Below are 72,089 nucleotides of genomic sequence, written 5' to 3'. Positions count from 1 at the left end.
TAAGCTATCATAAACTAAGCCTCTCTGAATATGTTATCACATAAATGACTTAAAACTTTGTTATATATTAGGTAGGCTTTCACAAATTTAGTTAGACAGGAAGGGAGACAAGTTGTATGACAAGGCTGAAACAGAACTCCGACTACACGCCCGTATATCCCCATCTGAAGAACTTCTACAAATAACATTCATCTACTGTAAAGATCCAGTCTCCAGACTTATCCTTCCACCCTTTGCATCTGACTAAAGCGTCATTCTGGCGTAAAAGGCAACAATTATCTGTTTAATTGGTTTCTAGCTTCATCCACCCTAGTTTAAGCCTTTTGCTAGTCCAAAAAAGGATTTCCAACTGTCTGTGGAATTTCACTACTAGATCAAATCAGGTGTTTGGCATGCGTTTGGTTTGACGATAGAGAAATAATGACCAGAATTAATAAACGTGATTGGCCAGTAGCAATGACACCTCATAGCTCCAGTGTCCTCAGTTCAAGCTTGAGTCCACGTCTGCATGGTTTCAGTGATTAAAAAGAGGCGCCTCAAACGGTTAACCAGGTTTTCAAATAGCTGTGCACTTCCCTACATACAACACAACCATAAAGAGCAAAGTGCAGGTGGAGTGCAAACTAGCGCACCTCTTCTTTTTTCTCCTTCTTCTTCTTCCGGCGGCTGGACTCGTCATCCTGAGAGGGAGCGTTGAGCTCGCTGGAATATTCCCGGATCAGTCCATCAATTGCTCCCTTCACTATCTGGTCCCGTTTCTGTGTTTCTTCATCCAAAACCTCCTCTTCTTCCTCACCCCCCTCCTCAGCTTTGTCATTCTACCAGAAGGAAAAGACAAGCCATGATGCAGTGTGTATAGAAAGGCAAAAATATATCAATGTACCACAAGACAGAAATAAATATAGAAAGGGAAATCACATGTTTATATTCATATGGCATTTTAACGTGTTATTGTTTCTATAGCGACAGCTAATTCACATGGACTTGCACGGTGGACGCGTCACATAAACACAGCAAGGTCTTCAGTACAGAAGAATTTACACTTGAGTTTCTCTATTCTATTAGATTACAACTGTTCATAGCTGCTATAACGCAAGTGTTAACCGGAGCTAACTTGTTTCATACGTTAAACGTAACTGCAAATGGATAAATAGTATGATGTTCCTTAATAAATAAAAATTCTTATTGTTGGCAAATTGCTGTGGTATAAAAGAAATAAAACAAGTCGGGAAGTGCTATTACTGAAAAATAATCAACTTGAAGTTGGTAACAGTAACTCCACTTCACATCAGGCCGCATCAGACCACGCCATCACTGATTATTTTCCTATACCATCATAACACGCCCTGTTATGTTTTATTCCTTACTTATCATACCTTCATCTTTTAATATTTTAGAAACACTGTAATCACTGTAAAACACTGATTTGGGACTCAAAATGAATAATGCTACATAAATAAAGACTATTTTTATTATATCTTAAGAACAAAGACATTATAAATTAGATTTGTGTTAATTTATCCGACTAATAAGAACATTAACAATATTTATAGGAAATTAAAAAGTAAAAAGTGCGTGTGAGAAAGGAGGGAGATCCATTACTCGTGCACGCACCCCGTTGGAGCTCCTCTTTTTGGCCTTCCACTCATCCAGCTGAGCTTTAGTTTTGGCATCCACCTTCACCAGCAGCTTCTTCTCTCCAACCTGCAGCTCATGCAGCAGCCGCAGAGCGCGCAGAGTCGACTCTGGCTCCTTATACTCACAGAAACCAAACGCTGAGGAAACACCAACACACACACACCCAGATGCAGGACAAGCAAAAAACACCAATTTGTCAGTGTAAAGTTATAGCAAGTAAATAGCATACAGAACACCATGTACATAAATGATTTATGCATAATATTTTATTTAGTTTAGAACAGTATTTAGTTCTTACCTTGCAGTTTTCCCGACGCTCCCTGTACTCGTTTCCAGCTCAGGACCAAACCACATTTCTGGGGAGAGGAAATTTTATTGAAAACATCTGCATGATTAAAGATGCAATCCTCAAGAACCTCTTTTGACTTTAAGAGAGTGGAAGGACCTTGATCACCCATGAAATGATCTTCCTCCATGTAGATGATATGAACAGCCTCTTATAACAAAGGCATGACACGTTTTTATCAGCATTGACCTCTCACTTCTAAAACACCTTTGTTGAACACATGACTAAGGAATATAAAGTGCTTCAATATCCTAAACCTCTTGTGCAAACGCCTTGTTTTCTTATTAACACAATAATCTTTGTTTCAGTGCTCTTTAGACGAGTAGATGTTTTGCCACACTGACCATGCAAGGATTTTGCTTTGATTTTGCTTACTTTGCTGCAACAGTAATTAAGCCAAAAATTTTTGTGACTCTAGAACTCACAGTACCTGGTAAATCAAACTGGGAACTAAAGAGTCAGGGGACTCTAGAATGAGAAACTATATTGTTCCTAGGAGTTTTCCTGTTCTGGGTTCACACCGTTACTGTTATTGCAATTAGCAAAAATGATTCAAACTGTTCAAGAGTTAAGAAATTTCAGTGAAATGCAAAAGCAAAGCAAGACTGCAAACCTGGCAGAGGCTGAGAATAAAGGGTTGCTCTTTACATTTTTTACAGTTTCTAACTCTCCACTTGTTTAACTTTCCAGTGCATTTTACATAAAACAAGCTGCTACTCATTAGCTAGAAGCAGACTTTTAAAAATAATGAGTAAGAGAGAGATCGTCATGTGATGATATGGCATTAGGTCTTGGGCCAGTTTGACGTTTGTAAACAAAAAAAAAGGCAATAAAGGGCTCTACATTTAGGCCTTTTTGATAAGCTGAGCTGGCAGAAGTTATTTTCAGCCACTTAAACATCTCCGAATAACATGATCTATGCTCATTTACTGCTCACTGAATCCATTTAACAGCTACAAGGAAATTGCGATAAATATTTTTTAAAAACTGTAAAGATTAACACTTTTATCCCTTATCTCTAAACACAGTAAAGCCAGTGTAGAGCTACAGATCCTGCTGACTCTCCTGCTGACTCTCCTACTGACGCAGGTAGTCTTACACCGTAACACTCCACTACTTACTGAAAGCAGCTGTCTGATCAACATGTCTGACGCTTTCTCTGAGATGTTCCCTACAAATACTGTTGTCGTGGGCCCGCTGTTCTCGTCAGCTTCTTTCGAATGTGGAGCTGGAGCTTCTTTCCTCGGGGCAGCTACTTTACTGACCACTGGCATCGAGGTGGGCACAAGAACCTGCACAATCCAACACCATATGAATTTGCAGTAATTATTTTGATGAGGAATATAGCTGCTGAATGAAACACTATATTAAACTATACTCTGGACAACTGATATGACTAACATGCTCACCTTAATCAGTACATTTAATATTATTAGCAATAATGTTAAAGTTGGTGTTTTCGTATTACACTGTATTATAGGCAGTATTAAGATGTTATCATGAGTATTTAAAAGAAAATAAAAATGTATTCATTTTCAGAAGGTAAAGAGGTTTACCGCAGGAGTTGGGGTCATGATGCCCATGTGAACTGGAATCATTGGGGCTCCTGTAAAAGAAAAAGAACAATAGCAGTGAATCTGTATACAGACATATATGGTCCATCAACTTCCTACAGCCTCAGAAGAACTTTGCTCAGCTGATGAAGGACATTTGTCCAAAACCATTTGTCTTGGTTATTTAGTAACTCTGTGTACTACACTTTACTTTTAAAATATACGCACAATAGACTAAAATGCAGGTGTGAACAACACCTACTTTGACCCATGTGGCTTAATCTAGATTTTTTGTAAAGAAATAGGTACAATTTTACATAAGACTAATAAACATCTGTAGTGACTAACACAATCTGAACGCAACACATCATGTATGGTAAGATACGATTTTCTTGAAATGTCTAACCCTGACTAATGTGTGTGTCCATCAGGTGTCTGCCAATATATTTGCACAGAACAAGAACCAAATGTTTCACAATAAAGTTTCACAGTGTGCCATAAAGGAAGGTTTTGTTTGTTACACTACACTTCAGAATCATTTCTATCAAATATAAGACTAAAACATGTCTTTTAAAATTGCCTTCTATTTTTTAGGCACACCTCTGAACCTTAGCCCACAGTTTTCTCCATCTCTCTCCGATAATTAATTGTCACTTCACTGCCGTGATAATGTTTTGAAGATTATATTCTATATGATATACTTCAGAATATACTAATGTCAGACCTCGTCTGCCAAGTGATCCTCAAACTGCTCGAATTTTTCTTTTGCACTAGTTTGATTTGGGTTTCATCTCAACCCTGATGCTACTGGATACACTTCCCTGTTCAACCAGTCAGCATGTGCTTCAACGTGTTTAGGTTCTACCACTGCGATTTTAGAATTTTCTCTGTTCACATGCAAGATCTCTGTTGTGTCAGTCACCACTGTACATTTTCACGCTCTAAAATAAGTCAGTATCATAGTGCAAATCCAATCCAGCACGCAATGGGTGCATCTCTACACTCCTAGAAAAACTATTTACTTAACTGTACCTTTCCTTGCCACTGGCATGGTACCTTCAAAGGTACATCTTTTGTATTTTTTATCTGGAAAGGTGTGTGTAGTGTAAAGCATTACTTTAAAAGCTAATTAAAAGGTACCAGGGTGATCCTCAAGATCCAATTTGGTACCTTAAACCATATTTACACTACCATGCACAAGATACATAATTTATTTTTTGAGAGTGTACCATGAAGCCCTCATCTGTAGGTTAACACAGATACAGTTACAGGCATCTTGCAGAAGCAGAAATCAGCCTTAAGTCTCCGGCTTGAGATTTCTATCTCCTTACACTCTACCTGGTGGCATTGAAGGAGGAAAGCCAGCGAACTGCGGTGGAGGGATCCCAGGGGGCATGGTAGGGATGCCCATTTGTGGCCGGTTGAGATGTGGAGGGAAGGACATCTTGGGCAGATCACCCACCTAGAGCACAGAGGTAAGATATCTGGATAATACTGAATTGCCTAAGAAGAATCAGCAAGAGCATCAGAGCAACCATTAAACAACATAACATAATGATCTGTTCATATGGCAGCCATGTTACTCTTCCCTGCACTAAAGGATACCTTCCAATGAGAGAGATCATTCAAATTTAATCCAGGCCTTTCTTATTATTACTAATAAGTAATAATAGTAATAAGAAGAACAAGAAGAACTGGAAGCTGGTCAAAATAATACACCAAGAGTAAAGAATCAACAGTTTGCTGCTAGCAGGCTTTATCATTTCCACGCTAACAAAATGTCAGCTCTTGCACTATCGGTGATGTGCCTGCTAGCACAGTCGGCTAGTAAAAACAGGCAGGTGCTGATTTAGCTCTTCGCCGGAAATATATTAAAATGTTGTCCTAATTGTTGTTCCGTTTCTAATGTGACTACTTGTTTCCGAATTGGACTTCTGAATACAAGAGGCTTTTCGGTTCTTTTCCTTTTGACTCATCTGTCTGAGCAAGGCAAGCTAGCTAGCTCGCTAATCACTACTCGCTAGCATTGTTAGCAAGTTAAGCTAAGCTAAGCTACATCGGGGCTGCTGAAAATGAAAGCGCCAACTCGTGCTCCTCGAAGACTTCAGTTAATTCCCCTTCAGTGTTTTACAGTAAACGCAAGCACATATCTCCCAAAAAAGAGAAAATGACTCCATGATGAATTTGGCTTACCCAGCTCGATTACAAGTCACCTTTTTTTTCTGACGGAAAATTAAGTTTAAGCCAACCCGGACCCAAATCGGCGAAATCAACGATCAAACCTAACAACCACACTTCCGGTAGAATTGCATTGTTGGAAAATTCTCTACAAATTAAAAGATCTAATGGAAACACATGGCTCGGAGGATAAATTCCTCCCATATAGTTGATCACCAGGACATATTTTCGTGTTCGTGGCTTGTTTAATTCTGAGAAATTTAATTTTAAAAATTTCCCTTGATCAACCAGGATATGTTTAGTGACTGAACATTGCTTTCTTTTTTGTGCGAAATCATGGGAACAGAATGGCAAATTCAGTTTCAAGTTAACCTATGAATATAGGTTAAGATCATTTTTACGTTGGGATTTAAACCGATCAGCCATAACATTAAAACTACCTGCCTAATATTGTGTAGGTCCCCCTTGTGCTGCCAAAACAGCTGTGACCCTGGAGGCATGGATTCCACAAGACCTCTGAAGGTGTGCTGTGGTATCTGACACAAAGACTTTAGGGAATACCATTGCCATGAAGGGGTGTACCTGGTCTGCAACAATGTTTAGGTAGGTGGTACGTGTCAAAGTAACATCCACATGAATGCCAGGACCCAAGGTTTCCCAGCAGAACATTGCCCAGAGCATCACACTGCCTCTGCCAGCTTGTTTTCTTCCCATAGTGCATCCTGGTGCCATCTCTTCCCCAGGTAAGCAACGCACACACACATGGCTGTCCACATGATGTAAAAGAATGATTTATCAGACCAGGCCACCTTCTTCCATTGCTCCATGGTCCAGTTCTGATGCTCACGTGTCCATTTTTGGCATTTTTGGCAGTGGACAGGGGTCAACATGGGCACTCTGACCGGTCTGCAGCTACACAGCCCCATGCAATGTGTGTTCTGACACCTTTCTATCATAGCCAGCATGAACTTTTTTTTTAGCAATTGGTGCTACAGTAGCTTTTCTGTGGGATCAGACGGGCTAGCTTTCGCTCCCCGCATGCATCAGCGAGCCTTGGGTGCCCAGGAACCTGTTGCTGGTTCACCCGAGTCTCGGGTCCGGCAGGGATTGTAGGTGGGGGGAGTGAATGACCAGCGCTCTCTCCCACCCTCAATACCACGACTGAGGTGAGACCCTTGAGCAAGGCACCGAACCCCCAACTGCTCCCCGGGTGCCGCAGCAAAAAAGGCTGCCCACTGCTCCGGGTGTGTGTACCTACCAAATACCTACACTGCATACCGGGAACACCCCCACAAGGCATGGAGATTTGGTGATTCTCTGACTCAGTCGTCTAGCCATCACAATTTGGCCCTTGTCAAAGTCGCTCAGATCCTTACACTTGCCCATTTTTCATCAGTTTTTGAGAACTGACTGTTCACTTGCTGCCTAATATATCCCAGCCCTTGACAGGTACCACTGTAATGAGATAATCAACATTATTCACATCACCTGTCAGTGGTTTTAATGTTATGGCTGACCAGTGTACAGAATGTAGTAGTAATAAATGATGTCCTGTGATAGACAAATCATAAATTCATTAGCTATCCCACCAAATTCCTGGGAAGAGGAAGCTTCTGTGTAGCCATAGTTCTCATCCATTCCTGATAATTCTTTGATAGTTTGTGTCTTTCTTTTCACGTTGTTAGCACTGTATGACAGTTGTATGACAGTTTTGCACTGTACTGTTGTATATTTTGCTTGGGTTCATTGGCATTTCCACATCCCTGTGTGATGCTGAACAAAAAAAAAAAAAAACTTTGTCGTCTCTGTACAATTAATGTATTCAACTAGTAAAAATAGTTGCTACTGATGACCAGAATGAATCCTTGATGGATGTGTGTAGTGCAGCAGGCGGGGAGTAGCGTGCACTAGTAGTGTGACTCTCCATCATGAATCACATGGAATGACTGGTAATATGATATGATCATATGCAACAGCAGGAAACCTGACACTGATTGACCATTACTATTATTTATTTATTTGTTTATTTATTTATGTAGACATCTGTGGACTAGGACCATTCAGACTTCACAGTTTGGAGAGTGTAGTCATGATCACTTCGGAATGAAACACAGTGGTATTACCCATCAACCACCTGCATCTGCATTCATCCAAAACCTGACTTAAACACTGGGGCATTTTTACCCTGAGGGCCTTTTTACCTGTGCTCATATCTAACATATAAACATTTCAATTATACAAATATAGGTATAATATAAAATTCTTATTATATCTTTTATGTCATTTTTGAATTGTTATAATTTTATATTTACACAGCCACATCCCCAATTTTATATATACACATACATATCTCAGAATCAGCAAAAATCCCTAAGATTACATATGTGTATATTGCATTTTAACAGTAAAATTTGACAGTTAGCATATAATCCAAAATCACTTCAAGTGTCTAACATAATAAAATAGAAAAGTAGGACTGGGCATTTAAAATCGGTCCTTTAAAACCCAAGGAGCAATTTAGCATGTTTTTGGAAAGTGGGAGGAAGCTGGAGAACCCGGAGGAAACCCACACAAACATAGGGAGAACATGTGAACCCTCACTGAGCTAAGGATCGAACAAGCGACCCAGGAGCGGTGAGGGGGCAGTGCTACCCACCGTGCCACCCTTTCCCGTGAAACTGCACTTGTGAATTCAAGTAAACACACACATCATGTGAATAATATGTGAATAAATGTGAAATGGGAAAAATTCACATGTGAAAATAAATGAGTCACGTGGAAAGAATAAAAGCATATGCATTACATGTGAAAAGAAGCCAGCATCGTGGTGTAGCGAGTAGTCTTTCTGCCTCAAGGTTCCAGTTGATCCCAGTTGATCCCAGTCGATCCCGAGCTGGGTTACTGTCTGTATGGAGTCTCACGTGTCCTCCATCCCCCACCCCATTCTTCGGTTTCCTCTCACCTTCCAAAAACATGTCAGTAAGGTGGACTGGCTGTGCTAAATTGCCTCTAAGTGTGAATGTACGTGTGCCCTGCAATGGACAGGAATCCCTTCCAGGGTGTATTCCCACCTCGCGCCCTGTGTTCCCAGGATAGGCTCCTGATCCACCACACCCCTGACCTGGATACAGTGATTAGTGATGATCAAGAAATCAATTAGGTGGGAAATGTGAAGAAATTATTGTGAAATGTGAAGATATCACATGTGAAAAATGTATGAAACATAACATGTAAAGTGTCTAAAAAACACGTGGAAAATTAACATCATGTGATTAATCACATGTGAAGTATTTTCTGGAAGGGGAAATGTAATGCTGCTGGGAGAGCCTATAGCTCTTTATTAAAAAAAAAAAACAAAAACAGACGTGTTTGTGAAGAAACTCATCTCAAAATAGAAATTTTGAGAAATACGTACGTAGACACATAATGTGTTTTGTTATGTTCTTATGGTATTTTCTGAGTTACGTACTTATTATTTTATCTATTTTTCTCGTTCCTGGATGCAGCCCTCATTATCCGCCCCCTGCGGGAACGCCGTTAACGGCCGTTATTCCGGAAGTACTTGCTTGCGTACTGCATTTGACAGACGTGTGACGTCACTGCGGGGCGGGTTTTCTGTGGAAAGTGCTAGAAAGAGACGAAGCACAACCTCGTCAGAGCTGTTATATCCTTCCGAGCCAAAATAAAGTTCTGCAGTTAGTGGTGTCTTTTGTTCGTTTTCCGAAATATTGCACGCTATTATCTAATCATATTTGTATAAATACAATATTGAGATGATAATAATCGTACTAAAAGGAAAATAAAATTGTTTAATTTTTCAAATTTGTGATTCATCCTTGGTACCATGGTGAGCAGCACACAAATAATTATCCCAAATACAGAATATAAATATACAGGTCCGTACACCAATAGTATAAAATAATAATAATTATTAATGTAATGAATGTGGTGTGAGTTATATCTTTTTATTTACAAACATATCACACATGCTGCATGTACGTGATCTTGATAAATGATGCGTCACTTCAAGACGCAATTGCAATTATTATTGCTTATATTTATTATTGTGCTTTCTGTTAACGTATGTACATTACATACATAATATAATATAATATAATATATACTTATAGTTATATGGCTGGCTAGCGATTACCTTTTCGCACAGATGTAGCCGTTGTAGTGAATCGCTTTCCGTTCACCATGACAACTGAGCGCTGCCTACGGTTAAGTCCGAAACCGTGTATTAGGACCCTAAGTAGTGCGTCAGCACGCTATAGGCCACTATACAGTAGTAGTGCACTACTTTGACATAGGGGTCATGTGCTATTTAGGTAGAAACCTATGCCGCTCTGCTGCAGCTGTCCCGCGGAGTGATACAGCACTCTGCATATATAAACTATACACTCCAGAGAAATCGTCCCGTCCTTCTTTTACTCCACTGCATCAGAGTGTGGAGGAGATTGGAAAGTGTTTGGTTGCATTTTGTTCAAGAGAGAAGTCAACGAAACGAAAGTCAAGGTACGACGTTTTCGATTATTTCAGTTATGTAATAGAAATTGGTCAAAGCCTTTATAATTTAATGACATTAGTGAGGTTTGTGGTGAGAATGCCTGGGGTTTAATAAAGATGGTGGTTATATGGGTGGCTAAATCAGCTAGCATTGCCTCTCGCTTAATTCAGTTAAACACCGCGGTCTCGTGGTCTTGATAACTCGTTAATTTAGTTAACCAGCTAGTTATAGTTACCTGTGGTCGGTACCGTGCCCTAAAGGCTGCCATTAGCAGGTGCAGAGGTAAATCCGAGCTAAATAGGGATATTCCTGTATAAATATGTATACTTTGATTTTAAAGATAGTTATAGTATTTGTATTTAGATGGTAATAGAGCAGAAATGTCTTGAACCTGAACTCGTTATTCAGCTCTAAGGTGGACAGAAACAATAGGTAGCACGTTTTGTGCCTGGCTCGGGCTTTATTCACCGGCTCCGTCCCGAATGGCGCGCTGCGGCCTGTGCGAGTGCACTACTGAGGGAACGAAAGAATGGCGTTTCTGCACTACGCAGTGCATTATGCGTCCAATAGCGAGCCATTTGGGATTCAGCTACCGGCCGCATTGCTTTCTGCGCCACTGATGCTAGCGTTTGGTGTGTGTTAATCGATAATGTAACACTAATCTTACACACAGCTTGCGGTAGAGATATATTTATAAATACTGTACAGAAAAGACATTAGTTTTAATTCTTCTAAATTTTTATTAAGCCGTTTAGTTTTACTACTACTTCCTCATATGGCCAACTGTTTATATTTAGGCGTTAATGTTTTTTTTTTTTTTTTTAAAGATAATCATTAGATATGATTTTAGGGTAAGCAATAATCAATATTATTACACTTTGTAAAACTCCTTCACGTGCGCCCGTGTCTAGTGCGCTTTCATGAAGCACGTGGCTGTGCCCTTTGTGCAGCCGGAAGTTCGGCCATGTTAAACTGTACCGCGGGACACGGGGGCTGGATCTGCTGTATCTGCTTGAAACGTAATCCACGGCTTTAACTTGTGTGTCCATCTATATCTGCCCATTGAATATGATCACTATGCGTACATTAATGATGGTTCAGATGAATATTTGATGCCAATAAGAACTCTAAGCTTTATTAGCATGGCAGTAAAAACCAGAAACAAAAGTAAAAGTAAGTTTTCTAGTGTGTGTGTGTGTGGGGTGGGGGAATTAGAAGAATATGACCATGAAATGATGTATCTGAAAATTAAGGAATATTTTTGAAAGTCAGCTAAAATGCATGCTAGATAAGGAAGTTGGTCGTTATATTGTTTATCCATCCATCCATTTGTCTTTTTCTCAGATGCCTGAAGAAATGCGCCAAGAGGAGGAGGCTGAGACCTTTGCCTTCCAGGCAGAGATTGCTCAGCTGATGTCCCTCATCATTAACACTTTTTATTCCAACAAGGAGATCTTCCTCAGGGAGCTTATTTCCAATGCCTCTGATGTAAGTGCTGTTACAGTATAGGGAGAAGGGGTGGGTTTTATTGTGAAGATGATGATTTTTATATATACAGTGGACAAAGTATCAAGTCTCAAGTATCTGGAGTAGCAGTGTGAATTCAGAGGTGATGAGAGATATGACAACTAACATATTACTGATGGTGTTGATCACCTGCAGATTTCTCAGACCAGTTTTGACCAGTTGTGCAATGTGTGCAGAGCCAGATTAAGCCAAATTCGTACTGCTCTGTAAGTGGTAACTGATTAGCTGTTTGAAAAACCTCAGAAATTTAAATATTGTAGAGCATAATGAGTTGTGTATCCATCTTAAAATATCATTTTATCCGTCACAAATCCTACATCTGTACATTAATTTAGCAGGAAATTTAAAGATGTGTTCCTATTTGTCTTTTTTTATATTGTAGGCCCTTGATAAAATCAGATATGAAAGTCTGACTGATCCATCTAAACTGGACAGTGGGAAGGACCTCAAGATTGATATCATTCCCAACAAGCATGAACGCACACTGACCATTGTTGACACTGGAATCGGCATGACCAAGGCTGACCTCATCAATAACCTGGGAACCATCGCAAAGTCAGGAACCAAGGCCTTCATGGAGGCTCTTCAGGTAGAGTGTTGAGAAACATGAGCCACATTTCTCATTGGTAAACAGGACTGTGATTTGATCTGGTACATAGTTATACTCAGAAATTGTACCATTAAAATTACCCAGTTTTCTCTCAGGGATCAATAAAGTGCTTATCTGTTAAACTGTTTGTGTTTGTTAAACTATTTGCACAATCTGCTTGAAATTTAAATGGAGTGAACACATTTATAATGCAGTGGGACTTAGTGGGATGCTGAATCTGAACAAATGGGTACCCAAAAGACGTACAGTTTCTATGCATTTACATAACCTACTTGCACAGTTAATGAGCTTTTTTAGCTAATCCTTGTTATCTGCCTCCTTTCCCACTCAGGCTGGTGCAGATATCTCCATGATTGGGCAGTTTGGAGTGGGCTTCTACTCTGCCTATCTGGTGGCTGAGAAAGTGGTGGTCATCACTAAAAACAATGATGATGAGCAGTATGCCTGGGAGTCCTCAGCTGGTGGATCCTTCACAGTCAAGGTTGACCATGGTAGGTTCATTCTAGTGCCCATATAAAACAGTCAGATGGCTGGTGTGTGTTTAGAATGGAATAATTTGTTTAATGTTCAGCAGATGCATATCGGTGAAATTGGTTTGAAGACTTCAAATTTGCTTAACATTTGTACAGGTTATTGATGGTAAGGGGTCTGTTTACAGGTGAGCCCATTGGCCGTGGAACCAAAGTCATCCTTCATCTGAAGGAGGATCAGACAGAGTATGTTGAGGAGAAGCGAGTGAAAGAGGTGGTCAAGAAACACTCTCAGTTCATTGGATACCCCATCACACTGTTTGTAAGTGTTATTACCATTTATGTACATTCTAGTTCATTCTAGTTGAGTCAGTATGAGTTTACTGCATTGATTACATCACTGAACACAGAAAGCAGAAACTGGTGGCTTTTGCATAAAGGAATACAAAAGTTCTTGACCATTCTGAAATATCTGTGTAGGTGGAGAAGGAGCGTGATAAGGAGATCAGTGATGATGAGGCAGAGGATGAAAAGGAAGAGAAGGAAGAGAAAGAAGAGGAGGAGGGAGAGGACAAGCCCAAAATCGAGGATGTAGGCTCTGATGATGATGAGGATTCATCCAAGGATAAGGACAAGAAGAAAAAGAAGAAAATCAAGGAGAAGTATATCGACCAGGAGGAGCTGAACAAGACCAAGCCCATCTGGACCAGGAACCCTGATGACATCACCAACGAGGAGTATGGAGAGTTCTACAAGAGCCTGACCAACGACTGGGAGGACCACCTTGCTGTTAAGGTACAAAATCTCAGTGAAGACTGGGCTACAAGAACTGAAAATGAACAGATTCTGGAAGTAGTGGGTTGGCATCACTGTTTTAGCTGTATAGATACTGAGCTAAATATCTTTGGGTTTTTTTTTTTTTTTTTTTTAAATAAATGAAAATTTTATCATGGGTTTTTTTTTGTGGTGTGTACTGCCTTGTATGTGTTGAAGGCCTTCAGCACCAGTCATTTGTAGCAATTGTGTGTTGCTGTAATTGTTGTAGTAAAGCCCACCTTGCCCAGCTCTGACATTTCCTTTGTATCTACGCCATAGCATTTCTCCGTTGAGGGACAGCTGGAATTCAGAGCCCTGCTCTTCATCCCCCGTCGTGCACCCTTTGATCTCTTTGAGAACAAGAAAAAGAAGAATAACATCAAGCTGTATGTGAGGAGGGTGTTCATCATGGACAGCTGTGAGGAGCTCATCCCCGAGTACCTGAGTAAGATCAGTCCTCAAGTGTTAACACCTGAAAATTAACCCTGAAAACACTTAATGTTTTCTATTTAAAAATGATGCATAGTGATGTGGTGTACATATGACTTAATACACCATTCATCAGGGTTGTATTACTGGAGTAGGTGTTTATGTATTTACTTATTTACCTCAGACTTCATCCGTGGTGTGGTCGACTCCGAGGATCTTCCCCTGAACATCTCCAGAGAGATGCTGCAGCAGAGCAAAATTCTGAAGGTGATTCGCAAGAACATCGTGAAGAAATGCCTGGAGCTGTTTGCTGAGCTTTCTGAAGACAAGGACAATTACAAGAAGTTCTATGAAGCCTTTTCCAAGAACATCAAGGTAAATGGTCTTGTAAATGCAGAATTATAGAGGTTTACCATTATGTACTTTGGACTGTAGCCTGCACAACAACTGAGTGCCTTTTCTGACTTTTTTTCCCCGTCTTTCCTCTTCTCATAGTGGTTTACTGTGGATTAGGTTTGCCTCATTTTCATGGCTCCTGTAAACTAGAACATTTTTGTTTAGTATCAATGATGTAGTTGCTTAGTCACTTTCAGTATATTAATAATTGCTTGTGACTTAAGGTAGTTGAACACCTTTCATTTCCAATAAATATCCCATTAGGAAATAAATGGTATTGGATACAAATAGAGCAATAACGTGGTGTTTTGTAGTTGGGCATCCACGAGGACTCCCAGAACCGTAAGAAGCTCTCGGAGCTGCTGCGCTATCATAGCTCCCAGTCAGGAGATGAAATGACCTCACTCTCGGAGTACCTCAGCCGCATGAAGGAGAACCAGAAATCCATTTACTACATCACTGGTGAGGCTTGTGGCATGTTTCGCCTTTAAGTGAACATTTTATAGAGCGAAAATTTTAATTATAATTGAAGGGTGTGAAGGGTTCTGAGAAACTTTTTTTTTTTTTTTTTTTTTTTTTTTTCTCCCTCTCTCTCTCCCCCGCAGGTGAGAGCAAGGACCAGGTGGCAAACTCTGCCTTTGTTGAGCGTGTTCATAAGCGTGGCTTTGAGGTTCTCTACATGGTGGAGCCTATTGATGAGTACTGTGTGCAACAGCTGAAGGAATTTGAGGGCAAGACCCTGGTCTCTGTCACCAAGGAGGGCCTGGAGCTGCCTGAGGATGAGGAGGAGAAGAAAAAGATGGAGGAGGACAAGGCCAGGTTTGAGAGCCTCTGCAAGCTGATGAAGGAGATTCTGGATAAGAAAGTTGAAAAGGTAAACACCCATCTGTGGCAGATGGGGCAGCAAAGGCTGTGTGGTTTCACATCGTCTTTCTGAAACAATAACTGGTATTCTAGTTCTTCTATTCAAGTTTTGTGTTAAGTCCAAGTACTCTGAAGCTTGGTGTGGTTGAACAGACAAATGGTTTGTGTTGCTGCATGTTGATCAGTCATCCAGGTCTTTCTTTTGATGTCTACCAAGTCAAGGCCACACCCAAAGAGCTAAAATTCTATCTTGGGTTTAACATGAATTCAGTTGCTTGGAGAGCTGCCAAGATATCCACCAATAATCTTGAAATATTCACCTTGTATCATGTTATGAGATTTAGGATCTGTGACTGTAACTGATTTGGATAGCCTCTTTGAATGACTAAAAGCAACAGCAAATGTTTCTGAAATTTGCGTGATCTGAGCAAAGAAGATAAAAACACTAATTTAGTGAAATCTGCATATAAGTATCTCATGGTCATTATGCACCTTTAGTAGGTCACTGCTACCTTCCAAAATAAATGAAGGCCAGTTAGTATTTGCATAGCAAATGGTTTCCCCCACCACCAAAACACACACATGCTGAACTGGTGAATTTAGACTTCTGTATTGTAATTGAAGTCCAGTCAACATATCTGCTTGAAAAGAAACCAGTTCCACATTTCTATGAAAATCATCTCCTTCTAATTGGAGTTTGGTTTTAAATAAAATTACCACAAATGACGGGGAACTATTAGTGGGCACAAAAGGTCCCATTTAATGTTTTCCTGTGTGGTTGTTTACTACATGCTTCATTTTATTAACAGTGGCATTTTATTAACAGTGGCACAGATGAGCCCAATGCACTTCCTGTGCTACAGATGTATTGTGCATGCTAATCTCCCCCATATCTCCACAGGTTACAGTATCTAACAGACTGGTTTCTTCACCTTGCTGCATCGTGACAAGCACATACGGCTGGACTGCCAACATGGAGCGCATCATGAAGGCCCAAGCACTGAGAGACAACTCCACCATGGGCTACATGATGGCAAAGAAGCATCTAGAGATCAATCCTGACCATCCCATCATGGAAATGCTGAGGCAAAAGGCAGAGGCTGATAAGAACGACAAGGCTGTGAAGGATCTGGTGATTCTGCTGTTTGAGACGGCGCTGCTCTCCTCAGGCTTCTCTCTGGATGACCCTCAGACACATTCCAACCGTATCTACAGGATGATCAAATTGGGACTTGGTAAGATTTCATACACTACATGATTTGGTTCTAGCTGTGTCTTGCTACTGATGGTCAGTTGAGTCTAATTCTCAATACATCAGTATCATTTTGTATTGCTAAATACTCCTCTTTATATTGCAGGTATCGATGATGACGATGTCCCCTCAGATGAACCAAGCTCTGCTCCTGCTCCAGAGGAAATCCCACCACTGGAGGGAGATGATGATGCCTCTCGCATGGAGGAAGTTGATTAAACCCCTATGCCATCTATTACTCATTCAGCCTCACTTTTTCCAATGCCATTCCTTTTGCCCTGTATTAGGGCAACTTGGTCAAAACTCCCTTTTTTTTTGTTGTACAAATTGTAATTGAATGGTTCGTCCAGCTATAGAGTACCTCTTTGCACTGAGCTTCCTAAAGTGAGGGCCGAGGGGAATTTAGGGTAATAACATTCCATCAGGATTCCAATGTTGAGGGAGGGTTGGGAGGGTTGGCTCTGCTGCTCTACACTGAGGGGTGGACTGCAAAATGTGTTGTGCCTGAGTCCAGGCTGGTCTATGTTCAGTGTTGTTTTTTTGCAGAAATTAAATGATGTGATACAATGACTTATGGCTCTTGTTTTCTTTATGTACAAAAATGATTCTAATAACTTATTAGCTGGTCAAGGGTACACTTAGATTTGTAGCTCAGAAGGTAGAATTTACACCTAGCCATTGCTTTAAAAGGGACCACAGTTTAAAAAATTACTTCACTGAGTAAAAACTGAGATCAGAAGACACTTTCAGTCCCAAATGGGCACTGAAGTGTACTGCAGGATAAAGTGTCTCCAAAGCAACTGCATTATGTACTCTTCAGGAATGTACAGTATACAGCATGTAAAGGTCTGTTTTTAATGGTAAGGTTTCCAAAATTAAGAGAAGGTAAAAAAAAGTTTTGGTGAAAGAAATTTGTGGACCAAAGATGACCACATTAATATTGGGTATTTGCATGCTGGAGAATGCTGAAGTTTTAAGGGGTATTTCAAAGTTGTCTTGCTGGAAGGTCTGTTAGTGACCATGTTGAACTGCTTTCTCCATGTGAGCTGCTTTGTGCAAAGCAGCTTTCAAGGACAGTGACAGTAGTTGGATTGAATATGTGAACATAAAACAAAACCATGTTGGCTTATTTTAGAATTACTTAAACTATTAGGGTTGACCAGTGCATTATACCATGAGGTCTTGATGACATAGAGAGGCTTCCCCCCTAAAAATATTTTAACTGCAAGTTATCTTCAGTAGCTGCTTTATCCTGGTCAGGGTTGCAGTGGATCCAGAGGCTATTCCAGTAATATGATGGATGCAAACTGAGATGAGGTCGACAGGTCCTATATACAGGTCATTTGCTGTGCAGACCCTATAAAGAGAAGTGCAACACCTATACTGCCCATGACTCCGAATAGATGAGCCACACTGCTATGAGCTTCAATGAGTGGAGGAGATGGAGGAAGGATGCAACAAGCTGCAGTACTCTCTGCCTTCTACTGGGGTCTTCCAATTTATAGTGGCTCGCCTTAAGCGCTGCAGGAGAATGACCGCTGTCACTTACTACAAACAGAAGCTCACGGTCTGATGAGTCAGACCGTGAGCTTCTCCAACGTGAGTAAACTGCTACCCCTTTTCCCTCTTAACCTCAGGAAGGGGTGGCTTACTCACAGTGGTGACACAGTGGGTAGTGTTGCCACCTCACAGCTTTAGGGTTCCTGGTTCATTCATGAGCTTGGGTTACTGTCTGTGTGGGTTTCCTCCTATCTGACCTCCCGAAAGCATGCCAGTAGGTGTATTGCCTAAGATAAATTGCCCCTAGGTGTGAATGGTTGTGTACACGGTGCTTTGCAATGGACTGGCATCCAATCCGGGGTGTATTCCTACCTCACACCCAGTGTTCCCTGGAATAGGCTCCGGATTCACCACAACCCTGACCTGGAAAAAAGTTATCGAAAGTGAGTTCAAATGAAGCGTTCTTTGTTCATATGCATGAGTGTCCAGGGTACTGTAGATATCCTGTGCTACTTACAGGGTTTTCCTTATTTTAACACATTTTAGAATACATCAAAACTATCAAGTAATGTACAATCATATTTCCAAAAAGTGTTTCTTTTTTGGTTTAAATGCAACATGTTACTGACTCAATAAGGGATGCAGCATTTTATATTTCAATACAGGACAATCCCATTTTATGAGGGATGGGTGGCAACCCGAGCTCGAATGGAGATTAGCTGAGGAGCTGTCATTGATAGGCTGCATGAATCTACAGTCTGGCAAAGAAAGAAATCAGCCCCAGCCTCACTTCATACTATTCTGTGTATTTTTCTGTGTATAACAATGATTTGTGGTGCTTGGTTCTAAAGGTCCAAAATAATCTAATTTAAGACATTTGTTAATTGTCTTTTTTATCTTGGAAAGTCGGCGTGGGGGGGTCATTTTGCAAAAATTGCGCAGACACTGATACTGCCAGTTGGAGAGTGCATCTGCCTCTCATCCGTCCATACTGGTGATAGACACGGTACTTGTTCTGGTCAGGAGTGTGCATACTGTTATGTGTGTGAGCTATTACCTGAAGTCAGACTTAAGATGCAGCATTGGCTAACTCAAAGTGGCACATACAGCGTTATTAACTAATATATAAAATGCTAAATTGTAGTCATATATTTTTCACAGGTATATTGATTTTAGAGGAGAAAGGATTTTAGAGCTTTGAGTCATGACTGACTGAACTACCATTTGCTAGTTAGCTGACATTATGTATAATTTTAATTTAAGTAATGTAAGTATATGTAGCTAATGTAAGGAACCAACTGAAATTATGTTGGTAAAAAGCAGTCAGAATTTAAATTTTTGAGGAAAAAAATCTCTGCTTTCCATGAATTTCTTCTAGCTCTGACACCTGCAGTAAGTTACCTATCTGAATGGAGAAGTGCTCTTTTATGCTCCACTCCTTCTGTTGGTGGAGTTTGTTTAAAAAAGGAGTGGCTAACCTTTCCAAGCTACTTCAAGTGTTGGCTAAGGTCATACAACAAACAGTAAATTGTTAGTGGCTTGCCTCACACCCACAGCATCGGGGATTCAAATCCTGCCTCTGCCGTGCGTGTGTGGAGTTTGCATGTTCTCCCCATACTTTGAGGGTTTCCTCCAGGTACTCTTGTTTCCTTCTCCCAGTCAAAAGACATGGATTGTAGGCTGACTGGCTTGTCCATAGTGTGTGAATGTGGGTGTGATTGTGCCCTGTGTTGGATTGGCACCCCGTCCAGGGTGTCCCCTTCCCTGTGCCCTGAGCTCCCTGGGATAGGCTCCAGGCTCCCCTGCAACCCTGTGTAGGACAAGCAGTACAGAAGATGAATGGATGTAGCTAGTGTTAGAAGCCATTACATTGGTTTGCTAGTTATATCAATACAAAGAGCTAGCTAAGACATAAAAATGAGAAACACACCAGAAAAAAAACACACAGAACTCTCCGCTGAGGGTCTGTTAGAACAGTTTACAGCAGAACAGGACACGGCTTTGCTACAGAACTGTCCAGAGCTTCAGGTGTGTGTAGGAAAGTGTGCGCGCATTCATTAGACTCCAAAACTGGCAATCACTTCATTGACCACTGCATTTTATTTATCATCGAATACCTCCGGTAAAGTGCAGTTATCATAAGGACAAATATTAGGGGCGATATCAAGGTCAGCTTAACCGAAAATAATTTGTGGAACTTAAAATGTTGGTCCTTTCCCATTCACTAACATGGGAATGTTCATGGTTAAAAATTGTACCACAGCCAGCCACTAGAAGGCCTCAGAGACTTTTTGGCTTCACTTTTGAATCCCTGTTATGACTTCCACCCATATATACAGTCACTGGATTACCCCGGGGGTGTAAGAGCACAAAAACAAGCAGGGCTTTCAGGCATTTCAGTTGAAAAGAACAATTTCATTATGATTCCACTGGGTGGCACTTCTCAATCAGCACTCAAATGACAACTATATGAAAAACAGACCCCAATAACATGAAAGTGTGTACAATATGTCATTTAAAAATGTAAAGGCACTTTTGCATTGCATTGTATTGCATGCAGACTAAAAAAAGATAAACCTGCTTTTAAGAAGGTGATGCTAATAAACCATAATGAGAACCGTATGTTTTTTTAACCACTCACAGAAAGGTAAGTATCTACACTTGTTTTGTTTCAGATAAATGATATATAAACTCTATACTAAACTCTATCTCTTCAAGTAAATGATTATACTTGATTATAATAATTACATCTGGGGAAAAAAAAAAAATCTCAAATGCCTGCTTCATGTTATCAGCCACAGGATCTGTTATCCTGCATGTAGGTAAACTGCTGAATTCATTCATTTAACCTTTTGGGTTTAAAATCTTGCATTCAGAAATGTTGCGTCATTTAGGCTTCTTCTAAGTCACATGTTTTAGAGAAAAAAGAGGCACCGCTGAGGGGGTGGTGGAGGAGGAGGCCTCTGCTGACATGCTCATGTCACATCCTCAGGTGCAGGAATGAGTCGCTCAAAGCCACTTAAGAAGATTTCAGATCCTATCTTATCTTTTGCTGTGAATCACAAAAAACTGTGTGGTTTGGCTTGAACTTGATCAAACTCCAGGGACTAGTCTGCGGATGATTTATAAATAACTGTTCAAGAACAGGTGGCACTTTTTGCCATTTGTCTGGTTGCTGAAACCCCAAATTTTGCTCTGTGCTGACATCTGAGACACAGCTATTAACTGGTAACAGCACCGATTAGCTGGGTTTACTTTGGTTCACCTAGTTTTTAACAATAGACATTGTCACAAAGCTGCTTTACAGAAATCTGGATGTTGAGTTCAATTCCTAATGAGCAAACCAGAGGCCACAGTGACAAGGAAAAACTCTCTGAGACAACATGAGGAAGAAACCTTAAGAGGGAGCAAGACTCAAAAGGGAACCTATACTCTTATATATATACTATACTAACTGTATACTATAAAGTCAAAATGTTTTAAAAAGATATTCAGTATGAGCATATTGTTTGTTAAAGGGAACAATTATCAATCAAGGCCTAAACTGCTTCATTATGTGACACATAATGAAGCTCAAACTGTTCCTATAAATGTCTATAAAATAACACAAAAGCCCACCACAGGTTTCCACATCCCACTTCCTGTGGAAACTCGGGTCTTTTGTTTAATAAAAAGGAGACTGCGGTCTATAATTTCTAGGTCTCATCGCCTACATGTTTAAAGAGTTACAACAAAGCAGGACGCAAGGGTGTTTTCTAAATCTGGGAATCCCTCTGCACCCACGGCTCAGAAAAGCTCTCAGTGGTACACCAGGTGTCTTCATATCAAAACAACATAAAACAAGAGAACTCACTGAAACACTGAGTCATTCTAATTTTTTTTGATACTTGAGGGTATGGGGGATCTCATTTGCGTCATCTGATTTTTGCAAAATGATCTTTCTCAACAGAACTGACCTTTTCTAACATTTTAATGAGACAAACAACTTAGTAAATACTCATAAATGTTCTCTAGTCAGGTGAAGCTTGTGAACCTTCAAAGTGTGCAAACTGGCCAAGTCTGTTTGTCAACCCAGCGAGTCCCCTTTGCATTATACGCTGCATTGTAAAAATCCTTACCCTTTGTTCTCATTATTCCCAGTGCTAGCCAGAAAAGAATGGACTTCCCCTGTTAAGTCTTGGTTCTTCCCAAAGTTACGTTATAAGTTCCATCTTCCTGTGGAAGTTTCCCTTCACCACTGATGTCCTTGGATTGCTCTAAAGCTGCTTTGAGATGCATCTGTAATGTATAGAATTTGTTTTATTCTCTGATAACCCGAATAAGGCATTTAGCACATTTAGCACAAGATTCTTTTGCAGAATACCTGACCAAAACAACATGATTTTACAAAACAACACGATGTCCTCAAATCAGCAAAACAGCAGATGTATTTGTGAAAATCAGTATATTGTTTAAAACAGGCACAGGATGACATATTGGTATGATTATGTAGACATCAGAAATGATTACACCATCATCTCTGTGTATACCAACACCAGATAATGATATCTATCAAGTGATTCAGTTGATATTATAAACAGGCAGGGGTTGCTGAAGTTCTGAGAAGTTATAATTAAGTGAATGCACATATAATGTGTCAAAAGCTTACTTAATTAAAAGTGGAAGTATCCAGCCAAAAAAAGTACTCAAGTGAAAGTTAAATGTACTACTTTTAAATGTACTCAGGTGTTATAGAGTAAAAAAGTAAATGTTTTTAACTGATGAAATTAATATCATGTTTTAATGTGAAAAGTAACTTTAACAGTACTTATCTAAAACTGTTAGAAGATGATGTGTCATAAAACATCATTCATTCTCTGTACGTTTGCAATATTTACCATTAGCTAGAATTGGATTTGCTACTTAGCCAATTAGGTTAGCTACTGGAATGGATGCTATTCTGTTCTAACATAATAAATATATATTTTGATAGACCTTTGTGGTTTGGTTATCATTCAGTGAGCAGACAGCCTTTGTCTTGGATTTTGCTATTCTATTCTAACATGGCATTAGCAAAGAAAACAAGCTAATATAGTTCAATTATAGCCAATTAGTGTTAGTTATTAGCTAAACTTATTTCAACATGCCTTTTAGGGAGGCAAAGAAGATGCTTTATTTTAAATGGCTCTTTGCTTACTTCAGCATATTGAATCATTTCATATTCAGATGCACACAGATAGTGCTAGCTACATTGTGTTGCCTGAGAAGGTCACGGCAGGGGAAGAATTGGCACAATTCTTGATTCTTGTTTTTTCTACATTGATGAACTTAATTGGGTGCTTTAAACCGAAATGATTGCATGCTAAACTGAAATGTGAATAAAATGTACTGGAGCTTATTTGATTGATATATAGTGTAAAGTTATTGGCTGGGTGAGAGAGACCTTTGAGATTTGTAATTTAAAGGTCTAAATAAAAATGTAAGGAGTGAAGATATGTTGAAACTAATATTTTTACTCCCAAATAATAATAAAGTTTAATCAAACAATTAATTTAACCAATTAATTAATTAATTAGTTAATTAATAATTAAATAAAAAAAATAAAAAATTGAAGTAATATTAGTTCAAAAGGTTGTATCTCCAGTTTAAAATGTGATATACAGTCAGGTCCTTAAGTATTTGGACAGTGACACAATTTTCATAATGTTTCCTCTGTACACCACCACAGTGGGTTTGCCAGGCCTTTACTGCAGCCGCCTTCAGTTGCTGCTTGCTTGTGGGTCTTTCTGCCTACAGTTTTTTCTTCAGTAAGTGAAAAGCATGCTCAACTGGGTTGAGGATAGGTAACTGACTCGGCCATTTAAGAACATTCCATTTCTTTGCCTTACGAAGCTCTTGGGCTGCTTTCGCTCTATGTTTTGGGTCATTATCCATCTGTACTGTGAGGCGCCATTTTATCAGTTTTGCAGCATTTGACTGAATCTGAGCAGAAAGTATAGCTCTATATGATTCAGGATTCACCCTGCTACTTCTATCAGCAGTCATTCAGTCACATTAAACAACATTCTAGCAGTTTCCTGCCCCAGGGGTAAGCACGTTCAGCACAGTTTGGTGATTTCCTTGCTCAAGGGCACCTGCTTGAGCTCAGCAATTAATGTGTAGGTTTATTAGGTGTTTTAGAGTGATGACATTACCCAGTTGTGCTGGAACTGGACATCCAGCACTAACAAATAATGAAACCAGTATACTGCTGCCAGAGGAAGGAAAAACTAAGAAGATAAAAGAGTTTACAGATTAACTCTGTAAATTCCAATCTTCCCCCTGTAGCCCACCTTTTTTTTGACCCTTTCTGAACTTTTGCCCAGGCTAGTAGATGTGAAACGCTCACACTTTGTGGCTGAAACTGTACTTGAGTGGGCGTCTCTCCGTTTCTGACCAGGCTGATGGGATTTTAATGTAAACCCCAAGGTGTCACTGAAAACATGATTCACTGCATTGCTGGTATTTAACACATGTCAAAATGATCCCCCTTTGAAGTAGAGGACTTTGTGTCAATCAATTTACAGTTAATACAGTTCATATCAATATTAACAGCTGTAAAAAAAATGCCCTATGAAACAAACTGTATTAGCACAAGTCCATATTAGACATAAAAGTGCTATAGTACACGTTGATGAGACTGTATAGTATACACATATATAAAGAAATCATATACTACAGCTGAGTGCAAAAGTTTGCTTTCCCCTGGGTATCTTGATTTTACAGTATGTCTACAAATCAGTATTCTGTGTTCATTTAGTAGTGTTTTCCTTCCTAGTGAAAAGCAATTCAAATGAATTAATCTGTTAATTAATTAGCAAACTCAGACATTTCCCACAATGTTGACATGCTCTAATTCATTTACCTGAATGTGCCTCATCAAGGTGCCAAATCATTTACAGTCAACACCTGGTTATTTAGTTTTGTTTAGGGTATGGAAAGTTCAAACAGGCTCAAACATCACATGACCTAAAAAGGAAAATATTGACCGTTCACAGTGCTGTAGAAGAGTATAAAAAGATATTAGAAATATTTAGGCATACCATTATTTATTATTTTCATCTTCAGTAAGTGATTTGTCTGGAGCTTATCCCAGGAACACTGGGCACAAAGTGGGGATATACCCTTGATAGGAATATCAGTCCAATGTAAGGCATCATCTAGCAGCTTACAGGCATGTTTTGGGAAGCAGGAGGAAACTGGAGAACCCAAAGGAAAGCCACTTAGACATGGAGAGAACATGTGAAATTCCATATACACACACACACACACACACACACACACACACACACACATACACACCATTAACAATGGTAAAAAAAAATTCAGAAACTGAAGAAACAGGGACAGAAGCAAAGGTTAGAAGAAAAATAATTGGGGGAAAATTTGATTACTGGGGGGAAAAAAGAGATTCGTAAATATTCGAAGCCCTGAAATGTCCTTAGAGATAAGTGAACTCAAAATCCACATATAGAAATATATTTTCTAATATATCAATACTGATTATCTTTTGTACTTTGTTATATTATGTTGTAAAAAAAATTAGCTAGTTTCTAGTTGAGGAAATCATTTTGAAGTAAGGGTCACTAGTGTAAGAAACTACAGAGTTTAGATGCGGAATCGTTCGATCAACAGGTTCCCAGCCCTGCTCCTGGAGTACACCCTGCCCTGCACATTTCAGTGTTTTCTCTGCTCTAACACCCCTGATTCAACTACTCAGCTAATTAAGAGATACCTGAGTTGAAGCGGGTGTGTTAGACCAGGAAAAACACTAAAATGTGAAGGATAAGAGGAACTCCAGGACCTGAGAACCTGTGGTTCAATCCAGACCAGAAAGATCCTTTGTTATACCTTTAATAAAATAAATAAATAAATCATTTTGATCAGAACACAACATAAGGCCTAACTGAATCATATTTAGACTTTAGGTGTCAATTAGTTAATATGTATTGTGTCTTACTCTAAAACCCCACAGATAAGGTTACTTCAGCTGCCAGTCACTTGGCGACAGAGGGAAAAAACACCTCATTTGCATTACTGAAAAGACTGAAGCATGTGGGTTTAGATGGTAAGAGGAGTGGGAACATGTAGGCAGTGTACGTTGCAGAGAAGTGGTGAAGTGTTGAGGTTGTAATCCTTGCTCATTGGTAAAGTTCTGATTTGCTATATCCCGGGGTGAAGGTGATATTTCCGCAGGTTACTGTTAGGGCCGTTTGTGAATCACTCGAAGTGTCATAAAGAACTGCTACACATAATATCTACAGCGTGATGATTTATGAGAATTCAGGCATATAATGAGCAAGAAAAAAGCCCTATTTAATGCATCTTTGTTCTTCAATACTCTCGGGAAAGCTTTAATTCAACAAAATTCTTTATTTCCTTTGGTCTTTTTACATATATTATACACTATATACACTATATTTGTGTAAAACCCTATCTCCACTATATGATTTTGATTTCAACATGATTTCAGGCGCCATGATATGTCTACCATGTGATTATCTTCAACAAAAATCATTGTACCTCATTGTTATTCACACTATTTTGTTACTGTTATTAGTGTGTATTATTAGGCATCATAACTATCATATAGAAGTGGATGTTATACATCATAATACAGACTTGTACTAACAGACACATACTAAGAGCTGGTATATCTGGATGTTTATCAAGTATGGCCACTTTTGGTTTCGGTCACTTCTGGTCACCTCTGCAGCATTTGTACTGTTGCCGAGTCTTTCAACATTTCTGTACCTGGACTGAATTCAGCCTCAGTTGTAAATTGCTTTGAATAAAAGCATCTGCCTACGTAATAAATATAGACATGTTAACAGCCAACATTAGATATCTGAGTTTGCTTTTACTCATGCAATAGAAAAAAAGAAATAAGCCAGTTTCTTCAAGTATTCAAATGAATTTAATCCGCCTAACATATAATTAATACATCCTTAAAAAAGTATAAACAGAATACATTAGTTTTGCATTCTTTTCTCATGACTTCTACATGAATGATTAAAACAAAAGGACATTTTCAAATGATCAGTAAATACAGTCTCTCTCCTGGAGAGAAGCCTGACAGAAACACACATGATTCAAACGTCATTTCTTGAAGGACTCTTGGTAGTCTGTTCGGTGATTTTCTGTAAAAATATCTGCTTTAAACCCATTTTCCTTCTAATTTGCATAGCAGTCTATGAAGCTATCAAAGGAAATCTGATCATGTAAGTAAAGGATTTACTAATTAAAAGCCGAGTACAACTATGCTTGATCAAATGTCACATGCTGAGGAAAGAAATGTGAATGTTCTAAACTAATCTGATCACTTTCATATTGGCATAGGTGTAAAAAGTCTGAATAACCAATATGGTGGTTTTCTTTTTTTTTTCTTTTTTCTTTTTTTTTAAATAAAGTACATCATGGTATCAAGCAAGATGCTGTTAGGATTAAAATCAAAAACCGGTATTGTTTGTGTAGTTGAAATAACCGTTAACCCTACAACTCCTTCCCCGCACCCAAAAAAGGAGTGTTTTTAAACCAAACATTAGAGCTCATATAAGGCGTCTAAAAACAGCCTTGATTTAAAAAACTTTCAATTAAACCCAGATACCCAAGTATTTAACTGGCTATGTGTTACAGTTAATTCTGTAGCAACACACCTTGTTTATGTCCTGATTATTGTAGCTACCACAAGCTAAGGCAGATGACAAATCAAATGGCGTTCTCTCTTTTCAGAATAAGGTGGAAAATAATGCCAATGCACTATCTAACTGGCACTTCTTCATATATGCTGAAAGCATTTGATCATCTGCGTTCAATTGGTTGATCATTACTGCATATAGAACAACAAACCAAAGAAAACCATTACTCACAGCTTAAACACTACACCTTCATTAGCATCACATACAAACATTAGTGTTACTCAAGGATCGAATGCAGTGTCATCTGTTATCATCTGAACAATCCTGTTCCATACTCAACAAGATAAAGAAAAAATAAAAGCATTACTGGACATGATATTTTAGGGATTTTTAGGGATTGTTTACTGCCCAAAATCTGAGAAAATATAATACATGTACATCATACATATATTATATCACTCACAACATTAGTACTGACGTGCTGAGTTTCCTTCCTCTGACTTTCTCAAGCATGTTTCTATGTAGCTGTGAAAAAATTTACACTTACTTCACTTGAAGTACTAATACAGCAAGGGTTTTTTTTGTCTAAAATAACTGTATTTAAAAAAAAAAAACACTGATGACAGCTTAATTTTGTAAATCACAAATTCATTGTCAGATTAATAAATCTGCAACTGAGATTGTAGTCATATTACAGTTATAAATTCTAATTGATGTCTTTGCAGGTATCACGTTTTTACACACACTTACACCCTCCAGCTACGATTCAGTGATTACTCTGTCAAACCACTCGATAGGTTTTTCCCCCAGAGATATATATCACTAGTGTAACCTGACTGGTAGGTTTCCCCACATGGATTCGCTATTTATAACCACGCAAACAGGAGCTTGAAATGACAGCTATGTTTACTTTAAATATAATTTTGTAAGAAGCTTCATAGTGAAAGGGGAGGGTGTTTAAACTATGAATATCTATACAGTTACACTCAATCTAGTAACCTGGTCTCTAACGTTTCGAAGGGCCAGGGCCAGGGCCAGGTGATCAGCTCCAAAGAGCTGAGTGGGTGTAGCTGAAACAAACAGGTCTACTATGAATTTGCAAACTTTAACAGGCCTACAGTTCTACGTGGGAAAGAGACTACTAGCTTCTTTGGATTCCCTTTCATTGATTCCTCTTAATTTTGACAGACAAATTGTGAACTTGTCCACTTAAAAATCAGTATCCCAACTGAAAGGCAAATGAACTGTGGTTTTGTAATGCGGCTGGTTGGGACACCTAATGCAAGCAAGCCAGCCAGCATCATTAAGCCCAAGTACATGGTGCACGATCTGCACAAACAGGACAGCAGAGCTTCATCCCAGAAAACACTTTTACAATAAGATCATTTAATCAAATCATGTGCAAATGTACATACAGCCATGTCAAGTAGAATGACTGGCTGTTTTAATTAATTATCTGACTGTTCAATGAATGACGAACCAGTATGATAGAAAAGAACGTTAAAAACACCACTTGAGTGAAAATACAGTGTTTCTAACAAGTTAAATTAGCCATGTGCTGATATTTAGTTTTCATATAATAACAACCGGCTAGCCTATCAAATGCTTTATAATAATTAGCATCAGGATGGAACAAAATAATATCACACTAGTATGAGCTTTGGTCATAGATTTCCGTGTACTTCTTTTTGGCATTGTTATTCAGCCATGCCCAATAGATTTTTGTTTTGAACAAACCTGTGTCTGAGGCCTTATTAGAAATGTCCTCTTCTCAGCCAGTAGCACCTTCTAGTCTGTGAGAAATTAAAATGATCAGCAGTGTATCATATAAAATAAATCAGAGTAAAATGACGTACCTAATGTATGCATTTATCCAAAAATCCTTACGGTATTGTAGTTAACAAAATTACCACGACTATCTGTACCTGTTCTGACTGAGCAGCGTTTAAATGTTAAAAGAACCTCAGCAGCGTATTATTCTGGCTAAGAAGGTTGCAACTCCAGATTTGGACAGTGGCCGTTATGCTGGGACAGACTTTATCTCCTGTGACTGTAACTCAGGGGAAGTGAAGATATTTGGAATAACAACAGCTGTGTGTGTTATATAACGCAGCATAACTAATGATCAGCACATGCCCAATGTTCATTTCGAGTCTTGCTCAAGTTAAAGAATGCTGTGATTACAGATCACCTGTTCCTATCTGCAAAAGATTTTAATTACAGAAAAATCTAGTTTATAATTCAGTAGGCACTCACGGTCTGTTGCTGAAGAAGACTCAGCACTTACTCTAATCATCTTATTCAAGGGTAGAAAATACTACAAAACAGACCCTCAGAAAAAAGCACAGGTGGATTTAAATATATTTAGACAAGATTTGAAAGGAGGAGGAGGTGACATGGTGTAATTTAATCCCTTTACGCCATGTGTCCACTGTAATGGCCATCAGATGATTGAGGGATGTTCTTATTTAAGCATACAAATTAAGTGAAAGTCCATCGACTGGTTGTTGAACTGTATGATTTAACCAGTGAAAGAAGGTATCTGGTCTCACGTGAGAAAAGAGAAATATGATGGAGACGGCAAAAACGCAGAAATGTGAGGCTTAGTGAGTGAATGTAGCAAATGTAGCAGACCAGTTACTGGTCTGAAATGCTGAATGTATTTGTCACATATTCAGATGTTTTTTTTAATTCAAAAAATAGCTTTTTAAGCAAATCTCAATGGGGATCATCTCAAACTCATCACTAGCTAAAAGAAATGGAATGGGGTATCGTCACACCTAATAATGAAGCATTTTAAACAACAGTCATTAAATTCAATCTGAAGAGGTTAAACATGATTCTTGACTCAAGCAGTTTGGCAGTTTATAAGGTTGTAATTAAGATCCAAACTATAAATAAGAATGCTAAAACAAAAGTTTATGCTTAATCAACAACAAAGACATACAGAAAAATCTTAGCACACAACCAATGGAACAAATCCAACCTCAACACACAAGTTGGGACCAAATACTGGCTCAGCAAAAATGGAACCTACAACAAACACACGTCCAACACATGACACAAAGTATGTAACTACTATCCCTCCTCTATTAATCAGTGAAATCGAAATCCCTTTTAAAAAAAAAAAAAAAAAAAGTGCCACCCCTTTCGGTACCTTTTTTTATATACAGAGTAGAAACAAAGCTTTGTGAAACACACCCAGACACACACATACACATCCATGATACACACACACACACACACACACACGAATAGAGGAAGCAAAAACCACAAATAACGTGGTTGTGTTATCACTGTCCTTCATCTAGACCTTCTGTAATGGTGCCTGTGCTGCTCTCTTGCTGCTCTTTTTCACTCGGCTGCGTGCATAGACGCGAAGAAAGAGTGCAAAGAACACCACAGCCACCCCAAAGCTTCCTGTTACTGAGACGGCATGGCCGTAGAGGAGGCAGGAGAGCAGGATAGCGATGGCCTGGCGCAGCGTCATGATGATGGTGAAGATGGCGGCACCGAACTGTGCGATGGTATAGAAGATGAAAAGCTGGCCACACGCGGAGCAGAGCGAGAGCAGCGCGGCATGAGCTGCAAACTCGCCGTGGCGGCCCATGAACGCCAGTGAGTCGAACAGAGCGCCCGTCTCCAACAGAGAGCCCACCGTCAGGAGGCAAGAGAACAGGTTCACGCCGAACATCATCTGCACCGAGGACATCTTGTGGCGGAAAAGCTCGTCCTGCCAGTTGGAGGTGAAGCTGTCGAACATGATGTAGCCGGCCAGAATGATGATGCCGGAGAAAGTTGTGATGGTTGCGTGTTTGGTACTGTTAGAGCTCGACAAAAGGAACATACTCACGCCCACTGAGATCAGCACAGCTGTAAAATATTCCCAGTATTCATAGCTCTTGTGTGACACCAGCTTGCCCATCAGCATCACAGGGATGACTTTTGAGGCTTTGGCCAACACCTGAAAGCATCAGAAAGAGAGCTCATTTTAAGTACAGAATGTTAACATGCATTAAAACACTGCTTTTTTTTTTTTAACCATACAGATACATATTAGAGCTCTAGATAGGCAAAAGACTGAAGCTACTGACACAGTGGCACATACACCCTGCAAGTGTCTCCCATAGACTCCCACTGACTTTCAACATTTTTAAAATATCTTTTCTTTAAGATATATAACAGAATTGAAATATACCATCAAATGTGTCTCAACAGATTAAAAACAAGTGTTGCATTGTCTAAAATGCACTGTAACCTGTTAACATTTTTATATTACTGAGTCACCTCACTTGCATAACAGAAATCACATAAAATAGTCTAATCAAATGGTTCTCAAATTTTTGTAGTCAGGGACCCTAGCTAAGCTTCACAGACCCCTAGGGGTCCTCAGACTCTATTTTGAGATCTACTGGTCTAAGGTAGCAACCTAAAATAGCGATATGATGTTTGCAGTGAAAATTGGGTCACGTAGGATCAATAACAAGGTGTGTCCAAGTCCATAGGGGAAGATAAGAATGGCTCTGAATTGCTATGGATAGGAATATGGGCATGTCTTAGAATACACTCTTCAAGAAGGAAGAAGGAAATCCTTTTGCATCCATATATGTGCACATACTTTATATTGTTAAAAACTAGAATCTTACATGTGCATAATCTTCACGGCTAAAGCTAGCCAAGAGGTAAAGATTAACTTTATATGAGACCTGGTATAAACCTTAACCTTTAGCATGCAATCATTATAATACTTTTGCAGGATAGATGCCAGCTCAAAACATGATGTTATGATGGACATGCCTGAGTTTATATAACACACACCACCTCAACTGTCTTGAGTCATGAGTGCCTGAAATGACTGATATCAAATTATTTTGCTGAGCACAGTTTACCACTGACTACAATTTTCAAAGTTCCAATTGCAGCATTTTTTTTTGTCTTAAATAGCTTAACAACATTTTAAGTAAAAAGCTTGATAATTAGAGAGAAACTTGAGTTTATCATTTATTATAATTTAAGTGTAGAAAATCTGAATGATCAGGTTATTCTGATTTATTAAAACGTGGCTGATAATTAAGGCAAGCCCTTTCATTTAGTTTGTTTGTCTTGTTTCCACAGAATCAATGATAGATTAGGGAAGGTCTGATCAGACATATTTAGATCTGACTATTTCCTTAATATTAATTGTAGTAATCTGCATGTAACTATGTGGATTCCACAAGATGTTGGCATGGTTTCAACAAGATGTTGTAAACATTCCTTTGAGATTTGGTCCATGTTGACAAGACTGCATTACATAATTGCTTCAAATTTGTCAATGGTGCGTTCATGCTGCGAAACTCTCATTCTACCACATCCCAAAGTGACAAGGGAGGCTACTGAAGTACACTCAGTGTCATGTTTGTGGAACCAGTTTGAGATGACTTGTGCTTTGTGACATGGTGCATTAACAATGGACGTAACATGGAAGTAGCCCTTATAAGATAGATAAATTGTGGTCATAGAGGGATACACATGGTCAGAAGCAATACTCAGATAAACTGTGGCATTCAAATAATGCTTGATTGGTACTAAGGAGCGAAATGTGTGCCAAGAAAACATTCCCCATCCCATTACACCACCTCTACCAGCTTGTACTTTTTGCACAAATCAGGTTGGGTCCAAGGATTTATGCTTTGACACCAGACCAGGCGATGTTTTTCCAACCTTCAGCTGTCCAGTTTTACTGAGCTGTGCCCAATGTAGCCTCAGATTCCTGTTCTTGGCTGCCAAGAGTGAAAACTGATGCTGGAGCCCATTCACCCCAAAGACTGATGTATTGTACATTCTGAGATGCTTTTCTGTTCACCACAGTCATACAGAGTGGTCATTTAAGTTACCGTAGCTTTCCTATCAGCCCTAACTAGTCTGGCCATTGTCCTATGACCTCTCTGATAAACAAGGCATTTCGACACGCAGAACTGTTGCTCATGGTATGTTATTTATTTTCCGCACCATTCTATGTAAAATCTAAAGACTGCTGTACATGAAAATCTGAGGAAATCAGTAGTTTCTGAAATACTCAAACCAGCCCATCAACAATCTCATTTTCTGCCCATTCTGATGTTTGATGTGAACATTAACCGAAGCTACTGAAGCTGCTGAAGTAAACAAAAGCTGACAACTTCAGAATGAACACTAAAGGTGCCATCATTAAATCTAATGTAATGCACTAGACCAAAGCATATATTCTTGTCTCAGTTCACCACTTGCCATCTTTAGCACTTATGTATGCAATTATGGCTACAGTAAAACTGTATTAATGACTGAGCAGTTCACTGTAGGCCTTTTAATGAAATGCTTCCTGAATACTGCCCATCCCTGCACCCCTGCCAAGTGCTTTCAACCGTCTCAGCTCAAAAGCCACGTTTCTAGAACAGTCTCAGCTATGCTGATAAATTACAATAAATTAATCTGCCTTTTAAATACAATAAATTAATATAGGACATCACAGCACCAAACATGTTTAAAAATTCAATTATGTTAAAGTGTGGAAATGCTAGTGTCTTGCTAAAATTTGCTAAAATAAATCAATAAATAAACAAAAAAAAAAAAAAAAAAACTGCCAGTAAACAAGTTTTTACCATCACTGAGGGCTGTTACTATGGTAACTTGGTTAACGTCACTGGGTAGATGCCTAACTCGTATAGTTACTGAGCATTACCTGTGTAGGGAAGCTGATGTATTTGAGGGCTTCATACTGACACCAACTGCTCAGGATGTTGGAGATGGAGGCAAACGAGTACTTGTACATTGGTACTGTGTGCCTGGGCTGTTTAAACAGTACGCAGCAGAGGCCGGCCACGGTAAGGGCCAGGATACGGTTCATGAACACCAGGAACTGAGAGTCCGTGAACCGCTCGCCGTTTTTCCCATCTTCAGTGGCTCCATAGGAACGTGTCATCACTCGCTCCTGCAGCACGCCCCACGTCAAATATGAGCCCTGTGACACCAAAAAATATTATACACTGCGGACAAAATAAACTATAGAATTCTCATCATTAACTTTATTTTAGACCTCTATTTGTCAACTGACAGCGAATGTTGTGCAGCATTTTTGCACTTTGTTAAGAGGTAAAGTTGCACGTGCAGCTTGTAAACATCTGCAACCATTTAACAAAATAAATTATTCTGTCTTAAATATTTTTCTTTAACACTTCTTTAAAAAAACATCTTAGAATCTTATTTAACTGCAGGCAGATTGTAGAAAAAAAAAGACACAATATACATTTATATACCGAAAGTACACCACGATCATATAAAGAAGCACAAACATCAAAAGATAATGAAGGTTACATTTAAATGTCACACTTGAAGCTATCAGTTACTGTCTCATGCTTACCTGGAGTCCCGCTGCACAGAAAATAAGTTTGATGGCTTGCCGTGTCGATGAAGTGGACTCGGTTCTAGGTGTTTCAGATACATCATCCAACAGCGTTGATTTAGAGTCACTGCCGAACACACATGCTTTTATAATGGGAAAACAAATCCCTCGTCCTGCAAGACAACAGAAAATGAGAAGCCTTTAGGAACCATGATGACCAAGTGTAATGAGTTCAAAACCACCAATAAAAGCTGGCCCAGTACAACAGAACTCACCAGATCACAGTTAAGCCAAAGTGTGACCGCTAGTCCTTACCATCACCAACCCCTAATTATCATTAAAAGGAAAAACATTACTGAGCACACCTGTCTCAAGATAGTTAGTCCTCTTGAAGTAGCGAATCAGGAGATATCCAGGGATGATGATGGTGCCATAGCCAAGAATGTTGAGGAAAAAACGGAAAACCCACACATCCTGCCAGCCTTCCAGGAGAAGAGTTTCGCCAATGCCAGCCGCCACAGGCGTACAGAGACACAGCAGCAGGACAGGACACACACTGCAAACACACACACACGCACCCACAGTGGTTCAGGCTCATGTTTACTTTCTTAGCCGTTGGTGGACACTTCACACTCAAGGTACATAAAGGCAACATTCAACTACACAACTGCCTCTTTCAGCAGACTTTCCATCTTACTCAAAAACCTGATTCCATCATCGGGGTTCAACATACTCTCCTAAAATAAACTCAGATTCTTAGCTACTCTTAAAGTGAAGTCAAATATGAAATGTTTTCAAGGGCCCTCTGCATGTAGTGACTCACTGCATTGTATGAGCGCAGTGCATAACCACGCTTTACAACCGTGGTGAGCAGAAAAGCATCTAAGAATGCACAACACATCGAACCTTGAGGTAAATGCGCTACAAAAGCAGAAGACCACATCTGGTTCCACTCCTGTCAGCCAAGAGCAGGAATCTGAGGCTACAGTAGTCACAGGCTGACAATAGACAGTTGAAACCTGGAAAAGGACCAGGCAGCTCTTGACTTGTATCTGCACGGTTGTATGCACTGTGCTACTGCCACTGATTGAATAACTGCATGAAGCATGAAGGTGTACAGGTGTACAAGTATGCTCATATACATTATGGTTATGATGTTGACACTAGCATACCTACCAAAGGAAAATATTTGTTTTACAAAAGTCCACACTGAGCAGGATTATGTCTTTCTGTGGATATTGGACACAAGAACAAACAACATTGCTTTCTTTTGCATCAGCCAAAAAAAAAAAAAAAAAAAAACAAATAGCCCGGACATATATCCTGTCTCAAGTCAGCGATTTGTCGATGCCTGATGAGACATATTTAAAAAGATGCTCATTTAAAAAAAAAAATATATATATATATATATATATATATATATATATATATATATATATATATATAAACATTTATATAACTATATAGCATTTTAGAATTTGGCCATGTGGTGACTTTCCTTCAAGATCCTCTGGAATAACTGCCCTGACACACTTTATTGCCACCCCACCTGTGCAGTGTGTTTGAGAGTAAGTTTGAGCTCCTGAGATAAGCACTGTCCTAGTATGAAGGCAGCATAAAAATAGCTCTATTCTAAGAGCTCTAGGAAATGTTGTGTGTCCTTCTTGATGAAGCCGATTCTATAATTCCTGTAGTAATGAAGTATGTTTTTAAAAACAATAAGATCACAGAAATATAAGAATAAGAACTGCAATAAAGGGTCAGACAGTATGACATTTTAATAGTGGCCCATGACTAATATGGAGGAAATATGGTTTAAACTTGTAAAATAAAATGGCGAGAATGTGCGAGTGTGTGTGTGCGTGCGCGAATTACACATTCTTGGAGTGGGCCTCCTTCAAAGCTAAACAGAGCGTCTTTGTGAATGCGTCTCAATTCCTTAAGGCCACGACAGCAGGAGAGGAAACTCTGCACCTTGTGAGCCCAGTAAGGACTACACTCCAACCTATCCTGTCATTTGTTTATTTTTTTTATTTGTTTTTTAGAATGAATAGCACTAGACCTGACAAAAGCACGTCAAGTCATGTTACTGATGACACCCGAAAAGCTATTAACTGATCATGAAGTGCATACTTACACACACACACACACAGGTATATACAGTAACAATATTAGTTTACTGTAAAACTAATTCTCTTTCAAACAGACCAAAAAGCCATATCCGGCTTGAGCAAATCCAGGATGTGGTGACATGCACATTCTCATTTTATAGTGACCAAACATTTATGTATGAGTCCTAGTGACTCACTATGTATTCTCTGTATATTTGAGTGTTTTAACATTTCAAAATATCGAGTTTGAGGATATCTTCATCTAGTGACTAAGATCTGATCATCGATTTGCAGGATTCCTCTGAACAACAAGCTAGTTTTATTAGACATTTCAATTCCCAGCACTATACAATCCGATATATTAAATAAATGCTCATCAATACATGTCTAGGCAAACTCTACTTTGCATAAAACCTCCATTCATCCATTTCAGAAACAGGATTATTCACTGTGTCTTATCTCCATAACCAGCTCCACATCATTTTCTCTGATCCAGACAGGATTTGTAAAGATGCTTTCAAATGAATTTATGAAGAAATTATGAAGAATTCACAAGGCCCTAGTTTTGGGTTTTTCGAGGACTATACCTGAAGTGATATTCAGCAAACAGGATTTTCACAAATTCATCAGAGCGAATTTCTAAAGCTGTACTACATTTATCTGATATATTAATATATTGATATATTACACATTTGTCTTTAAGGCTCTTTGCGATGGACTTAATTGTTTGATTCTGAAAATATTACGCATTTCATCAAAGGCAGATATTTTCCAGGATTCATGGCTATTAAATTAAATAAAACACCTTCAGCAAACCCTGTTAAAACCTCCCTCAATTGACGCATCACAACGTGATGCAACAGACACATCATTAGTAACGTCATCTCATTCATCTCACGTCATTAGCTGTCACTGGTCATTCAGTTTAGTGATTTCTCTGCTCCAACACAAGAGTTTCAGCGAATAAAGCTTTTGGGTTTAAAATGGGTGTGTTAGTGTATGAACAATAGTACAACGTAAAAAGCTATACAAATGTAGGATCAGGGGGTGGAAGATGCTTTTGTTATGTTCGACATGTAATCCCTAACCTCCTGGACAATGATACCAATGATCCTCATCATCATCTTTATTATTATTATTATTATTATTATTAGCATGAACCAGCCTTTGTATGGAATGCCTGGAATGTCTGGCTAAATCGGAGTCAAGGTGGAATTTTCCTGTCTGTCTGCATATCTAATTCTATTCACATATCAAATACTAACTATTTACTTAATAAATAATCGAGCTGCACATCTCTCCATGAAGAAACATTAACAGGGTTTATAATGGGTACATTTTTATATAAATTCCTCTAATTCTCACACATGTCCATTAACAGCTGGTTAGTTCTGCAGAACAAGTGTGTTACTGTTGTTGAGGTCCTGTCTGTAATGTTGTAGTAAAGTGATCTATCACTTAATAATTAATAAAGTGATCTATCCAAACACACACACACACACACACACACAACCGTTATTTCTATTCATTTTCTAATCATTTGGAATGAATTCAAAATTATTTCTTATGCAAGCAACTGACCAATGTTACCATTATCTAGTTAACAAAATCACATAAGATGCCCTATTGAATATGGACATTATTATTCTGTTATAATAATTATATTAAAGATGCCTTTATCTGTGCAGGATTCTTTCTTTCTTGCAGTGCATCAGATGTATAGAGTATACATTGCTGTACAAAGCAGATGTGTGTCATGTTATCAGTGTTGTCTGTGTCCTGATCTTTATTTTCCTGTCACATTCCCTGTATAATCTAGTGCACTTGGTCAGTAAAGCACTAGTCGGATTCCTGGACACGTTTGGAAGTCAGCCTACACACAGCTAACAGGCTACGAAGCAAAGTAAGAATGACAACAACCAGTCTCTTGTCATTTGCGCACTTGTTATGATATATAGCGCTTAAACAGATGGTAGTAAAACAGAAAGAGAAACAGACTCCGCTCTTACCTGCATTGTAAAGGTGGCATTTTTCACAGGAAAGTTTTGCTAAGCTAGCTAGCTGGACGGCTAGCGTTACACCCCCCGAAAAACTCTCTCACAGCCTTTACTTGTGCAGAACATGAATAGTTAAAACATAGTTAGAGCTGTTACACAACTAAATGGTTAAAATAAAATGTAAATATTTCAAAATGCCTTCTTTCCTGAAGAGAAACTTTGCTCTTAATGAACTTGTCGGTTAAACAGCAAGGCTCTGGCACTGCTCTCTTTCTGCACAGAGCCAACACAGATCAGCTGCTGGTGTCACTGCTACGTCTGCTTGCGCATGCGCACTGGAGATCAGGGACTGTTCTCTAGCTGCTATTGGTGCCTTTTAAAAAAAGAAATCATAATCATAATCATGAAAATACAGAAATAATACTCTGTTGAATATGATTAGGGATATAGTATCATCACTAAAGCACCCAGACAGCAATACATATACACATATTTTACATAATTTAATAAGGAATACGTTTAAAATTATGCAGGAAAACGCTATCGCTAGCTTTCATTAGCACGTTTCCCAGGTAACACAGTCGTTTCCGGTGTTGCAGAAATAAGGCACATTTTATGGATTCATTTAGCTAGACCAAGACTGACAAAGGATTTATAAAAGATACATAATATTGCAACTAGTTACACGCCCTCCAACATATTTTCATGGCAAATACTTATTTTCATGGTGATGAAATGCACAACGTGGTTTTTGTTTTTGCAGTACAAAACCGGAAATGACAAGAGCATTAACATCAAGCGGATTTGGCATGTTGTAAAGGAGGGGACCGTTTAAATTGTTTTAAATAAATAAATAAATTCGACAGACCATTTATTTAATGTACATAATTCAACTACTCAAATATGAGATACGTGTACAATAATTTTTGGCAATTTACTGGAGCCATAGGACTTTTTTTTATGCCTGAACTTTCCCCTCACAGAGCAGTAAAATTGTCATTATGTTCAAACTGACATTTATAAGCCTACATTTTTTTTTTTTTTTGGAGTTATTAAGGTTCTAATCCATCCAATTCAAATACCCTAATAAGTATGTGATCTCAATAATTACATTTACAGCATTTAGCAGACACCCTTATCCAGAGTGACTTACATTTATGTCATTTATATACAACTGAGCAGTTGAGGGTTAAGGGCCTTGCTCAGGTGCCCGGCAGTGGCAACACCAGGATCTGAACTCACAACCTTCCAATCAGTAGGAAGACCAACACCTTAACCACTGAGCTACCACTGCCTGAACATAATAACTTTGATATTGGTGGGTTGTGATTTCCACCACTGTAATAAAATGTAAAAACTGTGGACTCTGTACGGCTGTACTTCTCAGATCCCACTCTGAGAACCATGAGTGCAAACTATTTGCGATGTCATGGTCATGTGATCCTTACCTAATGGGCAAAAATCATTAAGACATGATATAAAATCCTGTCTTAATGTGATAGTAGGTAAATTGTTAGTGGCCACTATAATCAAATGCGAGTGTGATATTTATTCATGGCCATTATGAGCCATAGGTCTCAGCATGTCCTGACTTATGATATTAACTTTGCAAAAGGATCTTATACAAAAAAAAGTATAATAAAAATAATTCTATAACCCTTCTGAAAGCTATTAATTATTTCACCTAAACATAACAAACTCTTGCAATTAAATGCAAATGCATTTCTTTAGAAACAAGAAATAAGCACAGAAGGTTAGTATATCATTAGTATATCCATTTATAACAAAACGATGCAAATCAGGAAATAATGTAGAAAACAAGTAATGGGAATTCCCTGCTGCCGAATCATTGGCTTGTCTGTGTGGAGACAGCATTTCATTCATGTGACACTTGATATTCTATCTTGCTATACAAACAGGAAATTTTCTTGTCAAATGTTTCTGACATGACCTTCTTCCCTTTCATGTTGCTGATGTGCTGTCTCTTCTACCAAGTAAGATGTGGTAATGAGGTTGATGAACACAGAGGAGGTTGAATCTTCCATCTTCGTGAAGAAGAAGAATTTTATTTATATGGCACTTTTTAAAAATAAAAAGTTCACAAAATGTTTTATACAATGCAACTAGAACAGGAATATAAAAATAAAGAGACACTATTAAATAAGAGCAAAAACAAGGGGATGCAAAATGTTAATCAAGTGCATATTCATATTCTTTTTAATGTCAGTGAAGTGATTTGAAGTCAGGAGCGATGTGATCCCTCTTTATTCTACTTATATATGTAAGAATTACACTCTCACTGCTGTCAGCAGTGGAGAGAATGTCCCAGACCTTGGAGATAAATCACAAAGACGATAGTATGCGATTTTGCAGACATTTACATTGTTATCTTTGAAACTGAGGTCAATATCACAGTGATTCCTAGGATTATGACACAGTTTTTGGCCGTCAGAGAGAGGGACTTACGAGAGGTTAGGAAATCTTTCTTTTATGATTTGTATCTAATAATTTAATAATTTAATTCTTTGTTAAATTATAGGACATCTGCAAGTTGAAGCAGATAGGCAGGGACATAACCTGTTAAATGCCAACCTGGGTGTCATTTGAATAATGTTTGCTAATGATACCAGCTAGTGGAAGCCTACAAAGGCTGAAAGGTAGAAGACTAAAACTAGATCCTTGTGCGATATCACGGCACAAACACAATGAACACAAGCACAGTGTATCACAGGGTCCTAAATCTATATGTTGTGTGGAACAGAGTAGAATAGTAAGGAAGTAATGTAAAGGGTGATTGGTAAAAATAAATTGTAGAAAAAATATAAATGTTAAAAAAAAAAAGATGTAGGTTTGTTTCAGTCTTTAGGTCTCTTAGTTTTGATTGGTTCCAGTCTTAATTTTCAAAAAAATCTTTTTCTAGAAAGAATATCTTCCTAAGAAAGGATATTTTACAACCACACTGTTGCAATGAGAAAAACAGCAGTAGGCTTCTGAATAAGAACATGTGGTAAAGCTGATGCCATGCCGTGACAGATCAAACCTTTCAAACTCAAATCACTTTTTTTTTTTTAAATCTACAAATGCTAAAAATCACTTGATGTAATAAGGATTTTTTAAATGAAACACATATACAACAAATTGACTTTTAGTAATGTACTTTAATACAAAATAATCCTTTCTGGTGTTGTTTCAAAATGAATATGTATAAAATTCTAACTGTACAACTTGCAAATGTGAATCATTAAAAAAACAAACAAACAAAAAAAAAAAACAGTTTTTGAGAATATTAAACATGATTTTGAAATTGTTAGTTAAACCATTAAAAAACAATGACCTGTTTCCTACAAGATTTCCTCAACTTTTCAAAAGGTAAGAGCACACTGTAATAACAAGAGCAAATTCTGCAAAAAACGACACACACATGGTTGTGAAAGCTTATACCTAGATGTTCACTCTTCTGCATGTTAATTGAAACTCTAATAAATGTTATAGTTTATCTTTATATAATGATAAATATTAAAACGTGTTAAATATTTGCAGACGATTGGTGTGATGGATCAAATATTTAGGATTAAAGTTGATCACTGAACACACTAAAATCAGTCTAGAAATACGAAGCACAGTTTACAGCGGGGGTGCAAAACTATTCTCAAGTCTGGTACCTGGAACCTTATGTAATCTTTGGCAGAAGGAGGCTTTTAATAAATCAGTAAATCTACCACGTGAGCATGATATGCAGCCAGTGAAATTCTACTTGAGTAAAATACTGTCATTTACAACAAATTCTAAGGCACATGTAACCACACAACAGCTCATCCCTGCTGGGTCAATACCAGAATTATGAAAACTCAGAAAATTAAAAAGCATTTAACAAACTTGCTGCATGAAGTCAGTTTAAAACTCAAATGGACATTTCCCCAAACCAAAAAAGTTGATGAGTGATGCTGTAAACCCTGATACATGTTATTATTTCTCATCCTCATCCTCCTACTAAGTGCTATATTCACTTTCATAATCTAACGTTTATAATGTCTGTTTCCGTATTTTATGAGGTATTTTACAGTTCAAGTCCATACACATTTCAGCATGTGTGATATTAAATTGTTAAGAAGCAACCACCAGAAAACTGAGTATGGTCACTTAAAAACTGAGTATGCTCAGAAATATGGAAGAATATTTAAAAAAAAAAAGAAAAAAAAGAAAGAAATACAGAGGACATTTGTTTGATTACTACCGATCAATTTGGAACAGATTTGGAAAATAAACACTTCACCCCAGACTTGTGTATAAATTAACAGTTGTAACGTACATCAATATTCAAAATAAACAAGGTTGTAGAAAGTGATGTCATGTAAATGTTAATAACCTATAATTAGTCCCCAGAGTTCATAGGCAGAGGGACACTGAACACACCGATTTTCACACTCAGTATTTCAAGCCGACAGTCCTGCCCATGATCTGGATGTCATCAAACGGCAGTAGTGCAAGTATCTGAAAGGCAAAAACAGTCATCGCTCAGACATAGTACATAGACGTCATGACATTATGTCCAGTTCTTTTTTTTTTTTTTTTTTTATGTGAAAACCTAACACAGTGACCCATGTTCATCCAAGCCGCACATGAACAGATGTGATTGTATGCAAAGGTCACTGGAATTTTCAGTATTCAAAAGTTTCATCTTCGCCATATGTGTACTAACAGACTCACAAATCATTATCGGTATTATCAACAGTGTTATATATAATAATAAAAACTAGAAAACATAATAAATATGGAAGCCTGACATAAATCTCTGGTAAGCAGAAGTTTTAATTTCACCAGTTTTGGATTGATCTTGTTTTTCCTTGTTTTTGGATGGATCTTGTTCTTCCTAATTAATTTTAGAGGTCTGTGTTTATTAGCTTAATTTGGCATCTCATTTACATGATACCCACCATGTGATGATAAAATAGGGTGCATTTCAAGTAAATGATATGCCTTTGCACCTCAATCATAAGTCACTATTCGATAGTAATGTACCTACATTTAGATCGAAATACATAGTTTTGACAAAAGCCTTGTGATTGGCGAGCATGACGTTTACTCAAGCTTTCCCCAGTATTAGCCTCACTCACTTTTCCCTGGATGGGGAGAAACCCGAACTTCATACAGACCTTGTAAAACCACCATAATTTCCTTTAACTGCGTCCAACATTAATCTCATCTGAAAGCAAGTAGTTTTTTGGGCTCACTAGGGATTTAAAGGGGAAACTGAGAAATGAGCAGATATTATGTTCAAATGACTAATTCTTATAAAAGTAGGGCACTTCAAGGAATTCAGGTTATTCATGTAGTGCCACTGAGCTGTTCCGAAAACATTAACTCTTTCAGAATTTGAAGGAAGCACTCAACACAAAAATCAAAACTAGCAATGATTTAGATTTGCATTACATCAGTTAGAAGAAGTACAACTGCCTTTTCATTGGCATGTCAGTTAGAAGTCATGTGACTTAGCAACTCTGGCATGAGGAAGTGAAAATCATCCTTAGTACAAATGATACTGATACAAAGATAGCTCAACGTGCTAGTAACCAGCAGGCTGAAATCTCAGGATTTGGGCACTTTTACACGACGCTTAACTGCTCAGTTCAGTACTTGGATTAGATTCTGCTTCACCTATAAGTGGATTTGAATTATTTAATGCAAATATACGATTCATATGAAGGTGAGAACACTTTATCTGTGCCTATAAAGGCTGGACTTGTGTCTTTAGGCTGGTTCCCTGTCTTGGTCTCTAAATCAATAATTCTTACGTCGTCGTTGCCGTCGGCAAGGTCCAACGCAGTCTCATCCTCCATGTTGCGAATCATTTTGTCAGCTCCTGCCTGGCACAGGTGGCTGGTGATGGTGGCATCTTGACGCCCGACTGCCAGGTGGAGTGCTGTGCAACCGTTTAGCATAGCAGCATCTACGTTGGCGCCTCTGTTTAGCAGCAGAGTCACTGCATCCACATCATGCAGCTCCACAGCCATGTGTAACGCCGTTTTCCCACTCGTTCCCTCCTGAGGGCAGACATGTAGCAGGGTCGGCAAGTGTCAAAGAGCAGGGTCAAAGCTTGAGATATATAAAAGTTACGACAAAATACTAGTATTTGTTAGATCTACAGTATTTGTTAGAATTGGGTAGATTACAATATAAAGCTAAGAAAATCAGAGTTTCTATATTCTGATGCTTTCTATAAACTGCTACTGCACTGTTATATGGGATGTAATACCATCCTGTTTGAAAAAAAGGCAAGTTGCATGCAGATACTGTAATGTCAGACATCCAGAAATGACAGGCAAACAGGTACTGCAGCTTAGGGAAAGCCCTGTCTTTTTAAATGACACTTCAAGGAATAAAAGTGTATTATTATGACTGCATAAGACCTCTTGTCACTTCTCACCTGGAGGTTCAGATCCACACCCTTCTTCATCAGCAGTTTCATGATTCGGTGATGTTTGTGCAGTGTGGCAACATGTAGGCAAGTCAGACCTGGTTAGAAAATAAAAATAAAAAATCCTTAATGGTGCATGTATTTAAAAAAAAGTAAGAAAATAATATATGCTTCTGTTTAATTTAAGAAAACAGGAAACATATCATTAAATCTCGCACAAAATATTTGTAGTATAATTGGCTGAAATTGTTAAAATACCCAAGAGACAAAGTTACAGATCAGTGAAGAATGGACCGAGTGTCATATACACTACAGCAAGAAGTTTTAGTCACTACTGGTGCACTGTGCTAGCTGTGATGTCTTATTAAAAAAATCTCCAAAAATATAGGGGATTAGCAACATAATCTCAGATTAATACCCCAAAATAATTTATATTTAACCTGATGGGGTGTGCGGTTGTAGGAAAATAATCAACACCAGGGTGGTTTGAACACATCGGAACGTTACTACTCCACTGTTTATTACAGCATGTCCTGAAGTGTTTAATTCCTCTTATACCACAGCAATTGGTCAGTGATTGCAATTTTTTTTTTTTATTTATTAAAGAACGACAAAGTACTTTTAGCTGTTTAGTGTTGTGTACTTGTTATGGAATGCCCTCAGACAAGTTAGTCCCTGCTGTCACGTACATTATAACAGCTATAATCAGTTGTTCCCTCACCAGCCTGTCTTACTTCTCTCTTGAAGTTTAGAAGACAAACAGCTTGTCATGTTACTGAGAAACTGGAAAGCACAAACTCCTTTGTTCTGGAGACTTCCCTGTGGCAGAAAACCTACCAACCGTTACAAAGCGCTGACACTCGAGACTCATTCCATAAATGTTACATAAACACGTCCTCACAGAAAACATCGCCATAATCAATGATTACATGTCTTTGTTAAATAATACATTTCCAAAAATCAGTTTTTTATTATCAGGCTGAGATTATGTGGAGCCAGAACTAGAGTCAGAGCTGCTGTTAGAGAAAATTAATCAACAACCAAGCAGATTGGAGAATTCAACAGTGCTGTGGTATAACACATAATATTACATAACAAATTAAAAAAAAAAAAAAAAAAGTCATTTACAGTATTCATCACTAACCATTAAATTGAAAAGAAAAGAACATCACTGTTAAAACTGCAATGTCAATGCGGAGGTTAATTCCAAAACCTTTACACAGACTTCCCTGTTCTATTACTGCTGCGTTTCTGTTCTCTAAAGGCCAAGACAAATGGAAAAAGATTCCATTCTCTCATTACAATGGCAGCACTTAATGTACTGTACGTAATAGTCTTGTTCCCGTGCAAGTTGCCCCGATACACAGAAAACTTCAAAGCAAACAGGAAGGAGGCAGTATTAAATAAAAACCTTTATATCAGGATATCATATGCTTTCATACTGCGTAGAGGGAAGTGAATGAACCAGCCCCAACCCCACACACGCACACACACACACACACACACACACACACACACACACACACACACACACACACACAATTGTCAGTTTATCAGGTACACCTATCACATAGATCTATCACTTTGTAGGTGTACAATCACTGAAGATCATCAGTCGCTCTGTTAAGGTTGAAAACTGACCTCTACAGAAACACTGATGAGCAGATATTATTTGGGCATTGGACTATTCTCAGGACAGCAGCAACAACGACATGGCAGTGTGTGTTATGATGGTACGAATCAACCAGGCACAGCAGTGTTAACTGGGATTTTTAATAGACCAGCAATGAAAAGTATCCAGCTAACAGTGATGCCGTGTTTAGACACTAAAACTGAAAAGGCAGAGGACGATTAACACACTTTCTGTGCTTGGAGAGAGATGAGCTCTAGTTTTTAAGTAGAAGTGGGCAGGTGTAGCAAATAAACAGGCAAATGTGTGAAGGCATACACTAAAACTATTCTACGAGAGGGTGTGAGTTACAGTGATTTTATCACGGGTAAGGGGGTTTTAGACATTCCGCTTTGCATCATGTCTAAAAGTGATAAAACCACTGTGACAAAAACTGTGACAAAATTGATATGATAAAATCCAGTCTTTGATAAACAATTTAATTTATTAGTAGTAATATTCGCTATAAGCAATTCCTCTGCCATGAAATATAGTCTGTTAACAGTAACCTCTGGTTGCCACGCAAAAGAAAAGGGAAAAAATCAGGGTGTTCAATAGACAGAACAATGGCATAATGATTAGCATAATGGCATAATGATTAGAAACCACTGCGTTAATACAGAACTCAGTTATTGCAATTTCAGGGAATTAACAATGGCTTTGAACAAAGCTCAGCCAATCAGATGTTAGAACCAAAACTATGCATTTTTATAAAAGACGTTTTGGACTTCTTTGCTTCGGAACTGGAAAATGTTGAATGCAAACAGCTCTCTGCTCCACTAGCTTTAGTCGAGCTTTATTTGCACAGCTAAGGAAGGTCTTTATTTTATTTATTTTAGCTCAACTTTATTGCCTGCTCGGACTTATGTTCATTTCAATAGACTACTGACAGCTCACAGGTGTCTCCTTATCATCCCGTATGGTGAACTGTTCAATAAGTGCTCAATGAGGGCAGTGAGGCTGAGCCTCCTTCCCGACAACAACCACCCATTAATCAGACCAGAAGTGTCATCACTGACAACAAACACACTTCTCTATTCATGAGAATGATTGTGGTTAACTCCCTTGCCACAGGATCCTTATGGGTAGACTTGTCTCTGTCCTAACACTTTATATTGCACAGTAAAGCTGTTACACAAGCTAGCCTAGGAAGCTCTAGGTAGTCACTAGGTCAAAAATATAACTGGTGTCGTTGAAATTTCTAGATATTTCATATATATTTATTAAATGTAGTACACTGCAGTATTACCTCTCCAGTTCTGTGTCTCGAATACTGGGGTGAGCTTGGAGGGCGAAGCCTGACGGAGCATCTCATTAGCACAATCGAACCTGCCGTGCTCGCAGGCCACGTGGAGCGCCGTATTTCCATCCTGGTCCTGGAGCTCTAGACATGCGCCGTTCGCCACCAGAGCCTTCACCACGGGCACCTGGTTCAGGTAGACGGCCAGGTGCAGCGGCGTCTGAGTGAGAAGATGAGGCAGAACAATCAGTCCGGCAACGCTGCTCTACAAAATAGTGTGCTAAACCTGTACGCCAACATTTTACTGATGATGTCAATGCTATTCATTTAACCAAGCTAAATATTGTCTAGCTAAATCTCTTTACTTGGATAGTACATTTTATATTTTATATATATATATATATATATATATATATATATATATATATATATATATATATATATATATATATATATATATATAGTTCGTGTGTGTGTGTGTGTATATATATATATATACACACACACACACAATTTTATACATATATATTATACACATATTATATAAATAAATAAATAAATAAAATATGATATGGACATTGCAATAAATGACATCATTAATACAATTTTCTGAGAGAACTTACTACTCACAGTTACAAAATGATGAATTTGGTCAAATTGACAATTTCATGTTGCAGGATTTTTGTGAAAATAAATTTCGCAATTGTTTAACTTCACATAAACTTCACTTAAATTCACATCGCTGACCAACAGCGCTGTTTTCCTCGAAAGGTTCTCATGAAGGATGTGGTCCTTCAAAATCAAAAATAGAGGAAGTGCTCATTTTAGCAGTGTGGCTTGATTTAGATGCCCCTCAATTATCGTGGACATTTGCAATGCTGGAAAAACCAGAATAAACTCTCGAATACTGTAAATAAGGTAAGTCCCAAATGGCTAAACTGCTAACTCCTCCACAAAATGCAAAGTTCTAGTGTGACAGCATCTTTACTCTACCAGTCAGCTGAAGATACTATGAATTCAAAACATGTTAATTCTGATCCAAACATTAATTCTAAACACCTTTTACACAATTAGAGGGATACATACAAAATCATTGCCTTTCCTATAATGTGAAAATGTTGATAGTGAAGGTGTATTTACAGTCAAACGTGATGTTTCCCAAATTATATGACAGTTTTATGGTATAAAAATGAAACTGGGCAACAAGAGGCCTGACACTATACAAAATTATAATCTACAATAATGTAATTTTTAGCATTTCATGAAAATGATAGGATTATTATTTTAGAACCATGGGCTGATAATTGTTCTACAGTATACTACAATAGTCAATAAACAAGTTATCATCATTACTGTAGACAATATAAAGTGTTATCACATTTGTACAGCTTTTAAAAATGTAAAGACCTTTTTGTTAAAATACAATATTGTAAACAGGGGAAAACTTAATGAGAGCATGAATATTCTTACACAGATAATTTATTACCACATGTGTGGCATGAGTGTTGTAAAGAGACCTAATTAAAGGGGATCTAGTGGGAGTGAAACACACATCTGTTAACCACTTACATCGTATAGTAACTCATCCACTGGCTTTTGATAGCAGCAGTGCATAGTGAACTGAACTGAACAGACCTCATCAGAAAGAGAGCAGCACTACATATCTTACTCAGTTTAAGAGTGTGCACTTGTCATGCTGAGGTGTTACTGACTAATCCGAGCAAAGCCCCGACTCGAGTACGTGGATTTCGGTAAGCTTGGTGCACTATTACATTTCCATTAGTCACTTGTTTAAGTGCTGACTGCAATAGATTTGCTTCTCACTTAATTCACTACTTTTTGAGATGCTGAAGTGCAGCACCGATACTCCATGGGTCTTGAACAGTTTCAGATACAGCATGCTGGCACAATTCAGCCAATGTTATATGCACACAATGTTCTTCTTAACCCAAATATAATCAAGCAGTCTAGACATGTGATGTCTGACACATGTCTGGAGCTATGAGGCTAATGCAGCTAACAAGGTCATTTAATTGCATACCTAAATCTTTATGCTCCAAAGGACACTGCTTGGCACAGTCACAACATTTTCATGAAATATCAGAACAAGTCAGTATTAAACAAAATGTATACGGACAAATTTGATGGGATAAAATGATAAAATTAAATACACTAATCACTAAAATGCCTACCTAAAAGCCTTTAACCTACACAGGTGGGTTAGCTTTGTCTGCCTGCCATCACTACAGATTTCAGCTTTTGGATTTAAATGGGCCCATGATGAGTTAACATATTAACTTGGCTAGTAAGGGTGTTACTGCGTCACAGTTAGTCACACGTTTCAAAATAAAGACTAAAATGATTTTAGGTCTGTTACCGTCCACCCATTCATTTTTATTTTTAACTTAATCATTTTCCTGATTCCAGTAGTTCTCATTCTTTATGCGTCAGCCTGCAACTCTCCAAAAATGTAGGTTGGATTTCACAATCCTCCCTCCTTCATTTGGACTCGCCTTAAATCTTACTATAGCAGCCTCCATTTCTCCGTGCAGAGGGTGTGACTGCATTGAAAACACTTCTCTGTGTAATTCGCTACTGTTGCAAACACGTTACATTGCTACCTCTGCTGCCAATGCTAGCATGGGCATAACCATCATACACAACTGCTATCAGACACACAGACGAACATGGTACAGCTGACCAGAATGCCACTATCTAATCAATCTAATATAAGCTAAGGAACACCTTACAGAGCCTTGCTAGTTTTTTTTTTTAATTCAGCTCAGTGCACCACCTTTCCTCACTGCCATCCTCTCTTTCAGCTTATGACGACAATGCAACAAGCACTGACAATGTAAAGAGATTTTATTGAAAAAAAACAAACCAAAAAAAAAAAAACTGTTCTCAAAAATAATAAAAAGTAGAACAATCTGATCTTGCGTTTCCTCTAGTTTTTATATATATATATATATATATATATATATATATATATATATATATATATATATATATATATATATATATATATACATACATACATACATACACAAATGTCTTTCTCTCTCTGTTAAGCTCCACATGCTACTCCTGAGATACCAGTGATCCTGACCCCTTCTGCTCTCCGATCCTGCCTGATCCATCCTGATGCCCTACTTCTGGTTGGAGTTCTCATCACATGGAAACCACTTGCTGCTGCTGAGGATGGCCCCATATGGACAGCCTAAAGTTACATGAGATTACTGTGGATGGTACCACTTAGAAACCATGAAGATGACTTTGGACTGAACAGTTATGCTATGATGGCTTAGGACTACAGTTGCTACGATAGCTTTAGGACTGCAATTCCCACCAATGGTTTTGTACTCCATCAGTGAACAGTTGATAACTTCAACAAAATAGACCTCGTGAAAACTATAATGAATTTCCTGGTTACACAATTGCAATTTTTAACCATATAGTACACAGTTATAGAAGGGAATTATATATAATTGTACTATTCGGTATCACCCAGATGAGGATGGGTTCCCTTTTGAGTCTGGTTCTTCTCAAGGTTTCTTCCTCATATCATCTCAAGGTGTTTTTCCCTTGACACCGTTGCCTCTGGCTTGCTCATTAGGGATAAATTCATAAATTTAAAATTGTCCATTGTTAAAACCTATACAAATAACCGTACCTTTCCCCATTTAGCTAATACACCTTGTCTTTGTTCACTGGAGTTAGCTAGCTAGCAACACCTATGCTCTCTCAAATTTCTATCCTTCGATGACAGGAACATGAGGAGTTCATTACTATTATTACGTTAGAAACTAGGATTTCAAGATACAATATTGTGATAATCTTAATCTGTGTTTAAAAAGTTGAGCAATTAGTGTTATTTGTGGTACAGAAATGTCATTTTAAGCACTGCAACCCATAGCACACATTTTATATCCTACTTCACAAACTTTACCCAACTTAGGAAAAATTTCACTGATGAGAGAAAATACATTTTAAAAAATCTCTGCAATGGAAAATATGATAGAAGTAGTATTTTTGAATAAAATATGGAAATGTGTGAAACCCCTTAGTCTGATGACATATTTCTAGCTTAAGGTGGAGTTTCCCTTACAACAGAAATAACATAACCACTAAAATCCTGAAAAGCACTGCATAATGTTTCACACTGCATTGGCTGGCTGTGTTAGTGAAGGCAAAAGTAGGAGACCAAAATGTCAAATCCCATGAAAGAGCAGGTGGATGCAGGAAGTGTTACCTGATATAGATTATTCTGGATGTCCAGGATCTCTTTGGGGAACAGATTTATGAGCTCGTGGGTGAATGGTTCCACCTCATGGATTATAGCCAAATGGAGAACCCTGGACAGGAATGAAAAAAAAAAAAAGAATAAAAATAAACTGGGTTAAACTCTCTCTTTCTAAAAAATGCAGTTTTACATTTTCTCGTACAGCTGGGCAAAGGGGGAAGAGAAGACCACACACCAACAATGGAAAGTGTTTCACAATCTGTGACGCACAACAATACAGAGTAAATAAATAATACTAAGAAATTCTTCACGCCCATGCGAGCGGCTCAGGAGTTGCGCAACACTGGAACTTTTCTACACACCACAGTGAAATCAAGGCACTCGGCTCAGCGCAGGTTGTATCGGGTTCTTGGAAAACCAGACTTTTAAATTAGAACAGGTTTCAGCAAAAGGGTTGAATTAGAGCCATGAGTTCAGGTGAAAAGTAGCTGACCCCATTCATAATGCAATGGAGGAAACCTACACTACGATAAGGGGGTTAAAGAGCACAGGAAACAGTACAACCACAAAGACATGACTCTTTAACAGAAGCCTCTTGAGCTCCTTTTTCAATTAAGAGGTGTTTTTTAAGGGAATGTTTAAGCCAAGAATGACTTTTACATTTTTCATGTATATAAATTATGGGTATGAATGTATGAAAATACATATATACACACATATACACATACATGTGTGTATATGTATATAAAATTTGTTAGGGAAAAAAAAAAAAAAAAAAAAAAAACATTTTTAACAAATTCACATGTCAAGTTTTGGTAATCCTAAGAATTCTTATGAACAAAATGTAACTGAAGCACATTTTGTCTGTCTCTCTCTCTGTTTCATTAAACTCTTTTCCTAGTCAGGGTTGCAGTGGATCTGGAGCCTCCTGGGAACACTGTGATTGAAGTGGGAATACACCCTGGGTGGGACACCAGTCCACCAAGCCCCACACACACACACACACACACACACACATATGTGCAGACACATTCACACACGCATTCACACCTAGGGACAATTTATCTAATTATAGTCAATCCACCCACTTGCTTGTTTTTGGGAGGTGGGAAGGAACCTTGAAGCATGTTCCAATTTACGTTTTACTTTTTTAAAGTTTAACTGAGTGTTTAGAAACTCAATCTTAAGCAGACTTCCTGTTTCACTGGGTATACACATGAAGTGACACACAAGCCAAAAATCCCTTAGCCATTCATCAAGAATACACAAATGAAAGGAGATAAAGTCTGTTGAGCTCATGAATCAGACAATCATTGATTCAATGAAAATGTCCATATCTACTTTTAGGCTAATAATTAAGTTGTTCAAAACAACTGGCGCTGAAATGAACCTGCTTAGAGGAGGACGCACGTGTATTTTGCTTCAGTGCACAGTGAGGAGCTAAGAGAGCTTTAAGGATCATGGTTGGAGATTGTCACCAAGTCTCCAAATCTGCTAACAGATGCCACCTCCATGTCAATAAACTATACTTCTGGGCCAGAAGAAGCACTTTTCTTTAATCTAACCACAAATGTAAAGGCCTGGGCCTGGATGCTTCTGTAAAATGGATTCTATGGTCAGATGAGGAAAAATATAACTTTTTTGGCAAAAATGGCAAGGTGCATTTTGTGAAAAAAAGAATTAAAAAAATCCTAATCCCCAATACCAAGTATGGTGGAGGACCAGTTAATGTTGTGGGGCTGTTAGGATACATGGCCTCATGGAGTCCATCAAGTACTGGATAATGATCCAAAACATACATCCAAATGCATAAAAATGGCTCATAAAATCAAGCTTTTCTCCATGACCATTCCAGCCCCCTGACCTAAAAACCCCACTGAAAACCTGTGGGATGAAATGAAGAAGTATTGCAGGAGAAGTCTCATTGCTGTAGGCGGCTGCAAAAAGTACTAAATGCAGGGGTGCTAATAAGTGTGAGGTTTTGTTAAACATATATTTTATATAATGTTTTTTTCTTAAAAACAAATTTAAGAAAATAAATTTACTTCAGTTAAAGGTTATTGGCACCCGTGGTAAAGATGGCTTTGTTAGTCATCTTTACCAAGGGTGCCAATAATTCTGGGAAATAGCATATGCCTAAGAGTGACATTTTCAAAAAAGGAATGATTTTACCATACTTTACTATAGACATATACCTTAACGGTAAAATAATTATATTTTATGATAAAAGTATGTCAGAATTAGGCAAATACTCTTATTCAAATACTAAATTTTCATATCATGATCGTATGAAAATTTAGTAACACCACACGCCTCATAGTTTATGATAATGATACATGACCATCACTATATTAGTCAGTTTGTTAACAAATACCAAGCTGTTCAAAATACATTGACTTATTTCAACTATATCTGATATTACTGCTAATAAGCCACTTGTCTCTGCTCCTTACCACAGCTCCAGTATCAAACAGGAAGTGCTGCTCTAAAAGAAAACCTAAACATAATACATACACCAGGTCACCAGCCAAATGAAACTTGTACAGGTATCAATGAAAAAAGATTTCACTTTCACCAAGATAACAAATAAGGGGAAGAGCCAATGGAATTTTTCAGGGGTCATTTGCCAGCAGCCCTGAAGTGAAAGTCCTTTCCAGAAGTGAGAAATCACTCCTTCTGGATAGAGCATGTGGGGAATTCATGAAGTCTCTCAGCATCGATAAAGGTGAGGGGAAGGAAGCCGAATCTTTCCTCTTGGCAGAGTACCAAAGAAATAAAATGAGTTTGTTCTGACTGCAGATGGATCTTGCTAGACATGAACCCTCACTGAACCTTCTTAACACCTGATAAACTGTAAGCAGAAGTTTCCACGAAACAAACTTTCAAAGAACTCATAGACAATGTCAGAAAGGTTGTCTTTTTGCTGCAGGTTTTTGCTGCAAGATCCTAAGAATGTTGACTCGTGTTCATTGTTTCTCACATAGACTGTAGCAATGCTTTGTTTATGAGAGTACAGAGAACAGTGACAGACCACAGCTTAATTATTTATACATGCAGAAGCCAGATAAAGTGCATTATATTACACCTGTTTTACAGCATCACTTGACTGGCTGTGTATAATTTAGTATTAATTTCAGTCACTCAGTCACTTCAGCAGCGGCATACCTCTAAATGTCTGACAGGCTGCGCTACAAATCAGGTGTTAGGATCACCACGTCAATTTTCATGTTGAAAGATTTTTAGCTATAATTTAGCAAAGTATTTTTGCAACACTGTAAAGTTATTTTATTGTTGCACTGACGAATGTTTCCAGCAAATTTATAATTTTATAGTCAAGTTAAAGAGTGCATGTGTGTTGTTGATACACTAGTCCTCCAAGCCCTTAAACAAAAGCTCTTTTTGTAGCTTTTTGTAGGTATCAGAATATGTTTCCAGCAGAGCACTGGGGAAATTCCGCTGCCAATGTGTACTTCTGCTTTCTTGCACAGATGCGCCACAGATAAGTGAGACAGAGTTTCTAGACGTGTGTGTGACTGCTTGCAATGTTAGATCAGCGAACTTCAGTGTAATCACACGAGTGTGAATCACTACAGACATTTCACTAGGCCATGAAACTACACAGATGGACAATACTGTAGTTATCGAGCATATCTATTACCACAAAACTCACAGCTCTTAACCTTTATCTTTATATAAATACAAAATACGCATGTTCCAAAATTTATTTGTGGGTATGATCACAGAATTGCAGTTTTCTGTGTGCTATGATTTGCAAAATGGTACATCAGTTTTATTCTATTGGCTTTTCTTTCTAATTCACAAATTTGTTCAGTATAAGAAAGACAGCTGCCTTTATCTCAGAAACGCAAACGCTGCCTACCATGCAGAAGATGCACCCTAGGCATTCAGTTAACCACAGGTTAGGGGATTGACGTAAGCTGTTAGAGCATACTTATTGGCAGTTATATTGATATAGGAAGCACTGTTAAAGTCAAAGGGTAATTTTTAGCAACAAACAAACCAAAACAAAAAAATCCCACAACTAAGCCACTTCTCACACCCTGCTGTCAGTTGTGCTGTGCCAAGCCATGATTAGCCTACATGAGATCACGACGACTGAAACTGCCCTTCCAAAACTTAAAATGTAAGCACCCATACACCACTTTTGGACTTTAAAAAAATTCCCAGAGGAACCTGTGTCTGTTCCATTCAGTGAACAAAAGAGACAACTGCAACCTTGGACTTTTATCAGTTAAGATAATTGCAGTACCTGCACAAGACAACCCAGTGGAGGGTGTCTAATCTTCACAAAGGCAAGATGTGGCTGCAGGTTTGCATTCTGTCCATGCATTATAATTAGCCTTCAAATAATTTAACCTAGGGTATGTCGATACCTGTCCTAGAGACCTACTTCTACGCATGTTCTCTGGGATTAAAGCATGTGAGGGTAGACTATAACAATAACTTGCCTGGCACTAAAACCTGCAGCTGTGTCGACCCTTTATTATAATAATAATAATAATAATAATAATAATAAGCTTTATTTTATATAATGCCTTTAAAAGTAGCTTCTCAAGGCCCTTTACAGTCCATGCAGAACTTTACATGTAAGCATGAGAATTTTAAAATCAGCTATCATCAGTCAGCAGATACGTGAGGGTTAAAGGGGTCAGGAACCAAAAGTGTTCAGTCGTTTTCTTTTCTTCTCTTCTCTAGAAAAGGGTCAGTGTGGCTCCCAGTTTTTCCATTTCAACTAAGCAAGACTAGGCGATGGACCAGGTCAAATCAGATGTACTTCTGCTTGGTTGAAATGAAAACCAGGAGCCACAGAGTCTCTTCGCAGAAGTCAGTGGTTTATTCGAGGGCTTAGTTTAAACCAGTGTTTCTGATTCGCGGTCCTGGCATACCACTGCCCTGGACATTTTGGTGTTTTCCTTCCTTGCTTAAGTAATAAGCTCAGAAGTTCAATCAAATGAGTGGTAAGCAGGGAAATGCCTCAGTGACTTAAACACTCCTGACTTGGATTAATAATTAGATTTAATTTGTTGTTTGGTTGTGTATTGCAGCCAAGAAGCCCTGGAAGTGCAGTATCTGTTTTAGCTGCTGAGTAACCTGAAAGCCCTTTATGTCTGTGGTTTCTGAGCTTGTCTGACACACAGTTACCTCTAATGATGTACCAAAGCCCTTCCATTGAATAACTGAAAACTGTTTCGAGCAAAGAAGACCTTTAGTTGATGTACATACTGTCTTTAAATTGTTCATGTGCAAAAAAAAAAAAAAAAGTGTGTGAGGATCAGCTGATTGTGGTGATGCCAAGACACTTATGATAGATAAGTGTGCTTAGATACTTGTTTTATGCTAAGATACTTGTTTTATGCTAAGATACATACTTGTGCTTAGATACATGTTTTGTGCTAAGATACTTGTTTTGTGCTAAGATACTGTTTGGGGAAAACTAATGTGAAATTTGTGTGCGTAAATTTCACTTTCCCCCCAAAACAACATTCCTTCATATAGTAAGTTGAAGATATCTAAGGTATTTTTCAGCAATGTAAGGAGGTAAACTGTGCTAAAAACCTACGTGTCTCCGTCTTCTGTGACGGTAGCGAGCAGGTTTCCTTCCTCCTCGGTGTAGTCCACCGGGTGCTGCTGGTTCTGCTCGGCTCGACTCCCCGAAACGCTGCATTTCCCCAGGAGGTCGCTCAGGCTTTCTGTGTTCAGAGATGAAGAGCCGTAAGACGAGTCCAGGCGCTCATCCGTGCTGAGCTTGTCCTGCTCTTCTCTCCCGCTGCTATGATCCGGTACCGAAGTGGTGGTACCGCACCGATCATCTCTGGTTAACGACCTGAACGATTCGATACCGGAGTCGGTTCTGTTGTCCTCCAGCAAATCAAACTTGCTCTTCTCCTCGCCGTCGCCTCCGCTTCTCTCCATGATACTCTCGGGATCGGTTTGTGCGCACTGCAGGTGGATTAGTGTACAGGCTTCACACCGTGTTGAGGCTCAACCGAAATGCAGTCACCGCGTCGAGGCGAAAACAAACCAGTTCGTTTTAGCTGTTTGTCGTCGCTGCTTTTTTTCATTCCACCTCCAGTTTTTGTTTTCTCTGAAATCGAAGGTGCAAATACATAATGAACAACAGAGCCCGCTCATAACCGATCCAAGAGGAGAAAAGAAAAACAACCAGCTGGAGACAAACACAGATAAAATGCCCGACTTGACGAGTTTTGAATGTTACTGCTTACGCGGAAGCTGTTAAAAGGGGGCGGGGCCAATCTCAAAATCACGCGGAAGTCGGAGTTTGTGGACACGTGACTAGAGTGTTCAAGAAATCTATTTCTTCCATATACACACACACACACACACACACACACAGCACTGACATAACGGCAAAACATTACTACAATTCATATTAATAATATTATAAACGCATATATACTTTAATTGTCTTTCAATTGAACTGGCAACTCTGTTCCAAAGACATGTCTTCATACCTTTTTTTTGTTATGGGGTATTTTAGGATTAGGTTTCGTTATTAGTCTGTAATTAAGATTAGTCGATATAAATCCAAAGCTACGACAATTCCACATTTTTGTATTGATCTAAAACTGTTCTATTATTTTATATGAAGGTTAACTATAAGGAACCATCAGTATAGATGCCTGATTAATGACCACGTGCGCAGTAACCATGGCAACACCGAGTAAACAGCGGAATCTCCTCTGCTGTCCCTGTTTCTCTGAGCTGTGAATTTACCAGAGGCTGTTTCTGACCGTGAAAATGTTCTGCTTGACTATGAATCATATCCTTCTTTTTTATTCTCGATTTGAAAGGGGTACGCAACTTCCTTCTGCTCCTTTCTCTATCGGATTAGGTTACTCAGATTTAACAGGTTATATGAAGGTGTTTTAATCCGATTAACTGTATTAGTCGGATTATTAATGGATTATCAGGGTGGATGTGCACAAAGTGTTTGAATGCCCCGCTGTTTCTGTAGGGATCTCCCAGGTGGGAGGGGCCATGTGCGTCCTCTAGTCCATTAATGGCGTTTCTAATCGTCATGGTAACCATGGCAACCAAAATAAACGCATGGACTTCTCCATGAACTGGGCTCTTTATCACTCTCCTTTTTGTTTACTCATTAGTTTTCTCTGGATCTTTTTCATGTAAAGCACTTTATAATAGGCTGTTAGACACATTCTTCTTCTTCTTCTTCTTCTTCTTCTTCTTCTTATTATTATTATGAGCATTAATTATGAGCGTAATTCAAATTCAAGAAACCTGGCACAAAACACAAGAATGATGCTAAAATTCAACACATACACCTAGGAATAATGAATAATCATTATGTCACAGCTGTCAGCAATTTCTCACCCAAAAATATCATCATATTGGGCATTTCCTGATGTAATTCTGGCCTGACCAGGAGCACACCCGTACTTTTCAGTGGTTTCTGTTTAAAAAAAAAAAAACTTTACAAAGCTGAACAATGGGCCGGAAAACATCTTTCCGGTTCTTTTTCATGGGAATTGAATGTGAAAGTTGCGGGTCTGCTGTGCGGTTGGATGGAGTGTCGGCTCTGGCCAGTAGGAGGCGCTGTAGCATCATTTCAGGAGTGTGTTACAGTGAAGCCTTCACACACACACACACACACACACACACAGCCTGAGCTGAGGAAATGAATGAGTTGAATAATGAGGGAGGACAGGCTGTAGTTGTCTGAGTAGACATTAGAGGAAACACGCACCTGAGTAGACATTAGAGGAAAAAAAAATACACTAAAAATTACAAATATTATAATATTATAAAAATACAATTATAGCCTATAACATTCTCATATAAGCTCAGAATATCCTATGACATTGTAGGTGTTATTCATTTTCAGTAAGTGTGCCAGTTCAGGGGTATTGATGAAATGTGAAATGTCTTGAATGATACATTATGAAGACATGCAGGGGCAAAAGCAGATTAGATTAAATGTCGAAGCATGTTTTGGTCAAGCTTTTCATAACCTTTAGAAAGGACTGTGAAGTGTGACAGAAATGGTGTCTGGTGTTATCCATGCTCCAGCCCTCATCACCTGAACATCTTCTACTGATTATTTTACTCTTTCTTTGCTTTGTTAAACCTGGCTTAAACCTCCAGCACAGAATGCTGCTTTTCCCCTCTATAGAAACTTCTGTTACTGTTCCAGCTGCATGATTAAGCTTTTAGTTTTAGTTTATTCACATGGTTTAGTTTCTGTGAATTATGTGTGTATACCTAAAGTCAGGTGTAGGAAGTTATAATCTACAGCAAATTACATTCCTCACATTAAATACTGCAATGTTACGTAGCAGTTACAGCTGACTTAAGACGTTATTTCTTCTAATTAAACATTTTTTTTTTTTTATTTCAACGCAAAGCAGCGTTCATATGGATGAAACCTCGTACCTCAGCATCTCAAAGGAGTTTACTAGCCAGCAACGAGGCGAATGCGTTGCCATGGTTACCACCTCTGAGTAAACGATGAGAGAGATGCTAGCAAGCTCCGCTAGCTGTCATGCTAATGCTAATCTCTCTCTCTCTCTCTCTCTCTCTCTCTCTCTTTCGTCGCTGTTACCTGAGCGAAAACCAGCCCATCACATCCCTCCAGCCTTCATCATCACAGCGTTTTCTCTTTATTACCTCAGCCTTTTTCCCCCCCCAAAACACCAAAAACAGGTAATGTTTATATTTTCTGTTTACTGTTTTACAGTATGTGACTGGACGCCTATATGTATGTATGTGTGTGTGTGTGTGTTTGTGCGTGTGTGTGTGTGTGTGTGTGTGTATATATATATATATATATATATATATATATATGCACACATGTCAGCATGGCTAACTGTTTTTGTTGAAGTTTTTTGTTTTGTTCTGTTTGTTGTGAAGGTGTGATGTGATGTGATGTGGAGCTCCGCGCTCGCGCCCCAGGCTTCAACATCCTCATCAATACCCAGCTCAGGATCAGTCTCATCATCAGAGATCTCATCCCCATGTCTCCAGCATCGTCCGGGACAAATCACACCAGTCCAGTTCCCCATGACCAAGCAGAGAGAAGGAGAGAAGAGGTGAGAGTCTCAGTTTCAACAGTATATTTATGTTCCTTCATGTTAATGTTTTTTTTTTTCAACAGCATGCATAAAACATTAAGCTCCTTCAGTCATTCTTTATAGTTCAAATTAGCCAAATTATATTTCCATCTACATCTATATCATCTTCATATATATATATATATATATATATATATATATATATATATATATATATATATATGAATGTATGTGTATATATATATATATATATACACAGCAGCCTATAAATTGCTTAAAAAAAACCCCCAAAACTTGGTGCTGCATAGCATTATGCATATCATTGCTTTTGACTGAAACAGCACCAGACAGCTGTTTTGAAGAGGTTGTGGGTGTGTGAGTGTGTGTATGTGCATCTGTGTGTGCACACAGAAATCAGCTCAGAACTCCCATTCTCTATCATGGTGCCTGTGTGTCGCCTCTCCATTTGTTCCTCAATCAAATCAGCCACGATACGCTTTGTCCATGTTACAATTTCTCCATGGCTAAGTGCTTCTATACAAAGTAAAGCCTGTAGGAGGAGCCCAGATGAGGCTCCTTTGAGTAAATGCTACAGGCTTTACAGATGAGCTGTTTGTTTTAGATTCATAATGAAATGCATTGCCAAGCACAAAAGGGTTTATATTGGAATATACATTCATGTAAAAGCCATTATACATATGTGAGGAGCATAAAAAGTGTGTGGAAGTGAACAGTGTCGCAGAAACAAACTGAGACTGCGAGACGTTTATGGCATAATCAGTTAAGACATTTTTATTTAAAAAAAGGAAAAATGATAATTTATAAATTACTGGCAGTTTAGAGTCCCAGGGAACTTAAATCTGTGATTATGTGAAATCTGTGATAATAACATTAGTGTTGATTGTGTGGCAGAAACAAACATTTTATATTTATATTTACAGCATTTAGCAGATGCCCTTATGCAGAGCGACTTACAGTGCTTTGTGCACTGTAGACTCTATCAAAACACATCCCCATGCTAGTTCACCAGGATAGGGACAAAAAATACTAAATCAAGCTAAAACCCTGTTAGGAGGAGGTTAGGACAGCAAGAAAAGAAAACAGTCACGTCAAGGGTCCTAAGCACAAATGGCCAGTGTTTTTAATTTCCATATACTCCTGCGTTGCTTTTTTGTTGACTTTAGACTTTTCCTCTTGTCATTTCACTGTGCAATTGTTTTAAATTAGCTGCCTTAAAAGGATAAATAGTCATCAGGATGTCATCCTATGTCATGGTAAAGTTTGCGTTCTCCCAATAATTTCCCATGTATTATACCTGGTCCATTCCTGGATCAGTTGTTTACACATAATCTCTCCATTAATTAACAGCTAACCACTGTATAAAAGTGCATTTGTCTCAATATTGACAATTTACTGAGAAGATATAACAACCTGTCTATACGATATTGCAATTCAATAATAAAATAAATCTGATTTAAAATCAATTGCAATCACATATAACACAGCCCAAAAATGTTTGAGACGGAGTGTGCAGCCTGAGCTTGAACAGAATGACGCCCCAGATATCGCCCTAAAATAATCTGCTGGAAAAGTGGGCCGTCTCTCTCAGCTCACTCCTCAGCACACTTATCAGGAGCAGCAACAGCTTGGTGGAGCAAAAAGGAACTTCAGTGCAAAATCCGAGCACAAGCTGCCAATATCACAGATGCTTTGTTGGACAGATTAGCAGCTTTAGAATGCGATCCGGATTTGTTCAAAACTGAGAGAGCCGGAGCAGCCATGTCTGATTTCAGTGGGAAATGAATACAGCCAATTTCACCTTTGCTGGGCAGAAAAAAATATCCATATTTTTTTTTTCAGGTGTGGTTTTCTTCCCCTGGTTATATTTCTCTTTACTGGCTACTTTATGATCATTTTGCTCTGGTTGGCTCTGATTCTGTACTGATACTGTTCTGCTGAAGCAAGTGTCTACTTCTCCTGAAAGACTTTACTGTCTCATAGGCCATTATGATAAATACTGACTTATGGCAATTAAAGGCAAAAAACACAATTTCAGTTAGGCATGTTTCAGTAATCAATATTCATTAGTTTATACCACAGTGCTGATTGAATCTCAATTCAGATTGGTAAGAAGATTAATTGATTAATTTGTATGTATCTATAGAAACAGCTAATTCACAGGGGCTTGTATGACAGATGCTCCACATAACTGAAGCCTAATAATAAATGAATTTAAAAAGTGTTGTTAGTGTTTGTAACAGTCTGAGGTAAAGCTGTTCCTTTTAGTTTTCCACCACCAAGTCCTTCAGGATGAATGATTTTTCACTTTGTCCTCAGTAACACGACAACTGGATTTTTTGTCTTATTACAAGAAAGAAAAAAGGAGACACCGATGAGGGAACAGCTGTTTAATGCTGTTATAATGTAAGCGATAACATGAACTTGTTTCACAGATGTTCCCCAACATTAAATGTAACTGTGATCTAAAATAAAATATACACAATATCGTTCTTTAATAAATAAAATGTAATTCTTGACAAATTGCTGTGGTATAAGACAAAACACTTTGCTGTTATAGGAAAATTATTATTTTGGGCAAGTAACAGTAACTCCGCTTTCCCTTGTTGTTCCTATAACATCATGTCCTGTCATATTTTATTTTATATTATTTTATTATTAAATCTCTCATTCATGTAATTGTGGGCAATGTAATATATTCTCTCATTCTGCAATGTATTTAGGAAGAGGCTGCTAGGTAGGCTAAAACTGGGTAGTGTTTGTTCTCCCAATATGAAGTCTGTACCATTCAGTAGACAGAATAAGGACAGCTGTCTTCTAAGGGTCCTCTTTTTTGTCTTTCTCGGAGATAGCAGTCCATAATCCTGTACAGTGAACATGTAAGTGTGAACAAACACAAAAAGCTAATTAAAGGTCTGAGTAAAAAGGAAAGTTTTAAAGATGGTGTGTTGATGACTAAATGCACTTTTGCTCACTCTGATTTTAATTATGGAATGACTAAAAGGCCACTACATAACAGTTTGAGAGTTCTGTCTGATTTATACACAATGGCCAAGTCAGAAATGTGTTATTTGAGAGCAACACCATAAAGATCTATTTCAAAATCAATTCTGTATTTAATTGGGAGCCAGTTGAATGAACTTAGGACAGAGGGTCTGTGGTCATTTTTGGGCAAGTTGGATCTTTTTCATAGATTTTTGAAGAAGTAAAGAGAGTTTTCCAATCTGCTATAATTCATGAAGTAGTTCTTAAGTATCACGGACCTAATCGTTCAAGATCAAAACATCTCCACTCCATAGTGGTTGTGGTTTAGCAGGTAAATGTTGTGGCCTAGAAGCTCAAGTCAGCGTGGGTCCTAAGTGAGACATAAGCGTATGAACTCTATATCACTTAAAACACAAGATTATCCCAATCAGCAAGGATAGCAACAAAACTGAAGCAAACAAATCAGAGTTCCACCATGACAAATTTCAGTTGAGGCTTATATAACCTGCTCCCCCATTTCACACACATCTCACTTTATAGCACAGTCTGCTCCTCTCATCAAAAGCTGTGATCACAAGCCTGTAAGTTGAGATGAAAGTGAGGGATGATCTCACTTTCCTAAGCGTCGTTTGCACACTGCATAATTGTGAACGAGAGAAGAGTAGGAGCCATTTGTCATGGATTCTGTCCTTTCTTGTTGGGTGGGTGGGTTGGGGGGTGTTATAAGGGGCTCATGTGACGAGGTAGGGAGGAGAGTTATGGAAGAGCAGCATCAATTATTTAAAGCTTGCTGCTGTGTTAAGAACCCCAAACAGCCCTGGCTTTTTCACACTCATGAAGCATTAACATGAAACCACACCGATAGAACCACTGTACAGACACGTCGGTTATTTCAGGATGTTTGAATATCTAAAGACGCACATCTTGTAGTGCTAGATGGTCTAGTCAAGTCTAGTCAAGAGGACTTTAATCATGCTTTAATCATTTTGCCTCTCATTGGAGGGGGTTCATAGTGGGAAATTCCGTGACATTTAGATACACTGGTTCTTAATAAATTTCCCATCATTCAGTAGAGGTGATGAAGCCCCCTGGATGAGTCACCTACACTTATTGCAACTAAACATTCAACATGACCTGGATGACTGAAAACCTCCACAGACAATCAATTTCAGTATGCTTACACAATCATTATTTGTCCTACTCTTGACATATATGCATTTTCCAAATGGTCATGAAGTCATATTTTCAGGGACGTTATTAATAAGCTGCTAGTATGTGTATTCAACATCGCTCGAATCTTCTGTCCTGGGTCTGTGTCAGCTTAGCGTGTGTTCTGGGGTGATCCAAGATGGCACTTTTTGTGATTTCCTTCAATTACAAAACCTCTTCAGTTTTGTAAGAGGTAAAACAAAGAGTCCTTATTTTCAAGGTCCATTCAACATTTTCAGACCTACAAGCCCACGCATCATGAATTATTTTTGTTGTTCAGAAGACACTCAGACTTGTTGTGGTGTTCTACAAAAACTGTTGTTTCTACAAAATGATAGTGCTAGTAGTGCAGAACAAACTGTCTTTTTTTTTTTTTAATTTATGCACCAGTCCGATGACGGAAAGAAGGAAGTGATCCACATTGACTGGGGTCGCTAGCCTGATATCTCTAGCCTGATATCTTTAGTTTCACAGGAAATGTAGTACATCGCTTACTTAGAGAACTGAGAAGCAGCAGTGCTCTAATGACAGTGTGGTATTTTGTCACACTGGTGGAGATGATGGCAAGGTTTTTATGTGTGAGCTGCCATTTTAACTCATTACATTCAAGTTTACAGCATTTAGCCAACATCCTTATCCAGAGCGACTTACAGAAGTGCTTTGTGTCTACATTAAAACATATACTCATGCTAGTACAAATAGGGCAGGTAAGTATGCACCTTTTCTTCCTCTGACTTGACTCTAAAAGATTTGACTAAATAACCATCCCTTGTCTTCTTCCTTCTCTGTTTTGCCATATGCAGCAGAGGCCCCAGCAGCAGTCACTGATTGAGGCACTATGGCGCGAGTCACACTGGAAATGCCTTCTCCTGACACTGCTCATGTATGGCTGTGCAATCGCTATGACATGGTGCTGCCTGGCCAAGGTGACACGACTCAGCATCAATAATAACCTCAAGGGCATGTCGATGGTGTACCATGACAGTGCCTGCTCAGATGGTTACGTCTATATCCCCGTGGCTTTTTTGCTCACGCTCTACACACTCTACTTGGTGGAGTGCTGGCACTGTTCCGTGCGCTTCAACCTGCAGTATAAAGTGGATTTGGAGAGTCTAGTGGAGCGGGTGCAGCAGATGCAGCAGGCCACACCATGCATCTGGTGGAGGGCCATCAGTTATCACTATGTGCGACGCACACGTCATGTGACCCGCTACCGCAATAGCGATGCCTACAGTGCCACGCAGGTGTACCATGAACGGGTCAACACACACACAGCCGAGGCAGAGTTCGATTATGGAAACTGCGGTGTGAAGGATGTCTCCAAGCAGCTTGCAGGAATGGAAGACTTCCCTATCACCAAGCTCCGCTTCACCAAGTGCTTCAGCTTTGCCAACGCAGAGTCGGAGAACTCCTATCTGACACAGAGAGCACGGTTTTTCACAGAAAATGAGGGGCTGGATGACTACATGGAGGCTCGTGAGGGCATGCACCTTAAAAATGTGGACTTCAGGGAGCATTTAATGGTAATCTCAGGCCAACTGCCATGGTTTTTGAGGCGCTGTGTGTTTTGGTTAGCAGCGGTGCTGACGTTCTCTTGGCCCTTGCGTATTCTGACCGAGTATCGCACAGCATATCTTCACTACCACGTGGAGAAGCTGTTCGGCTTTAATTATTTACACTACTGCCACCACATCTCCAGGGTGAACACAATCGATAGCACTGAACTAGAGTGGCACATCCGCTCCAACCAGCAGCTGGTGCCCAGTTACTCTGAGGCTGTGTTGATGGATGCGAATCTGTCTGGCCGAGACGCCTTCTCCCCCCAGAACTGTGAGCGCTGCCGTAGGGCCTTGAGTGGCTCATCCATTTTCTCTCGCAGCGCCCTCAGTCTTTTTTCACTAGGTCATGCATATGGCAGCCTGAATGACAGCTCTGCCCCAGAGCACCACCAGCCGTCTCCTCCAACCTATCAGGACGCATTGCGCTTTCCTGTGCTAATTGTGCACCGCAGCGATGGCTGCCTCAGCCATGAGCATCGCTTACTGCGTCACAACGGCTCCTGCGTGGAGACTTCCTTATGACCCATGCTAATCTCATTGATTTGACAGGGATTTGAATGAAAATTCCTTCGCAGGTACGGGGAGTACTGAAAGACTTTTAAACTTGAAGAGTGAATGGAGCTGTCGCTGTCATTCTAGGTTTAGTATTATGGAAAAAACTTCAATTTCTGTCCTTGTAAGCAATGCATTACAGCAGGCTGGTGGAATATATCACACAGCTAGCTTTCTGCAGTCCAGCTTATCCTTTTTGCCATGTTAGTTCAAGCCTTATGTAATATAAGAAAGGAATACTGTAGTCTATAATCTTGAATCAGATTTATAGTGATGGCAAATAGTCATGAAAAGAGTTTATTTCAAAGGTAAAAAAGGTAAAAAAAAAAAAAGTCACGATCTGATGTTACGATCACTATGTTACTATGATGAGGTAAACTAATCTTTATTTTGAAATGTAACAGCTGTGCAGTAAGAAAGAAAACTAATGTTCCAATTTTCAAGCAAATGTAGCGATAAAAAATTTGAAGAATATAAGTAAGTTAATCATGATGTTGTAGCCATACTACAAATACTAAAACAAATGTAAAGCAGGCTGGGCAGAAGAATGTAATTTTTTCCTTCAATATTCAATATTTTATATATACTATTTAATATTGTGTAATTAAGCTAAAATTTGTTAACAAACACCACCGAAATTTTTTTTAAATTTATTTTTACCTTAAGGTAGCCATCTTTATATCATTTGAAACAATATTATGTAATGATAGTATGACACAGTTTATATTTCCAAACAAACATTTACTTAACTTTGATGTTAACTACAGTATCTCACCAACACTTAGAAATAGAATTTACAGAAGTAATGGATCTGGCTAGATTCTTCATTTCAGGCTTCATTTTGGCGATGTAATTTCCAATCAGCAGCAGTTAACACTACAGAAACATCTCATTATCACTGAATTAACTCTATAGTCTCTCCCACATTTGCTGTCACTTCTGCCCAAGCGGAGACTTTGACTTTGATTAGACTGCACGGTTGCAACTAGAGAGTATATCAATGCAAAAAAAGCTGGATGTGTATAAATATCTCCAAAGACAGAATTTCTTCCAAACCTATTTATAGTGATTTAGGCCTCACTGTAAATTATTTAAAACAAGCATTATTTTAAGCATTTTCAAGCATTACTACCTTTGATTTTTTTTGTATCCTGCATAGTTTATCTTTTAAATTACATTACATCATTTTTATATTTTTTGTAACAAAATCATTCCCTGTGATAAATGCTTCCATTTTTTTAAATCTGTAATTAGTTTTTTAAATCAGCACTAATGCTATATTTTGAGGTGCTTATGCGCTAGCCATTTCATTGTGCTGTGTTTTCGTGACTTGTGCAGTTGCCTGATCGCCCATCAAAAAAATTGCTCTTGTGATTTTACACTTGTGATTCTCTTGTTTATTGTTCTGTTGTGTGAGCCTGAACTACGGGTTTTTAAAGGTTTAAAGGTTTGCCAGACTTTGTGCTATATACTGTATGTCATTCAACTGGTTTGTAAAACTGTCTGTGTAAAATTGTGAATGTGTTCAATACTATATTAATTAACAGGCTTCCTAGGGCCCCCACAATGGAGGAGCCCACAGTGGTGCTGGAGTAAATGAGTAAACAATAAGAAAGTAAATATTTCATCTAAGCAATTTCCCTAACAAATGCTATCTCTCTGTAGTGAACTACACCGCAGGGCTTTGGGTGCTGTGAGCATGTGGATGAGGGCAGATGGGATTGTGAGGAATAGGACAGTGTCAAGTCTGAGGAACCGTATGAAAACATAATAAACTACTTTCACTGGTTGCATTGTGTCATTTCAAGAATGAAATGAATGAAGTCAAAACTGTAGGCTGTTCGTGGAGGTAGTCATGAAGCATGCAAATCAAAATTCCATTAAGTGGTTAATCTGGGAGAGATGAATCAGTAAAGTCATAACAACCACTGCTAATTCGTATGTGGCATTACACAATCAGGGCAAAGACAGTGATCATCTACTATAATTACAGCCCACTTTGGTAAGGCCGATAGCTGATATGTAGACGCTACAGGCTGTAATTATTTTTAAGCTGAGAAACAGTGAGAACCTGAGAGAAGATCCATCAGTCACCTACACAGTCCTATTTATAGTACATTTATAAGACAAGCACAGACTAAGGGGAGTGGACATTATAATCGACATTACACGTGTTATTTGTTCATTTCGTACCAATGTTTCCCCAGTTTATGTCAGCTATTTTATTTATTTATTTATTTTTAGGGGGGAACTTCTCTCTGATTTACTCCCTAATTTAATCTTAGCCAATTCCCACTTACTAGTTAGGGTCTCTCCTATCACACAACAGCTACCAACCCAGGAGGGTGCTTTCTCCAAGACACATGAAGCCAGCCAATCATGTCTTTTCCAGCTGTTGCTCATGCTGCATCACAGGGTGGAGTAACACAATATCCATCTAAGAGTGCCATTTGCCCTCTTCCACATACGTGAGTGCACAGACACCCATGATTGACTAGTGTTGCTGTGATTGACAGAGAGTACACTACCATGGGCAAATTGCCATGGACTATTATATATCTATTAAATTATAAAAATATAATATTATTATATCCATAAATCTATTGGACTCCCAGCCACGGATGGCTGTGGCATCATCAGGATTCAAACTCACAATCTCTAGATGATAGGGCTAATGCTTTTTTTTTTTTTGTTGCGCCACTTGGGAGCCCTGAATGTCAGCTTTTTAAAGACATAGCATAAAACACAGTAAAACTTGAATACAGTGTCATGATTCATTCATCGGCAGTATGTGCTTTATCCTAGTCAGGGTCACAATGCATCTGGAGTCACTCCCAGGAACACTGGATGAAAGGCGAGAGAATTCACCCCGGATGGGATGCCACTCCATCACAGGGCAACATTCACACACACACACGGACACACTCACTCACACCTATGGGTGCAGAGCTGAACTGTACAGGTTTAGCATAGCCAGCATGTTTTTGGACAGTGGGAGGAAGCAGGAGAACCCAGAGGAAACCCACACAGACACAGGGAGAACATGCACAACTCCATACATTAACCTGAGCTCAAGAATGAACCAAGGACCCTGGAGCTGTGAGGGGGTAATGCTACCTGCTGTGCCACTGCGCTGCCCCAGGTTTGTGATAATATCATGAAATTATAGTAAACGTAATTTGATCAGAAATTATATTTAATGTGTAAAGGCATTATTGTAGATTTTGCCTCTTGACCTCACCAGTGCTGGTCATAGAGGGTTATAGAGTCATAAACTACCTCACACATTCAAATGTAAAATACATTTGACAAGAAGAGATTTAATAGATTGAACCTGAGCCTTTTTCACTTCCATTCATACTTGTAAAATTGTAATAACCTCCAACCATTATGTATCACCTCCAACCATCTAATCTGAACCTTTTTGGATAAAGAGTTCTTACCTGAATTCATTATAACACACATCAAGAAAACTAAAAAGGGCCTGTGATACGGGGTGGAGTACACAGATCCTGCCTCATAAAGAAGATATTAGAAAAGACTATTGCAAACTAATGCAACCTATTCAATACATAAAGAATCTCTAGATTTACACTAGTAAGGTTAAGAAGTTTAAAAAAAAGCTAGGCAACACTCAGAAACCTGAGGCTGACTAATGGTCAGGTGATCGGCAAACGGGAATAAAACAGACAAGACTAGATCAGGAAATGTGAAGCAGGCTATGAGCAAAGACTGATCAAGATGAGCAGATAACAAAACCTTGTAAAAGGATGGGAGCTGTAGTTGACATGGACATGACATGGGCGTTAGAATGAATTTAGCTGTTTTAGCAGTTGGGGCCTTTCTTTAAAATGAATGAACTTCTTTTAAAAGCACTGGTGGCAGTTGTGGCCTAATGGTTAGAGGCTCGGACTT

The 72,089-nt window shown here is 38.6% G+C and overlaps 5 protein-coding genes and 1 long non-coding RNA gene across 6 annotated transcripts in view; 2 read left to right on the top strand and 4 right to left on the bottom strand.

The window, feature by feature from the left end:
• The window catches only part of rbm25b (RNA binding motif protein 25b), a 15,665-nt gene extending 9,785 nt beyond the window's left edge, over positions 1 to 5,880 (bottom strand). The window contains exons 1-7 of the mRNA XM_026922584.3: positions 5,731 to 5,880; positions 4,876 to 4,999; positions 3,541 to 3,590; positions 3,106 to 3,276; positions 1,937 to 1,994; positions 1,615 to 1,775; positions 633 to 818 (exon numbers count right to left, since the gene is read on the bottom strand). Coding sequence (XP_026778385.1) covers positions 633 to 818; positions 1,615 to 1,775; positions 1,937 to 1,994; positions 3,106 to 3,276; positions 3,541 to 3,590; positions 4,876 to 4,981 — 732 coding nt within the window. The 5' untranslated portion in view covers positions 4,982 to 4,999; positions 5,731 to 5,880. The remainder of the gene's footprint in view (positions 1 to 632; positions 819 to 1,614; positions 1,776 to 1,936; positions 1,995 to 3,105; positions 3,277 to 3,540; positions 3,591 to 4,875; positions 5,000 to 5,730) is intronic.
• Positions 5,881 to 7,774: 1,894 nt separating this feature from the next.
• LOC128321761 (uncharacterized) lies at positions 7,775 to 9,948 on the bottom strand. Its single transcript, XR_008305290.1, has 3 exons — positions 9,869 to 9,948; positions 9,185 to 9,342; positions 7,775 to 8,836 (listed from the first exon to the last, which is right to left on the bottom strand). It is a non-coding gene; the product is annotated as an uncharacterized LOC128321761 (long non-coding RNA).
• Positions 9,949 to 10,018: 70 nt separating this feature from the next.
• Positions 10,019 to 17,159, top strand: hsp90ab1 (heat shock protein 90, alpha (cytosolic), class B member 1). The gene is given in 13 exon segments (XM_026923611.3): positions 10,019 to 10,233; positions 11,570 to 11,595; positions 11,598 to 11,713; positions 12,135 to 12,341; positions 12,694 to 12,853; positions 13,021 to 13,154; positions 13,313 to 13,627; positions 13,928 to 14,093; positions 14,262 to 14,452; positions 14,788 to 14,935; positions 15,079 to 15,347; positions 16,239 to 16,572; positions 16,696 to 17,159. Coding segments are annotated over 13 exon segments (2,379 nt in total). The 5' UTR covers positions 10,019 to 10,033; the 3' UTR covers positions 16,809 to 17,159.
• A 10,318-nt stretch (positions 17,160 to 27,477) lies between these two features.
• slc35b2 (solute carrier family 35 member B2) lies at positions 27,478 to 39,962 on the bottom strand. The gene is made up of 5 exons (XM_026923225.3): positions 39,226 to 39,962; positions 35,471 to 35,661; positions 35,124 to 35,278; positions 34,446 to 34,724; positions 27,478 to 31,709 (listed from the first exon to the last, which is right to left on the bottom strand). The coding sequence occupies exons 1-5, from the start codon at positions 39,243 to 39,245 to the stop codon at positions 31,053 to 31,055; spliced, it is 1,302 nt and encodes a 433-aa protein (XP_026779026.1). The 5' UTR covers positions 39,246 to 39,962; the 3' UTR covers positions 27,478 to 31,052.
• A 2,389-nt stretch (positions 39,963 to 42,351) lies between these two features.
• On the bottom strand, positions 42,352 to 59,047 carry nfkbie (nuclear factor of kappa light polypeptide gene enhancer in B-cells inhibitor, epsilon). The gene is made up of 6 exons (XM_026923720.3): positions 58,362 to 59,047; positions 52,790 to 52,892; positions 48,547 to 48,757; positions 45,638 to 45,726; positions 45,006 to 45,254; positions 42,352 to 43,704 (listed from the first exon to the last, which is right to left on the bottom strand). The coding sequence occupies exons 1-6, from the start codon at positions 58,712 to 58,714 to the stop codon at positions 43,639 to 43,641; spliced, it is 1,071 nt and encodes a 356-aa protein (XP_026779521.1). The 5' UTR covers positions 58,715 to 59,047; the 3' UTR covers positions 42,352 to 43,638.
• A 2,245-nt stretch (positions 59,048 to 61,292) lies between these two features.
• Positions 61,293 to 70,630, top strand: tmem151ba (transmembrane protein 151Ba). The gene is made up of 3 exons (XM_026923444.3): positions 61,293 to 61,483; positions 61,691 to 61,869; positions 66,867 to 70,630. Exons 2-3 carry the CDS (start codon positions 61,795 to 61,797, stop codon positions 68,142 to 68,144), a joined length of 1,353 nt encoding a protein of 450 aa, XP_026779245.1. The 5' UTR covers positions 61,293 to 61,483; positions 61,691 to 61,794; the 3' UTR covers positions 68,145 to 70,630.
• Positions 70,631 to 72,089: the final 1,459 nt, after the last annotated feature.

Source organism: Pangasianodon hypophthalmus, chromosome 19 (assembly GCF_027358585.1).
Source record: "Pangasianodon hypophthalmus isolate fPanHyp1 chromosome 19, fPanHyp1.pri, whole genome shotgun sequence".
Lineage (NCBI taxonomy): Eukaryota > Metazoa > Chordata > Actinopteri > Siluriformes > Pangasiidae > Pangasianodon > Pangasianodon hypophthalmus.
This window is presented reverse-complemented; position numbering and strand designations above follow the sequence as displayed.

Excerpts from the sequence above, each read along its gene's own strand:
- slc35b2 (XM_026923225.3), bottom strand. The coding sequence starts at position 39,245 with ATGCCACCTTTACAATGCAG. Across the intron at positions 35,279-35,470 it reads GACTAACTATCTTGAGACAG|GACGAGGGATTTGTTTTCCC; the intron begins GTGTGCTCAGTA and ends GTTGTCTTGCAG. Across the intron at positions 31,710-34,445 it reads ACATCAGCTTCCCTACACAG|GTGTTGGCCAAAGCCTCAAA; the intron begins GTAATGCTCAGT and ends TGATGCTTTCAG.
- nfkbie (XM_026923720.3), bottom strand. The coding sequence starts at position 58,714 with ATGGAGAGAAGCGGAGGCGACGGCGAGGAGAAGAGCAAGTTTGATTTG. Across the intron at positions 45,727-48,546 it reads CGAGACACAGAACTGGAGAG|GTCTGACTTGCCTACATGTT; the intron begins GTAATACTGCAG and ends TTTTCTAACCAG. Across the intron at positions 43,705-45,005 it reads TTGCCGACGGCAACGACGAC|ATACTTGCACTACTGCCGTT; the intron begins GTAAGAATTATT and ends TTTGCCTTTCAG.
- tmem151ba (XM_026923444.3), top strand. The coding sequence starts at position 61,795 with ATGTCTCCAGCATCGTCCGGGACAAATCACACCAGTCCAGTTCCCCAT. Across the intron at positions 61,870-66,866 it reads CAGAGAGAAGGAGAGAAGAG|CAGAGGCCCCAGCAGCAGTC; the intron begins GTGAGAGTCTCA and ends TGCCATATGCAG.